The sequence below is a fragment of the Ixodes scapularis genome, unplaced genomic scaffold (assembly GCF_016920785.2).
Source record: "Ixodes scapularis isolate PalLabHiFi unplaced genomic scaffold, ASM1692078v2 PGA_scaffold4__175_contigs__length_147842914, whole genome shotgun sequence".
NCBI classification, from domain to species: Eukaryota; Metazoa; Arthropoda; class Arachnida; order Ixodida; family Ixodidae; genus Ixodes; species Ixodes scapularis.
Genome location: NW_024609879.1, coordinates 97,018,044 through 97,090,132, shown reverse-complemented (window position 1 = coordinate 97,090,132; position 72,089 = coordinate 97,018,044). Strand labels below are relative to the sequence as shown.

The 72,089-nt window shown below is 44.6% G+C and overlaps 1 long non-coding RNA gene and 1 pseudogene across 2 annotated transcripts; both read left to right on the top strand.

The window, feature by feature from the left end:
- The first annotated feature begins 3,214 nt into the window (after window positions 1-3,214).
- On the top strand, window positions 3,215-10,333 carry LOC120839889. Of its 2 annotated transcripts, XR_005715425.3 has the most exons (5): window positions 3,215-3,356; window positions 5,337-5,434; window positions 9,283-9,433; window positions 9,529-9,629; window positions 10,169-10,333. It is a non-coding gene; the product is annotated as an uncharacterized LOC120839889 (long non-coding RNA). The 2 variants fall into 2 exon arrangements; XR_006078226.1 differs by lacking the exon at window positions 5,337-5,434 and having other exon boundaries at window positions 3,217-3,356; window positions 10,169-10,332.
- Window positions 10,334-59,801: 49,468 nt separating this feature from the next.
- Window positions 59,802-66,708, top strand: LOC115315956 (annotated as a pseudogene).
- The last annotated feature ends 5,381 nt before the right edge of the window (window positions 66,709-72,089 follow it).

The window sequence follows — 72,089 nt, the reverse complement described above, 5'->3', positions numbered from 1 at the left end:
AATTAACTACATTTTCAGAATCCCCCCGATTTGTCTTTTCCAGCAATCTACTCCCCTGCTGGAAATGGCAGGCCTGTTCCAATTGAAATGCACGCCCAAAACCTATGAGCAAGAATGTGCAATTGGCGCCGATGAGAAAATCCGATGTTTTGCACATTGGTGCAACTGGAGATGCTGCAGAGAAGCCGCAGCACGGGGGAAGGCCAAAGAATCGGTTGAGGGAAAGTCAACTTTAGGGGGCAAGCGCCATGATGCCAATTGTGTCAATGTGCACGACACTCAGTTTGCTCATTACCGCTCATTCCAGCCAGTGGCGCTATGTGGCAGAGCCATTGTACGGGAGATAGCAAAGACCCATGCACTGCAGAGAAGTGAACTCGGTGCAGTATGGCAGTGACAATGCTCAATCGCCAAATTAGCACACCCTTGCAAAAATTTTCTATGGGACCGATAGAGATTTTTATGCGATCAATAGGATTTCATCGTACCGATGGGCATTTCTACTGGGCCGATAACAAGTTATATCGTACCAATACAGACTTCTCTTGTACCATTAGGAACTTCTGTGGGACAAGCAGGAACTTCTATGGGACAAGTAGAAACTTCTATGGGAACAACACAAATGTTTTCTGGTCCGGAATACAAGTGCCTATTGGTCCTTCAATAGGATCAATAACAAGTTGTACTGGTTAAACTGAAAGCTTCATTGGTGAAATGGAATGCATTTCGGATCGAGAACTTTTAATGGTCGACTGGGAATACAGAACATAAAATCTATTAAGTGGGCATCTATCAGGTTAAACAGTATGCTTAGTGGAGAAATTAGAGTTGTTATATACTAAAGTTTTATGTTTTGAGCACAGGAAAATAATTTTTGCCGCAAATATACCCGATGGCAGGCACGCAGCCAGGATTTTGATTCGCCCATGACAAAATACTGTATGAGGGGGAGGGGGGAAAGGAGGCCCCACCAAATGAAAGGTTTGGGAGGAGGGGGGGGGGTCCCATGGTTCCCCCCCCCCCCCCCCGTGCAGATACGTGCGTGCCCGATGGGTTCCTCTCTGTCAAATAAACATTTTTTTAGCTATATAACTTGGGTTGGGCCATGTAGACACTAATTAAATAAAACATTCAGTTAAAAAAGTGAATATGAACTCTTTTTTGTCACGTGTTTTAGAATTTCCTGATTATGTACTGTCCTCCTTCGTATTATAAAACATGCGGCTGCCAGTAAAACATAAAGAAAAGACTATGGGGAACGGGAACATTGTGTGTGCATATAGTATGCACAAGATTCATGAATAATTATATATAGGCAAGCCACGAAATTCAGGTATCATCGGAACTCTGCAGTTTTAGCGGTGTACTCTGTCCTTTTGTTTTCCAGGATGTTTCAGTAACAGTAATAGCCTAAACGATTGCACCAACTGGATTATGTATTCACATTAGACTTTGCTCCGTTTTATTCAGTTTTACCTGGTTTCGGAGTGGAACGTTCTCGTTTTTGTATAAATTTCGCTCCAGAACCGAGCCAATCAGAGTAAAACCGGGTCAAAAACAGAATAACACTAACTCAAAAATCTTATTATCATCTTTCACGATTGGTCCAAAGCTCTCCGACTTCCGACGTCGGGACTTTAAAACTTTGGCGGAGTTGGCGAAAAAATGCGATACTTCAGGCTTCCATTTTGCCATGTGAACGTATCCTGTTTGAGCCCTAGCAGAGGCTACGCGCTCGTTCTGGGGCGGCAGATCACGTGCACATTCTATCGTGGGCATGCTTTTTATTAACAGAAAAGAAAAGCCGGTAGTGTCGAATAACATCCAATAATTATTAACACCATGGAAGTCATTAAAAAAAAAAACACATAAAATGCGCACACACTCACACACACACGAAATAAGGATGACCTTCCCGAAATTATGAGCGCACCTTGTTTCACGCGCAGTAAGTGTCAGGCAGCGCTTTCCACTTTGTAGTTGAGCAAGGAAGTTCCTTTTTGAAAGGCATTTTACGCGCTTGTTGGCAGTTTGGGCCTTTAGTTTGGCTTCTGGCTTCCCAATGTTGTAGTTTTCCTTGATGCCGGGAAGAGTGTACACTCCAGCAATGAAGTTTTCGAGATTCAAAAGCCCTTCATTTTGCGTCCAATTAAAATGAAGGCCAGCCGAAACAGGGTACGTCAGACTTGTTACATTCGTCTTTGGCAGTAGCCTTTTCGGAAACTTGGACAGGAAATTGGTCTTAAAATCTCCCGTCACTTTCACAATCTTATCACTTGTGTCTTCACTAACTGGCCCAGTACTGTGACCGCTTCTGGTTTCATTGGTACTACTTAGTTCACGGGGAGTTTTTGTCTCACCGTGTTCCGAGACAACCGAGCTTGCAGAAACTGCTGTCGGCGACGTCGGTTCTGGTCCCTGGCCTGTTGTAGCATTTTTCAGGACACAACTTCGTCTCAGGACTGTTGTCCTTGGCAAGCTGGGTATACTTAGTGGCTCCAAGTATATTTTTTTGTTTGGGTTCATGGTCGCACAGCGCGACACCCTACGTGTCTCAAATCCAAATTTGAAAATTCGCACCGACGTCGTCCCGCAGCAAATGCAATTTCCTAATTAAAATGACAAATAAAAATTACTCCGTTATAAGTTTAATATATATTCAGTATCTACATTTGACAATTAAGTAATACCATCATTTTTAAAAACGTTTATTATTTTCTTAAGTGCATCAGTCACACTTGCGGGCTTGCGGGTTACACCACGTGACAATATAGAGTGAGCTGGAGTCAATAGAGTGAACAGTGGGGTCACCCGCATGCATAGCCCGCATGACATATAAAACCAAATTAAGTCTTCAAAGTGCAATTTATGCAAATATTTTGCTAAATTAAGGTCAATAAGTAAATTTTTTAAGTATTCGTTTACTTCAGCAAACAAAAACAAGAGTTAAAATACGAAGTATTATAGTCACGTGATACATCCCCTGCGTCAGGAAGTGGCCCGACGTGATAAACCGAACGGTCCGGCCGGAGGACAAGGAAGCGTGGGAGAAGGACGAACTGCTGAAGCTGCCGAAGCAACGTTCGCGGGAAGTCTAACCGCCTGAAGCACGTTGCAGAGTCGAGACCAGTTGAGCGGCCGGAATTTTACGAACGATTATGCAAGCGTACGTCTTGAGGACGACCATGAGCCACATATCTTGCAGCTTTAAGCACAATATGTGGGAGTAACTCTCGGCGCCGGTTGTTTCAGGATCGCAGAGTGACGCGGAAACCCAGTGACAGTAAGCGGGTGCTAGTACCTCCGACGAGATGAGTGACTGCCCGGGAGGGCTGGAGGAAGCTTGTATGAGACAGGTAATTTTAATTTCATTTTCGCGCTTGCGAAGCAATTCATAAGACGTATTTTTAATTTGAGATTTTCTTTAGTTATGCCGCCACAAGTACAAGGAATTTCATCGATAGGGGTGCCGTGTGTTTGTTTTCATATGCCCAGAAACTAGGTAAAGGTTATGTGTTTTAACATTTTTTTCTGTGCTGATAGGCTTAAGGTTAGAATGAATTATATCTGTCAAGGCGTGGCGCAGTGTGTGTCTATTTGGAGAAGAGGTATGTGTGTGTGTGTGTGTGCGTGCGTGTTCGTTTGTCAGTTCGTTGGGGGAGAGAGAGGAGATGAAGAAGAGGAGGAGGGTGAGGGATCACGTCGAATCATTCAAATCGTTAACTCTGACAGTAATGAGGTAAGAAGGATACCTGCTAGTTACACCGGTTCGGTTTTGTGCCAAACTCAAATTGCGTTTTGCCGCGTAAATATTGCTACAATTTTTTTTTTCATCAACAAAATTAATTTTGAGGCATGCCGTTGACAAATAGGACCCCTGTTTTCAATCCCAGTCCAGGTTATTCGCGACTCCAGCGAACTATAGATGGCGCGCTGCTCAGGCAAAATTCGGACGAAAGAAGGTCGTTTTCGTTGTTCAGCATGCGGACCATCACAAATTCCTGCACTGCAGCGTAAAATCGGTGTTACATTTGAATGCAAAGCGATTTTTCGACCCTAGAAACGTTTGTCTACTCAGTGCGTAGGAAGGACCCGGTGGAATCATTAAAATAATTACTGGAAACAATGTTTGTTTCTATGCTGCCTACGAGAACCAAGCAGCGATAGCGGACGACAGGGTCGGGACAACCTCTTCTCCTGAGCTTCTCGGCGCTGCCGCTACGCGGCGTCGATTTCGCTGGAGTCACGAATAATGCGCTGGTAAATTTCCTGTACATAGTGCTGCTTCAAAGAGGAACTGAAGTTTATGTCTTCTATGTGTGCATTGGCAATGGCATGTGGCTCAACAAGACTTCCCACACGAAAGTTCTCAAATAGAAAAGGGAATCAATGTTCATCCGGTAAGGTTTGGTAATTATCTCCGCCACAGATGGCCTCCTTGGCGAATTGTAACCGGCAGACCTTCAAGCCGCACAAAGGCTAAGCAAAGCCACAACTGGATGCAGCAAGACTAAAAGCTTTATAATATACTGTAAGGACTATGGCTTTATAATAAGCCTTTTATAGCAAAACATACTGATCTGAAAAGCGTTGTTTGTGGTTATTTTAAAGTGGTGTACGGAAACTTCGTCTTATTGTATTAATTCTGGTTCACTGCACAGTTAAAAGGTTTGTCTTCGTTTGCTGCCAGAGAAATATAGCTTGCGATGAACTAAATCAAAGTTATGACTGCTGGTGTCATGTACATATTCATAACTTTTTTTTATTAAAATAATTGTAATCAAGTGTTTTTATGGGTTTTAGCACTGTGATTAAGATGCGTCAATGTGTTTTCTAAGAAAGACAACTAATTTGCAGTTTGTATCTTCTCCTAAAATAGTTTGTAGATCTGAGCATGTATTCATACCTGAATATGTGCCAGGCATTCCCCAGTATGTGTATAATTGTTTACTAGGCCTGTAAGCTTCCCCACTACATCATTGCCGCTATGTTAGCGCTTCCCAGCTATTATTCGAGAGAGATAAGTGTTTCTCAAGATCAATTAGGTTGAGATTGTTTAGCGTTAATGTTTTTGAGTCCCCCATTTTTAATTCCTGACAGAGCGCTTCAATGTCCGTTTATTTTTGGTTTGCCGCTATTTATCACCACAAGCTAAAACATCACGCCACTGGGATTAACCTGAAGCTCACCTCATGATTAACGACGCTGCCGTCCACTGTCTTAAGGTGGGCCTACGTTCATGGGTACTTGTCTAGTGGTTCTGGAGTTGATGTTGCTGAGATAACCGAGACGCCGATTTCTACGATGGCCTCTGTCAGCATCATGGTCAATTACAGCTGGCCCGAGCCCGAACCAGGCCAATCAACGTGCTGGCCCGAGCCCGGCCCGGGCCCACAGTCAAAAGTCTGAGCCCATCCCAGGCCTGGGCTTTCGGGTAAGCCCAAGCCCGTGCCCAGTGGTATAATCTTTAATCCAATCGCCATATTGAGATAAAGACGTCAAAATTCCTCAGTTTAAATGTCGGAAGTGCCTCAATAAGAGCAGGTATAAATATTAGTAGCAAATTTAATGATAAAAAAACTGCGCCGACTTTACTCAACAAGATTAACAATTCAATCAAGCGTTTCGTCTCCCATGCGGGGAACATCATCAGTGAAACCTTCAACCAGGAATGAGTGAAAAAACTTCAACAATCTTATTTAAGCAAGTCCGCATAAACATCGTGGGAGGGGGCCGCGGTTAGAGTTGCAAGCTGATGAGTCACTTCAGATGAACCATGATTCCACCAACCTTCGTGGACCCCACCTTTGTTCACACGCCAGAGTGGACGCATTCTCAAAGTCGAAACAGTGACCCGTATTCCAACAATGGTCTACGAGTTCCGTCTTCGCTGTGTTTGTTTAGGCGAGTACAGCGCTTCCAGCCTGTCTCCCCAATGTAGGATGTGTCACCGTCTAGACAGTTCACTTTATACACAACACCGCACTGGGACTGTGGGGGGGTGTAATCTTTAGTGATAAAAAAAAAACTGCTCCGACTTTACTCAACAAGATTAACAATTTAATCAAACGTTTTGTCTCCCATCCGGGAAACATCGTCAGTGAAACCTACAAGCAGGAATGAGGGAAAAAACTTCAACAGTCCTATTTAAGCAAATCCGCGTACACATCGGGGAGGGGGCCGCGGTTGGAATTGCAAGCATTGATGAGTTTCTTCGGATGAACCATGATTCCACGAACCTGCGTGGACCCCACCTTTGTTCGCGCGCCAGAGTGGACGCATTCTCAAAGTCGAAACAGTGACCCGTATTCCAACAATGGTCTACGAGTTCCGTCTTCGCTCTTGTCGCATGCATGGCCTTCGCAACGTCCCTTTTGTGTTCGTTTAAGCGAGTGGAGCGCTTCCGGCCTGTCTCCCCAATGTAGGATGCGTCACAGTTTAGACACTCCACTTTATACACAACACCGCACTGGGACTCAGGGGAGGTGTCATCTTTAGGTTTAGAAATGAGGTCGCGTAGTTTACGATGGGGTTTGAAAGCAGTGCGGATATTCAAAGGGGCGAGGGCCCTGCGAATAGACTCAGAAACACCTCTCAAATAGGGTATTGTTACTTGCCCTGTCCTAAGTCGTCCATTATCCTGACTTCTTTGCAGGTTTGTAGGTTTCACTGACGATGTTTTCCGGATGGGAGACGAAATGTTTGATTAAATTGTTAATCTTGTTGAGTAAAGTCGGAGCAGTTTTTTTTATCATTATGATTCCCGGCTTTTGGAATATTTTTGCATGTAATCTTTAGGTTTAGAAATGAAGTCACATAGTTTATGGTGGGGTTTGAAAGCTGTGCGGATATTCAAAGGGGCGAGGGCCCTGGGAATGGACTGAAAAGCACCTCTCAAATAGGGTATTGTTGCTTGCCCTGTCCTAAGTTGTCCATTATCCTGACTTCTTTGTCCCATCTGTTTGTGCGTGTTATTAATAAAACGTTTCGGATAATTCCGCTTCATCAGCAGGTCAACAATAACAGCATCCTCAGAAGCGCGCAAGCCGCCTCGGTGGCTCCGAGGCGAGAGCGCTGGCCTACGGATCCCCATGTGGCAGAGGCTTATTGCGGAGCAGGCGCCGTGTAACCGAGCTTTCGGTTGCACGTCGAAAGATCCCCAGGTAGTCTAAATTAATCCTCAGTCCTCCGCTGGGGCGTGCCAGATGCCCGTCGTTGGTTTAGCATGTAAATCCCCCAAATTTGACTTTTTTCTCAGAAGCGCGCAATTGAGGATTAGAAGAATTTCATTCGGACTGGTGTAGTAGGTTTTTTACGACAGCCCTTTTATGTTCGACAGAATGATGCGAGTTAAAGCTTAAGGGGGGATAGTACCCCGACATGCGACTTCGAGATGTTCTGCCATTATCTCAGCTCCTTCTGGGTAAAAACGGTTTAAACTTTCTGGGCATATTTCGCTGTCCTTCTAGCTATTCCAAGCAAAATATTATTTAAAACTATTGAGGTATTTTGTATTTATAAAAATTTGAAATAGAAGTTTTCTTGACTTAGTCAAGGAACATTTAAAATATAACTAATGCTAATAAAACAATGAAACTTCTCTCACATTTTCTATACAGTATTGGCATTTGACTGAACTAAAATAATAAGTTTGAAATGCTTAGGTCGTTCAAAATCAATTTTTGAACTTTGATACTTCAACTTAGGTGCTTTCTGCCTTGAGGAACTTGTAAATAAAAAAAAGTTTTCATGCAAATATTATATTTTTAGTTCAGTAGATGCGCAGGTTATGCAGCAAAACACGAGAGAAATATTACAAGAAAAGGTTCATTTGTTTGAGAGAAAATGTTCCTTATACGAGCAAAAACAGCGTTTTTCACAAATCACTTTTGAAAGTTTAGTTGTTCAACGCTCAGCCTAAAATACACCTGGTGCGTAGTCTTTAGCATCGTTTGCTTCAGATTTCTTCGCGAAACCTTTCCTTGCACTTGCTTTGGCCTTCCTTCTTCGCTTGCTCTGAGCAGAGATCCGAAAGTCACTTTTGACTATTCGGGCCTTGTCCATCCTGTTCAGGGCCACATTACAAAACACTCCAGGTGTGACGCCTAAAGTCTCAAACACTTGCTTCCTTGCTTGGTTGCCATTGTTGTAGAAGCTAACCGCGTCATACACGGCTGCTTTTACTGTGCATGCGCCCACAAATGTTGTCTTTGGGCACCTGCACCAGATCAGGTTATTCAGGGACTCGTTAGACTTCTGGGTTCGCCCCTGAAGGCACCTTCGTAGAAGCTCCGGTGCTGCGTCGTGAAAACTAATGTTTCACGATGTTTTGTCAGTAGCATCAATTAGAAACAACTTTTTTTTCCAGTTGCACCGTTTTTTTTTTTTTCAATGAGAGTTGCAATGTAAAGAAAGCTTTCTAAAGCCACGCCCACTTGAAAATGCTGATAGTATATTGATGACACTATTTTTAAAATACTTCTGGTGCTGCTACGAGCGTGCCGTTTGGAGAATATGTTCTGTATGAACCGTAGTATTTCTGGTTCTAATATTAAAAAAACTATTTTTGGGTTGTATTTACCTAGCATCCCTCCTTAAGAGGTTGCCTGTATCACAGCTTTGCGGTACACTGTTGTATATAAGCGACCGGTACTATTTCGGAACACATTAATATACAAAAAAGGCTTTGCACCGTTCTGTTCAACTTCATGTGTGAATTGGATTGATGATTCAATGCTGTTTAAAGCTAAATGAAAGTCACAAAAGGGACATGGCAAAGGCCACGCATGTGACAAGGGCGAAGACGGAACTCGTAGACCATTGTTGGAATACGGGACACAGTTTCGACTTTGAGAATGCGTCCACTCTGGCGCGTGAACAAAGGTGGGGTCCAAGCAGGTTCGTAGAATCATGGTTCATCCGAAATGGCTCATCAGCTTGTAACTCCAGCTGCGGCCCCCTCCTCAATGTGTATGCGGACTTGCTTAAATAGGACTGTTGAAGTTTCTTTCGCTCATTCCTGCTTCAAGGTTTCACCGACGATGTTTCCCAGATGGGAGACGAAACGTTTGATTAAATTGTTAATCTTGTTGAGTAAAGTCGGTGCAGTTTTTTTTATCATTATGATTCCCGGCTTTTGGAATATTTTTGCAGCACATTTAATGAAGAAATGGATGCCGATAAACACCTGCCAAGGTTGACTAAAAATAAACAGAAACATCCAATCAATAGTTATGATTGCACTAAGCGGTTGCTATGTGGATGTTTTTTTATGTTCAACAGCTCAGCAAAGTCTGCGGATCTGGTTATGCTTCCTGTACGAGACAGATCACGAAGCGGTTGCTGACTGACCAGTTGGGGCGAAAATTTTTGTGGGAAGGACGTAAGAGAAAGTTGACATTCAGGAACCTTCACCTTGCTGAGTGCATCATAAGTAAGTAATCTCTGGAACAGTAGTGCAGATCGCTTCACATGGAACCAGATTTATTGAATTGTTGGTGTCATACTTCTGTTGCTTTCTTTTATCAGATGCAGTGCAGAGCTGCCATAAATGTGAAGACTTCAAGGTAGAAACCATGGTCACGGATTAACTTCGCCACGCACCTGCCTGACATCAGTCATCTCAAGTGGTAAGCTGGTCTTATTAAGCTGATGTTAGCACAAAAATCAAACTTTTCTAGAACAGTAAGTATGGTGTGCAATTTCTTCAAAGCATAATTTCTATATGAGAGTATTTGAATGCTTTAAATATTAAAGCCAGTGACACCTTTTTTGGTTTAATTTGAGAGCAAATACTGCAGGTGTGAACAGTATTGAATAATTTTAAATAAAAAAAATTTTGTTTGGAGTGTTTCTCTAAGAGGAAAAATTTTATTATGTAATAGTACCTTATTATGAATTAAAAAGAATGCATAGACAACGAATTTTAAGAACACTGATATTTGATGTAAATCTAACAAACAAAAGTTGGCAATACAGTACACACATCCAGCATGAATGTGCTTTAAAAACAAGGCATAAAATACTTGTGATTTATTTACATCAGTTCCAATTCTTGCATATTTGAGTCACTTCACTTTGAACTTCACTGTTTTATTAGTTTTGTTTCAAAGAATGGTAAACCACTGCTCACATATCTTTAACGTAACATTTTTTCGTTGCTTTTCAGGAACATTCTCCACCACAGGAGAGAGAAATGTGAACTGCCTTAAGTGGGCCTTCATTGCGCTGAGCTTTTTATTATGTTTATCAGACATTTTTTTTAAGCAAAGTATCCTGCATTGTTCAGTAAGTATACTTTATTTTGAAAACCTCATGCTGTCTATGCAGCATTGTTCAAAAATTATACTTTATTTTAAAAGCATCAAGCACTGCTCGTCTGTCTAACAGTAACAATAAAGAGTTAATGGTGATTTGTTTGGCACTGCAACTTTTTCTACAGAACGGATGTGCATGCCTGACAGGCTGGGCAGGAATTGAGTGCGCTACTCACGTTCAAAGTTACGCTGCAAGACTGCAGCGGCATCTTTTGCCATGCAGTCGGTGCTACAGCTCTCATGGAATTCTGGTGTCCTCGTCACTAGAGCATATGACTACTGAAGCCTTAGACTTCAGTAGTCAATTCCTCAGGGCTATTCGTCATAGCTTATAACAATGTTTGTGTCCAGTATTTCAGTTCTCTCGCATGTGGCGAGGTCCACCTCACTAAAACGAGTCAGCATCAGTAGTGTCGCCTTCCTTGTCAGTGTCGTCTGCATTGATCCTGTGGTAAAGCTTCTGAGCTTGATGGTGAAAAAAAAACTTCAATATAAAGAATGTCTGCTGCGGGCCTGATTGCTACATTATACATCTGTAATGCGCCATTTAGGTATACATTGAGAGCATGCACGGGCCATACAGCAAATCTGCCCTCTGAGCTCTTGTTTTGTAAAGAATTGGACTCTTATCCGTTTAAATTTTTCTGTAGGACAGTTTACACGCTATATGCTAGCATAAAATGAAGGCTGCTTAGGCACTTCCTTGCCCTCCTGGCATAGGGCTGGTCCCTATACCAGGAAAGGTAATATCTCTGAGGTATGTACATGGTACATCCACAGGATCAGGCTGAACATCCTACAATGGTCCTGAATGTCCAGCTGCATCAACCAGATTGTGTTAGTGGTACGTTTTCTGGGGAACCATTTTGCACTGCACAGTAGATACTTTCAATGTTGGATGAATCGTAGCAGATATCCACTGGATATGTTAAATGTCCGAACAACACATCTCTCGGATGTTTAATAGACGGTTGCTGGTTGACTGGGTACCATCAAACCAATGTGCACCGGGGCACCTGTTGTCAATTACCGCTCATTGGTTTTCGCCCCCTAAACGCCATCAACCCAATGTGCACAGGGGTGCCTGTCGTCAATTGCCGCTTATTGGTTTTCGCCCCATAAATGCCATCAATCCAATGTGCACAGGGGGGCCTGTTGCCAATAGCCGCTCATTAGTTTTTGCCCCATAAATACCATCAACCCAATGTGCACAGGAGCACCTGTTGCCAATTGCTGCTCATTGGTTTTTGCCCCATAAATACCCTCAATGCAATGTGCACTGGGGTACCTGTTGCCAATTGCTGCTCATTGGTTTTTGTTTCATAAATGCAATCAGCCCAATGTGAATTCCCTAAAGGATTACCAATTGGTGCACATAGGTTTTTGTTTCATAAATGCATATTGCTCAATGTGTCTGGACCTACAGTTGCACATTGGTTCGATGTGAATTTTGGCCTCATTTCACATCGCCCATTTCCAGCAGGGTCGGCACATCTAAATCCAGAACAGTCGTCGAGAGAACCGCAAATGAAGGCAGCACCAAAACTAGCTCTCAAACTTTCCTGGGCTCCTCAGAAGTTAGATGTCACAGGCAGGATAACTTGCAGGGCGAGCAGATAGTTTAGAAAACCGGCAATGGCGCACATTTCTTTGTTGCTCCTTGAGCGAGTGCTGCAGTGTGCTTCTCTCATTAATTTGACACCGTCAAACATATTTTAGTACCCTGCTTTTGACTCCTACCGCCCAAACAGTAGGCCTGTTCCCACCATTTACCTCATTTTTTTCACTGTTCCCAGTAGAGATGTACAGTTTGAAAAATTGAAAGTTGAAATTCAATAACCTCTTGGAAAACTTTTATTTTCACATATACACGTTTGCAAGTCCGGTCTCAGGATACCGCCCTCTTGCTCAGTGGGGTGCGCTCTTGGGCGCGGCCATAATCCAATTACGACACCTTGGCAAGGCTTCGTAATCGGATTAGGACGCATCTAAGCGCACCCCAGCCGAGCAAGATGGCAGTGCCCTGAAGCCGGAGTTACAAACATGTATATGCTGATCTGTTGAGCTAAATTTGAGGAAAATCGGAGTCCATGAAAAGTGCCAAAGTTCCCCTCCAACAATTTTTCCATGGTCACCGATGTGACTCAAAATCGACTCAGCACCCCAAAGGCACATCTGAACTCGTAACCGGAATATTTTATTGAATTCAAGTCTTCTTGCACAGAGAATGAAACTTTAATTCTTTGTTCTTGTTCTCATCTTTTTTTTTCAAACTGAAAGTCACTGCTGGCAACACCGAAAAGTGACGTCAATGAAGGGTACAGGTTCAGTGTTTGGGCAGTAGAACTCGTTTGCAACTAATTACACAAGCTTTTATGGTTTGAAATAAGTGCTATTGAAGCCCATTGCAACCCGAACCAAGCAATCTGAAACAAATGCGCAACACTGTTTTTTCGACTGCCCGCTCAACCTGCATGTCTCTTTTCCCGGGATATCACACTGCTGGAAAGCGCAGGGAATTTCAGATGTTTATTATAGCATAACCCTCATTTGCTGTTTCCTCAGTACCCACTTTGAATATAGAATATCTAAATAGCACACTGAGAACAACAAAATCAGTGGGTTAAAAAAAAGGAAGTTAGTTTGGGAAGCTCAATATATCGGTGGAGTATTCCAACATTTACTATACGTTTAGTCACGTTCAATCATGTTGGCAATGTCACAAACATAGCTCTGTTTTTCTGAAGCAAAGTTAATAAAAAGACAACTAGTGGCAATATCTTTAGGCTCAACAATTTTTAAGGTGTTCTGAGGTGACAGGAAACACTCTTTAATATGCTGTGGCAAACGGTCATTTGAATTAGTGAGCACAACATTTTGGCAGAGCATGAAACACTTCTCATTCGGATGATTGACTACGAAGACTCGTTCAATGCGGAGATACCCTTCGTCTTTGCATTTTACAACTGTCAGGTTGCTTCTCGTAGCCCTTCTATATTGCTGACTGTGAAGTATCACCCCTGCAAACACAACCCGATTAAATTCGGTAGCTGAACTGAGTAGAGTGTTAAATGTTCTGTAAAAAGCTTCCTGCTCCTCGTGTGCGAACGTGGTCACAACCTTCGGGTGTCCCAACAGGGTTACCCCATCAACACAAATAGAATTTTGAATTCGTCGTCCTCCAAACATCTTTTGACATAGTTGTTTTACATGAGTAGCCAGAGGTAATTCATTTAGCAGAATGTTAACTTGCTGCAAAAGCATAACTCGCTCCACAATCTGAAGTGGCACTCCCTTCGCTGCTTTCGCTGTTTTTACGAGACGTCCGTTTCCTCCTTCAAAAACAAATGCTGATTGGGCCCAGAGTGGCTCAAGTTGTTTGGTTGCTTTGCTTAGATGGAGAATTTGGTGCAGATTGAATGTCATTGCTCGTTCATTGTAGAGGGACCTTGAGCCTGACACAAACCTCCTCAGCAGGGCATCTGTGTGGCATGAAATTAAGGATTAGCTTAAGTACACAAACAAAATGTTCAGCAACAACGCAACTGCAAAGTCAAGTTGAGCTCTTGAGGGATTTTCTGGAAATGTGTATTGGCTGTAGTGAATTTAGCTCATTATCATTGAGAGATTTATCACATTTTCTTATTGTTGAGGTCCTCTTGAACAATTCACAGCTCACATTTTAAGTAATGGATTAGATTCATTCAGATTCTCACCTGCTTTCTTGAGGGCACATGGTGTTATCTCTGAAGAAAGAAGTATGTAGATGGCTTCGACGAGTGTGGACCAATGACTCCAGTAGCGTCGAGGAAGAATGTTGAAGGTGCAAGGAAGGCTGTAATATAAAAGCCAATGGCGCCATTCACTGGCTTTCCAGTATCCTCGCTCGGACAGAGGTCGTGGTAGACGTGTGAACATGTGAGGGGGCTGGATAGCCAAGAGGCGGTTATTTACCGCCGCTGCTGTTGAGGGACTTCCTAAAAAAAAATTAACAGATTGTTTAGCATAATGTATTTTTGTATACTGCTACAATAGATGTTCAAGAATAATATATCTGAATGCAGACTACATTACTGTGGCAGGCAGTGCTTTTTGCATGTTATGATCCTAGTGAAAACTCATTCTAAGGCTCTAAGCAATGTAAAAATCCAAAAATCAGAACCATGCACCACCTGCTTTCCTATTAAAAATGTGAGCAAACATTTTCTTTTTATGCCATTTTGTACAACAAAACAAAAACACCAACCATTGTGAATACCACTGAGTGTTCTCTGCAATTATTTGGTAGCCATGTGGAGCATTTACAATGCACTTAAAAACCAGATGTCGAATACATGACAAGGAGTGTAGAGCCTCATACAGGATGAATACAGTTTAGGGCAGGGGTGGCCAGGCTGACCCAGCCTAAGAGTCGCAAACAAAACCACGAAACTTCCAAGAGCCGTGAACCGGGGGGGGGGGGGGGGTGCACTCTTTTGTCCAGAGCAATAAACGAAACTCGAACTACTTTCAAACTATCCGAGTCAAAAGCGGTCCAACTGTATGTAAGGTAGCAGTAGTACAAGACTGCCAAACTGCAACCTGTCTTTCAATTTAAAATGTGTTCCATTTCTCTTTTTGGGGAAGTGCTCGTGTGGTGTTGGACCGGGGGGGAGGCGGTGGAGTGGGGGGGGGGAGGGGAGGGGAGGAGAGGAGGAGGGGAGGGAGCTGCAACTTAACACGCAAAGAGCCACATCTGGCTCGCGAGCCGCAGCTTGGCCACCCCTGGTTTAGGGTATGGCAAGCATTATGAGATAAGATTTAGCCACAGCTTACCAATGTAATAACTCTCTGGAGTACACGGAGTTGAACATGTAATCGGTGAATTGCCGTGTTACTCCGAGGAGTACGCTGTGCATGTAGTCAGCACCATATCCCCATACCAAGTTGAAGTGCGTGAGGTTTATGAGGGGTGAAGGCCCCTTGATGCCGTTTACGGGATTGTTGAATTGCAGTGCGAGCTCCATATCGCGATGAACTCCTTGCTCTGTCCGCTCTTCGTCAGGTTATACGTCCAGGTACCTCAAGCTCCCTGGAAAAGTCGAAGGAGGTTAGTCAGTGATCAGTACTATCAATGGCCACACAACAAAACTAAATTAAGCCTCTCAGGCAGACATCAACTAGGTTATATCAGAAGACATCACTGCGAGAGACAATGACCCTGACCATATATTGAGAATGCTTACCCTCTTTGTATTCTCCTCGTGTAAGGCACCAAGGGCATCCGAAGAAGCCATTGAAAAGGGTCGAGTTTTGGACAGCAGCACGAGCCGGTGCGTCTACACAGCAACACAGTGGGTAGACCTTCGATGAGATCAGCTTTGAGTTGAATTTCCACGTAATTTCCTTCATACTTTTGACACTGTCCACAAACTCTTTTAGAAAAATAGTCATATTGGGATGTTTGGGTCCGAACCACAGTCCAGAAAGCACGCAGTGCTGAAAGCGAAGGTTCGTCGGCAGTTCATTTATTATGAACTGTAGTGGCCACACTGATGATTTCGATGATTTAAAGAGGGGACTTCCGTCCGTGTTGAAATTAAAGGTTAGATCACTCCAGCGAAGGTCGCCCGTCTTCTTTAAGTGCTTGTGCAAGGCACCAGCAGTTGTGTCAGTGATGGTGTCATTGTCTGGCTCATGTTGAAGTTTCTGCAGATTGCTGTAGAGTGGGCCTTTTGTTAGGTTGATCAGATGCCGCACCTGCTCTTCGAAGGAAAAGATAGTGAAGAAGCACCCTTTGCTCTTCACTTTTGCAAGCTCAAACGACTTGTTACAAGTTGCACACATCACAGTTCCGTCAGGCTGAGGCTGTTCCAACAAATTCCCACACTCTTCGCAGTAGAAGTGATGTGCAGCCACATGGTCCGATTTCGGTTTCCATAGTTTTCGAAATAAATACTTGCTTCGTGGCAATACATCCTTCACGCCGAACAACATATTGATTAACTGCAGCAAAGACTCCAGGCCAGTCCAAGGCATGTTCAGTGAGACAACAAGTGCCATTATCATCAGAATAGCTTCAACCTTTCTTGTTGGCGAATTTGGCAACGTCTCGTTTCCGAACTGCTCAAAGCTGTCCGCAAGCAGTCTGGCCTCATCATACGCCGTGTCCGCGCAAGAATCGGGGAGGGGCTCACCGTCGTCGATCTCATCTGCGGAGTTAGCTTCGCTTTCAGTTTCGCCTTGCGTTGCAGAGGATTGCTCGAAGTCATCTGCTTCATTTTCGTTTTGAGAAAATATTTCTGTGCCGCAATCGCTACTGGTATCGACGGTAGCTTCTGCTTCTTTACGATCCACGTGGACGGCTTCGCAGCTCCCTTGACTCCCTGACGGAGGTGCAGGTTCGCTGGCGCGCGAGCAGGCCGGTTGTGCCTTGTCATCATCACAAGAGCGAGTAGATCGTCGGTGTTTCGTAGCGTACGGCACTTCGAACGGCTCATCACTGTGCAGATAAGCTTTACGCTGCCTTTTACCTTCAGAAGACATGGTTTAGACTTCCGATTTCGCTGCACGTTGTGTTTTTCGTAGCCACTTCGGGGAGAATTCGACGTCAACAGCGGGCTCAGCCAACGAACAGGGTTTGTTTACTTAATTACGGCAATTCTCTGCGGCATTGGCGGCAGACAGTAAATTAGGAAATTAGGTACGCGAGTGTCTCAGATACCGAACACGGTGATACGGAACACCGAAGTGCAGAACACCGAAGAGAGAGAGAGGAGGAGAGTGTCCGAGCACTGAGCCGACCGAGCTTCGCTCCGAGCCGCCTAGAAGGTCAGAAGCAGTAGGGCCGTAGCTAGTAAGCTACCGCTGCGATTGCGGAGGCCGCGTTTAATAAAACATCAATGGTTTGATGGAATGTAATATTAGTGTCCGGTATCTACTCTCAAATTTTTAATTCCGACGCGTTACCGCGCCAAACCGAAACCGAAACCATCTCTGAGTCCATCTGAGACACTCGGAAGCTTTTCCGTTAATCGATTTCTAGGTAACAAAATACTTCCAGTTAAGCTGAATCTAGTTCATAAAAAGACTGAAATTTGTTAAAACGAATTAAAACTATATGTTGATCGACGTGTGTTTTTTTTATGCCGCCCGGTTCAGACCTCTGTTTGGGACCCAGGGACCGGGGTCCCTGGTTTTGAGGGTTCGTTACGCCAACTCCTAACTCCACCACTGCGCCGATTACGCGACTGCGTGACTGCGTGTTTCGGGTCCTCGTCCTAGTGTATCGTCGTGGTGTTCGATCCTCAGTCGCCCCCAATTTTTTTTGTTGTTGTTGTTTTGTTCGACCTGTTTTGCAAGTCATGTACTACGCGCTAGTGGAATATCTGCTGGACGGCGTGAGAGCTATTGTGCCAGTTCGGTTAATCAAAAACTTTAACCCTACAAGTGTTAAGGACATAGACAAGACGATCAGGCCAACTTTCTGGAAATCTGAGGATGGCCTCATCGAGAACTTCTACGATGCTCGAGTAAAGGAGCTAGCAGGTAAGTTATATTAGGTTAAGTCTGTAAAATTTGGTAGCAATTAGTAGGTAACTAGTTTTTCTGTCGATTTACCCAATTCGACTTCTTTCAGCGAAGAGCGTGGTCGAGCGACGAAACGAAACTCGTATCTGTAAGCGAAACTATATGCGTGAAAACTGGCGATTTCGCTCTTAAGTGTTACTTTTGATGGACATTTCGGATCGCTACCTTACGGGTTTGGGTCTACGGCCGTGGAAGGCGGTTTTGGATGCTTGTAGATAGATAGGCGGTCAAGCCCGCCTTGTGAATCAAATCTGAAAGCGAGGCCGCCGTTCTCTGAAGTGCCATTCAATGACACGTCGTAGTTTAGTTTTCGTTCGCTGAAACGTAGTTTCTGCGATGAAACTGCCCGACAATCGGACGAACGAAGTAATCGCATACGATTTTTGAGAAATATCACGCGGTTGCGTTTTACGGCGGGAGATCCCAGAACGTGTCTTTCCGAGACCTTATTTGCGATTTCCTTGCCATAATTACGCTTCCCGTTCGAAGGAGTGGCTTTCGGACTGTCACGCCGGACGTCGAATGGACGATTCTGCCGTCCTGTGTCTCTCGCTTAAATGCCCTCGGGGTCCCCTGAAAAAGAGTCCAATCGTCCTGGCTGAAAAAGCATTTTGTTTTCTTGTTTACCTAGCTGTACTTGTTTGTTAGATGTAAGCCAGCCTTACTAGAGGAGTGTGTATACTATATATATATATATATTGTGTGTGTGTGTGTTTTTTGCTCGCTCGAGTAATGCTATATGCACTCCGGAGTGCAGCTCGGCCGGAAATTGCTATATGCACTACGTTTGTCTCGTATAAACTGAATGATCACAACGAGTTTTCCAACCGGTGGCATAGCGTAGGGGTTAGGGTGTCCGCTTCGTACGCAAGTGGACGCGGGTACCAATCGCGGTAAGGCAACCTTTTTTTTTTTCCTTTTCTTTTTTTCTTGAACGTTGTTTTGTCGACGCATTTGGCGATATTTATATTTCTTTTTTTGCAACGATCACTAAAAAAAAAAACACCGAATTTGTTGACGAAACTTCGCAGACTTCGCAGATCGGGGACAGCGGGGCTTGGGTTGCCGGCTGGACGCCGGGAAGCGGCGTGTACTGGTTAACTTTTCTAATTAGCAGCCTCATACTGTCGCCGCGAAGCGGCGTGAACGCAGGCGGGGGGCTGTGTTTACGAGCTCCCCAGTGATACACGCGCAGTTCGAAAAAGGGTGGCCCGAGCGGCATGAGCTCTCCCCGTAGTGCATATAGCAATTTCCGTCCAAAGTGCACTACGTAGTGCATATAGCATCGCTCTTTTTCCTCTGTACTGCTTTATTGGGGTATGAAAACGAAAATTAAAAAAATGCGCGAAACCTTTTGAAATAGCTTAACTATGCTTCATAGTATCTGTAAATAGTAATCACACTTGTATTTTGATTGGATGGCTGGATTTTTCGGCTTGTAGGTCACATTTGGCGAGCGTTTCAAAATCGTCAGTTCAGGAAAAGAGGAAGGGGGAAGAACTATCACATGTAACTCTACTAAAAAAAAGTCCCGGCGTTTACACCCCCTTCCCGCCCTCTTTTCAAACTCTTCAGGTCAATTAAAAAAAAAAGGATGCGTCTGCTTTGGCGGTCTTGGCCGTGGTCGACCTACGAGCCATTTTCACCATACGTCCTGGCGCTTTCTTCTTTCTTATCGGACCATCTTTTGACGTTAGACTGGCAAGTTTCGCATTAGAAAAAGTGCTGTGCTCTTGGTAAAGATTTCTAGCATTCTTGGTTTTTAGGAACTTTGGCATGAATGTTTGAGAGATTTTTTCCTATTGAAACTGATTCTGGAGACTGCCATTACTTTGGGGGGGGGGGGGGGGGTGAAGGGCTGGGGCTGGGCTTTGCAAAGATTTTCTCACTTTCGCTAAATACTGTAAAGAAAGCATCCTTGACGCTCATAATGTAACTTATAGGGAAATTAAAATTAGAAAAAAAAAAAAAATTACCTTCCTCATGACGTCCTTGGTTGCTTAGGTGGCTCTGAACTAGAGGATGGGTAGTGAGCTCAGCAAGCGCTCACAGCTGCCGCACTTGGTGTCGACGGCGTGAGAGGGCGCCACTAAAGCATGTTCTGGATAGGCTGTATGTAGCGGGCAGCCAGAGTGGCTCTCATTGCATTCGCTGCGCAATCAAACACTAATTCGGCATGAGACTTCTTTGGCCACAAACGACAGCAAACACGGGGTGAAGATCAGTTCAGAATGGGAGCCACTTCGCACTGCCATACTGCGAAACAGCCAAACCGCAAGACAAAGCTTCTCGCCGAAGGCCTTCGGAACCCTCGGAGCCGGTCGGATCCTCCTCTCCATATGACCGCAGCGCCGCCGCGTACATGCGAGACCTTTCCGTGTCAGCGCCTGATCCCACTACTACTTTCTAGTATGTGCTGCCTTTTCACCGCTTGGTGGCGGGTATGTCGACGGGTCATTTCTTGTTTCCGTACTTTGTAAACTGCATTTGTTTCTTTTCTGATTTAAAATGCTGAACAAAAACTACTTTTATAAATAATTGAAACGGTTCGCGCCACTTATATTTTGTATTTCGACTAAGAAGAAGCTTTTAGCGGCTCTGACCAGTAGTAAGCCCAGGACCAAAGACGTCGCATTTTGCGCGCTTTCGGTACCACGGGTCGCCCTCGTTGGTGGAGGAGGTTTCCGCGTCCGGTTAAATTATGACGCAGTGATATTTGGTTACTCTCTCCGTGCCCGCTGGCTTGCCCGAACCCCAAGAGACGTGGAAACCGCAAAAAAGGTAGACGCTTAAATATGATTGCAGCGCCCCTTTAAATGTCACCAGTGGTCTTCAGGCACGCGCTAGGGTTGGCAATGTAGAGGGCACGTGCTCTGCCCGGGCGGTATTGTGGTTATGGGCAGTAAAAGCTACAGGCATGTGGTTATGTCACAGGGCTGTAAAAGATACAGGCATGTGGTTATGGCTTTAAAGCAGGCTTCTCTGGAGCGAGCACTTGCTCTAAAAAGACACGCTTCAAAGCAGGGAGTACGGGCTAGTTGGAGCTTATATAGCCTTCGAGATCTGCGAAAGTGAGAAGAGCAGAAATGTATCGCTTTTATTTTTGAGATTACATTACAACAACGAAGCTTGTAGCTCAGTGCGTCACATATGAGCATACTTATGTCACGCTTGAGCGAGTATTCTTGCTCAAATTACGTAATATTATAACCTTAACTTGTTGCACAGTCATTTTAACAAGAATTGGAAATAGCTCAAATGTAGCCAAATAGCCAGAACTTAATTTTGATGCCAACTACAATAAAGTGTAGCCCAATTTGGCTATAATATTTGCTCCCTCCCCTTACCCCCTTACTATCCTGTTGGCGATTGCCAACAGGATAGTAAGGGGGTAAGGGGAAGGAGCACTGTGTCACCGTCTCTCGGGCTCTCTGCCAAGCATTCGATGAGATTTCAATTATTGTGTTACAGGACATATGCAGAGGAAAAAACATTTTTTTTTAAACAGCTTAGATGGAAGAAGGATGTCGTAAAACTATATTACAACGAAGGTACGGGCGATTTTTGTTAAATGCGATCACACAATTGTTTTAAGATTAGATTAGTTTTCTGGCGTTTAAAAGCAAAAGATTGATGTTTATGGGGTGCTGTCGTAACATAGTTCGTACAAGAGCAAAGAAAATAGTAATATTTCGTTTTCTTACCCCTTTAAGAACTAATTCTGATTAGGTTATTGATGCCAATAGATTCTGTGCGAAATTACCCAAGCATCAAGGTGGATGGAGGGATTGTAGGTGCATGCGTAGGACGAGCTGGTGTCAGCAGCAGTATTTTTCCAAAGAAAAGATCTAGATCAAATATAATGTTGCACGTGCTTTTGTCGTCCCCTTCTTTTTGTTATTTACTTCAAATCTTTCCTACGTGTGTGCACGCATGTAACTACACTCGCCATAGGCCTGAGGAAGCTTGGGAAATTCGCAACTCGTCTATTGGTAAGCGTTGAACAGGTCTAATGTTATGTTTCTTGTTTTGTGTTTGTTGATTTAGAAAGCAAGGCTGCTCTTCTGGACCAATTGATCAAGAAGAAACGGGCTATACCACGAATTATTGATCTACCAGAAGAGCCTATAGATGTATTGTCCTCCCTCGTAATCACTGCTACTATATAGTACTGTAGTGCATCTTTTTTGGATGCTACAAAACTTTGAAATTCACCAAAAGTTAAGAGGTAGTGCCCGTCCATATTGTATCAGTCTTACCTTCTTTTATGTCATTTTGGTGCTTTTTCTAGCAAGGTATAGGGCTTACCTCTGTATTCATAGATGTTTGACTCTAATTTCATTGCTACTGACTTGTGGAGAACTTCATCGAACTAAGTTTTCTGCAAGGCAGTTCTTGCAAGTCCACATGGATTTTTGAAGCCCATTGGCATCTAGCCCAAAGGGGCAGTAAAGTTCTAATCAAGTGACATCCTTAAACGTGATCTGAGCGTTATGATAAAACAACAGCTGTGCTGTTGGTTCATCATAATGCTGGTTTATAAACCTGTTCTCGGCCAAGGTTTATGATGGTAGTAGCAATACTAGTTTCCATATCCCTATGCTTTTCAGGTGGATGAGGCATCAACTTCCAAAGAAAAGCACACTATGCACGCAGCAGCTCACAGGGCCCAAATGAAAGACATGTTAGATGAGAAGAAAAGAGAGGAGGAAGGCAAGGAGATAAGGCACCAGAGAGTCGTGGCAAAGATGCAGAAAAAGATTGACTTCCTTGAGGACGAGCTTCTTCGGGAGCGTCAGCCCTCCAGAAGTCTGACAGATGCACTCCTTAGAGGCGAGTTTTCACTGCAATTTCAAAAGCGAAACAGGTGGGGGTACCTTAGTAAATCTTATTCCCAAACAATTATGCAAGCATTGGAAAAGCCAAGTAGTTAAGTCCGAGACGCAAAAACAAATCTGCAATTATGAAGCTGCCTTATATTTTCGGAAACATTCCAGGTCAGTTTGTTGGTTACTTTCATGTTTCTTATAAAAGTAACTGGCAAACTGACCTGTCATGTCTTTCAACATTAAAAGAAAGTAGGATCTTTTAATGAGACAATTTTTCCTGGAGGTAATGATAAGCCTGATAAAATATATGTATTAGTTATTAACTACGACATTCTACAACCCGGTACTGAGGTTACAAAAAGGGGAAAGCACAAACATCCCAATAGACCTGTTGCAAAATGTACAGCGCCACGACGGCAGGGAATTTCGCAAACCCTCGGTACAGAACATGCGCTTTCTCGTTGCGCTTCCACGATTGCGCACGTCGCGGCAGCTATTGCCAGCAGCCATCCGCCATTCCGCCCATCCGCCGGAAAGTCGTACCTCGTTGGCGGCGTACAGTATCTGTGGCAGCGTAAAAGCATTGCGAAAGATGATTTGAATACGTTTTTGGTTGTAAATTCTTTCACATCTTGCAGTGTCACAGAATCAACTTAATTTGCACTACGACCGTGGCAGGGTTCGACTAGGTTCGACAAAGCATTGGCTCAGCAGATGACAAAGGCGGTGCGGTACAAAGGAGAGGGCAGAAAAAAGGGGGAGACCCTCTCCCCCACGCGCTCGTCCGAAGATCCGACTCTCGGCTACTCGACTCTGAGGTGCTCGAACGTTGTTGCTATGGTAACCTGCGCCTGCTCGCGTAAACCACATAGTAGCAGGAGGAAAGTCGATGGGAGCCCCGTACCAAGTACTCCCATTATTCGTTGTGCGCGCGGGCTTTCGGGATTTTTGCAAAGGGTCTATTAAGACATTTGTGTTTGTCTCATCTTGTAGCCTCTGTCTCGGGTTGTAGAATGTTGTATAACAACCAGCTCGCATGCCTGGTAGTATTGTCTTTAGTTATTAGCCCTACAAGACCTAGCATATCGAAAGATATGCTAGGTTCTAATCTGGCCTTAAAGGGCAGCTCCGTCATCAGCATGGACAATTTCAGCACAATATATTTTATGAGTGTGACACAATTTAAGGTTGTAAAAAATAATTCTAGAACTTTTTATTCAAAAATTGGTGTTCAGATCGAAACCAAAATCATTTCGCAACTATTTTGCATAGCCTTGCCTGCGACGCCACATATCATGTACTTGGGTAGCTATCGTGCAGTCAGCACGCCTGCTGCTAAAAGTATGGCAGTGTTGACAAAAATTGCTCTGGTCAAGAAAGGGGAAGATGTGATTCAGAGTTGTTACGAGTCTTCAAGGATGAAACTTTAGAAGACTCGCAGCTCGCCCATGCCAGCCGCCATTGGCACTGAGAAGAGGCAGGTAGAATGCTGGGCAGTTTGATACTTGAGACCCATGTTACGGATAAAAAAAAACAGGACGCGGGATGGCCAAAAAAACATGGCGAACCGGCGGAGGCGGTTGATCTGACAAACCGCGTTCGGCTTTGGCTAGCAGATGGCGTTCGTTAAATGGCGTCAGCTGTTGCTGGCTTCACGCGGCAGTACCGTGAGTGCTTCTATTCATTCGGCGTTCATTGCCATGGTGACGGCGAGGAAAGCAGACAAACTTTATGTTGCCGAAGAACGCTGCGGCGCAGCGATAGCAGGTGCGTTCTAAGTCCCTTCCCGCATGCTTTTCAATGGGCGGAAGGCGAACAAAAATAGGTCGAAATAAGGACTTAAGGCAGAATGCTGCATCTCTCCAGCGCCTCATAATTTGACGAGCCTTGCACGAAAAGCATGTTTTTTCGGCCTTCCCGCGTCCTGTTTTTTTTATCCGTAACAGGGGTCTAGAGTATCAAACTGCCGAACACTGTGCAGAAGCTTCTAAAACGTAAAATGCTATGTCACTCGCAACCCCCCCCCCCCCCTTTTTGCCAGTAGAGCAGCCTCCGGTCATACCGTACCGGCACACATACCCTCAAAAATCCAAGCACACCAAAAAAAGAACACTCACGCATCACGGATTTGCAACTTTGAATATTGTCACGGGTGGTGACCAAAAAAAACAATAAATACACAGAAAGAAATAAACGTTTAATGTGGCGAACTTGTGCCAAACATAAAATGAAATAGAAAGATAACAACAGAACGTCGCGGGCGTCGAAGACGGCGAAGCAGCAAGGTCGAACGCTGAGGCGAAACTGACTCGACAAGGTTGCGGGTGGCCTCTTATCTAGAATGAGGCACTATCTCGAAGATTCGGCGGAGAAGGTTCGAGCGTAGCGCGGTCGGGGCGAGAATGAACACGCACTTTCTAGAACAACATAAGCAGGGATAAACGACAGAAGTTATGTCCGGAGCAAGAATAAACGAGAAAGTTCTAGAAGTTCGTGACCCTGCGCGCGGCATTATCCCCCCCGTTAAAAGCGCATCGTCCCGATGCAGCACAAAACGAAAAACAAAAAAAAACAAAAAAAAATCTAAAACAAAACGACAGCAGAATCGCGAGCCACAGTTCACAGTTCAGAGTTCACAGTTCACTCGTCGAAAAGATAAAAAAGTTCTATCGTTCGTAATACGGCTTCAGCCGGACGACGTGCACCACCTCGGGTCGCGGCTGACGTCTTGCAGATGGGCGCGTTCCGTCGGGAAGGACTTCGTAGTTTAAGTCCCCGAGACGGCGAAGCAGCAAGGTCGAACGCTGAGGCGAAACTGACTCGACAAGGTTGCGGGTGGCCTCTTATCTAGAATGAGGCACTATCTCGAATATTCGGCGGAGAAGGTTCGAGCGTAGCGCGCTCAGGGCGAGAATGAACACGCACTTTCTAGAACAACATAAGCAGGGATAAACGACAGAAGTTATGTCCGGAGCAAGAATAAACGAGAAAGTTCTAGAAGTTCGTGACCCTGCGCGCGGCATTATCCCCCCCTTTAAAATAGTGCCGCGCGCAGGGTCACGAACTTCTAGAACTTTCTCGTTTATTCTTGCTCCGGACATAACTTCTGTCGTTTATCCCTGCTTATGTTGTTCTAGAAAGTGCGTGTTCATTCTCGCCCCGAGCGCGCTACGCTCGAACCTTCTCCGCCGAATGTTCGAGATAGTGCCTCATTCTAGATAAGAGGCCACCCGCAACCTTGTCGAGTCAGTTTCGCCTCCGCGTTCGACCTTGCTGCTTCGCCGTCTTCGACGCCCGCGACGCTCTGTTGTTATATTTCTATTTCCTTTTATGTTTGGCACAAGTTCGCCACATTAAACGTTTATTTCTTTCTGTGTATTTATTGTTTTTTTTGGTCACCACCCGTGACATTTTGGTGGAGGTGCTGGGTAACGCATGCCCCTGCCGCGTACCCCTCCAAGGGCCCGCAGTGCAAGTCCGACGCCTAGCTCACGAAGAACCAACGAAAGCACTTCCGAGATCCGGTTCAGTCGTCGCACCCAAGGCCTACACCCGGAATTCGGACCTCTACCGCCCAAGACTAAGCAGCCAACGAGACCAACGATGGACAGCCAGTCGTCGCGGAACCCGTCCACCGCCAGCGTCGTCGTCCTGCCCGTCGCACCCCGGACTCCGACGCCTTTCCACGGGGAGATCCACGAAGACATCGAAGACTGGCTGCGACACTACGAACGTGTAGCCCGCCACAACGGATGGACGACTGAGCAGTGCCTCCACAACCTTTACTTCTCGCTTGAAGGCACTGCGAGGCACTGGTTTGAAAACCACGAAGCCTCCTTCCCCACATGGGAGTCCTGCGTCGCCGAACTTAAACGAACATTCATTAACCACCATCGTCTCCAGCGAGCAGAGGACCTGCTTCAAACAAGGGTGCAGGGCCCAATGAAAGCCTGACCAGCTTTGTAGAGGATGTTCTGCGTCTAAGTGGCCGAGCAGACCCGGAGGCCGCTGAGGAAAAGAAACTTCGAATCCTCATGCGAGGCGTCAAGGCAGAAATTTTTGGAGGCCTGGTTCGCAATCCCCCGACGACCGTCGATGCATTTGTGAGTGAAGCCACGAACATCGAGAGCGCACTGATGGCCCGAGCAAGCCACTACCACCGACTCGCCGGCGCGCCTACTTCTCCAACCGTCGCAGCTACCCTTCCGGACCTGAGCACCACCGGTGTCGACAGCCTTCGGGATATCGTCCGGGATATCGTCCGGGAAGAGCTCCGGAAGATTCTACCTGCTGCAGATCGCCCAGCCTCACTCTCACTCGCCGACGTCGTCCGAGAGGAGTTCACCGAGCTTTCCATCCCGAGGTTGCCGCCACCGCAGCAGCACAGCAGGAGCCAGCCGTAAGCTACGCCGAAATGCTCCGCCGAGCACCATCAGCACCGCGTCCGTACATGGCGCCTCCCCGACGTGTGCTTCCAGAGCCGCAGCATTCCCGACGCCAGGAAGATCGGGCGCACGTTCGTCCAGGACAAGTTGCGCCAAGGAAGACCGACGTGTGGAGGACGGCTGATCGACGCCCCTTGTGCTACCACTGCGGGGAAGCCGACCATATCTACCGACGATGCCCCTACCGCCAGCTCGGCCTACGAGGGTTCGCGCCCAACGACCCTCGACCACGTCTTGGAGAGCGACCTCGGGACATCGAGAACTACCTCCGCCACTCTTCATCTCCTGAGTCGTCTCCCCGCCGAGTATTCCGTTCGCCATCTCCCTGACGCTCGCCATCGCCCTTCCGCCGGTCTCGCCGAGACCATTGCGTCCCGTCGGGAAAACTAGGCGCGGCAATATATTGTTACCCTTTTTCTTTTTTGCGATCCAATAAATGAATTTTTTAAGGATATGTGTGCTGGTATGTCAAACAGGCATTACCAACTCGCCCGATCCGCAGTATTAACATGCACTAAAGAAGCTTCTGGGATCACCTGTTCTCTGTGATAACTTCTATTGGCCCAAGACGTCCTAAAAATTGAAAAATTATGCTCATGTTACGCTCATTTTTTTGTCAAAAATGAGATTTAAAATTGCGACATATTCCTTTCCGAGCGGTACTTTCCGCTGAAGAACGGTGGCACCTAATCCAGACGAGGCGACAGCTGAGCTGGGTGATGAGAGGTGCTCGTCGGACAATCGAAAGGAGGCTTGCAGCTAGCTGATAAGCACTAGAGCCACCTCCCGCCAGTACGTTACCATGGAGTCGACCCTGCTGACTCTTGTTCCATAGCAACCGGCTGCTCGGACGATTGCCGTACGCTGTTGCTAGGACAGGATGCTGACGCTGTCTGCTACTGCTCTTTGACAATAATCAAGTGGGAGGCCTTTACGAGCAAGGAGGTTTACGGTTGACTTTATCCTAGAGCTTTTTTTCTCTGCGTAAATAAAATATTCTGTGCTTACATTAAAAACACTCGTCCGAATTCTAAACTTAAATTGGGATGTTTAAACCAATAGAGGAACGAAACGGTCACTAGGGGTGCTAGAAACACGGCTCCCATGGCGACCTCGCAGGACCAAAATGGATATCCCCTCTGGTGCTTCAAGCGTTATGCGTGTAGCACTTTTGGCCTAGTGTCGTTTTTCTGCCAGCTAAAGCTGTTATATACAGTGGCTCTGACGAACCCTTCTCACCCCCTGCCGTCACCTCGGCTGGATTATGCACCTCCCCTCTTCACCAGAAAGTTTTGCGCAGGAAGGGTTGTATCCTGATCTTAAATCAGATTTTTATTTTTTTGGACAGGGAAATAAGTGTTGCATGAATGTATCTTTTAGATTTTTAGGATGATGAGAGCATGTAGAAAGAGTTATCACCAAGAACAGATTATATCAGAAACCTCGCTAGTGCACCTTTAATAACTGATGCTAATGCCACTAAAATTTGTAATCACGAATGTTTTGGTGAGACTTTTTTTTAGCACTCATGCTTCCGAAGACAGCCTTCTAGCGCTTAAATTTTTTTTTTTCAGAAAGTATGGCAATTTCCATTAAAGGACCTCCTATTTGGAGTAAATTATTAGTACTGTGCGCAGGGCGTGCGCAGTATGCGTCTTCATCAGCATGGGCCGCGGAACCCAAACCTCGGAGGGCTACCTTCCTTGCTGAGGTAGACATCAGTCAGCCAAGCACGTCCAAGCAGCAAAGCTGCCATTTTGGAGCAGCTGCAACTTCTCCGGGAATTGTTTTTGAGAGCTTGGATGGCAAGGTAGGAATCCCACATGGGTGCAGCTGCAGTCGGTTTAACACAAGTCCAGATATTTTTTAAAAAATCTTTTTTCAACAACTTTAAAATGGGAACAGTCATTTTTTAAGAAACTTTGCTGTACTTTTTGGTGAAATGTTGGTTTTCTTTTTTTTTTTAAGGTTTACCGATGGTACAGTGGTGAAAACATTTGTAAGGAATGTGCGAACCGTGGCTTATATTGGGGGGCGCAATCCTGGCAGCAGCTGAGAACGACTCCATGACGTGGCAGGCAATGCAACAACCCAAGCAGGGGAGGCCGGTCACTCAATGTCGAAATCACATGGACAGGCGACAGCGGAGCAATTTTTTCGGCCAGGCATATATGTTTGTCACAGTGCTCTTTCTCGATGTCGCCTGCAATTTTTTTGTGTTTGCCGATGCTGTATTCCTCAGACGCTGCTGCAACATCACCCTCTCGGCCTTGAACGAGTGGCCTCCCCTGAATGTGTTCTGGTTTCCCACAACGTCATGGGGCTTTTTTTTTTTGTTTTTTTTTTCAGCTTTCGCCAGGAGAGCACTTTCACGAGATAAGCCACAATTCACGCATTCAAAATAAGTTCGCTGACCACTGTACCTTGCGAACTACCATCGTGGCTAATATGAGCTGAAGTGCTGTTATGTGTGGTGCACGGTATTACCAGTGCAACCTGCTAAATACTCACACAGGATGAGGGTGCATGCTGCACCTCTCCCCACTTTCGAAACGTCCGCTTTGTCCGACAGTTAGTCAATGTTTGCTTTTTAATGCCAGATTGGGGCCCTTCATTTCCTTCACTGAACTCTTTCGTTACGACGACGTCAGAGCGGGCGCAGCCATGGTCCTGGGAGCCGCCATTTTTTAAGTGTGCTCGTCCTGGCTTTAGTCCACTTTTCATCACGAATCCCCTTGGAGGAGCGCAGACTTTTTGCGTATGCACGCAATTTCCGAAAAATAGCACACGCAATGCACAAAATGCGGTTAGCGTTCGGCGCATGCACATTGGCGATGACACTATTCTTTGCGTGCGCAAAGCTTTAGCGTGCACAATTCTAGACTTTCTAGTGTGTACTGCAAGTTTCAGATGACAAGACCTCTTGTTGAGCATGTGACTGTAGAAATAGTTGCGGAATATGTTTTCTCCTCGCATCCTTTTCATGGGAGTGATGTGCCCGTTAATCTGCTTCTCATTGCGTTCAATCCACATGCATGTTCACTTCCCACTCTGATCAATCCACCAGGGGTACCATTGCTCGCGATTGGCTGACAAGCGACATCACTGTTCCGCTTTGTTAGGGTGTGCTGGCTAAGCCCTCGTGTTTTTCGATGTACCGCAGGAAAAAGCCGTGTTGCGCATTTTTGATAACAATTAATAGGAAAATAGGCCGTATTCCTCATCGCTGTAATTTCCGGATTTCTAGGATGCTTAGATCACATAGAATGGTTTACAACGACGAATAGACTATCTGAGAAACGTCTTTAGTGCCCCTTTAAATATCATTTCATTGATATTTAAGGTTTTGCACTTTTGGTTTTTATGTATTGATATAAATATTTCAATATTACCGCAGAATATCGGGCATCCACCCATTCCACTTTAAGCGCCCATTCGCAAATTTGTAAGATCTGAGAAAATATGCACAGTACATTGATATGTAAAATTGATGACCAGACCCATCCCCCATTTTTTTGCGATTATCTCTAAATTTTGAGTGGGCGCTTGCCCGGTATTTTCCGGTAGAACTAATCTGTTACTAAATAAATCGTGTATGTCGATATAATTGCATTAATTCTTCGCATAGACGCCAGCTGGAGAGGACCATCAGCGGGAGGTGACCTTATACACGAACTCATCTCTGTTACGTCACGGCGCGGTGGTGGCGCGTCGGTCGCATTTCCGGTCTGGGGCTGTGGGCAGAAGTCCCCATGCCAAACGTGTATTCCTGCGTTGTTTTGAAAGGAACGAGACAAAAACCTGCCTTCTCGTCAAAACGCCGCGACTGGGGCCGTACCAAAAGTGTCGAGAAAGGTTTGAAGGTCAGTTCTCACGTGCTCGGTTCGTCCGAGAATATGGATATGTGCCGTGAAAAGGGAAAAGCAGACGCCGTCGGACAACGATTGCTTGGGTGGGAAGCACTTTGGGTTGAATTCACGGATAGCTGTGATCATCAGATTTATTTGTTTTGTTCCAACATAAACGCCAAAAAACCGTCAAGTTGTGCGGACCACCTGCGGACTACGTTCAGTGCGTCTTCAAGTTCAAACGGCCACCTGATCGTTCGAACTGTCGTCTGCTCTTTCAGACGTGTCTGCTTGTCGTCTGCTCTCTCAGACGACGCCGGCCAGTGGACAGAACCTTGGCCCGGTACTTGCGTCAAGAAGTAATGCACGCCTCAAAAGACCTAAATTTGAAGGTTGGTGAGCAGGCTCGATGTAAACAGTAGATACAAGGAGATGTTGATCATTGTTACCAGTGAAGATCACCGACTTGCTAGGCCTGATTCGCATGGTCCGATTCTGCTTTAGATTTTCAGTATCGACGTCGACCATCTCAGCTTCGGTTCACGCTTTTGCAGCCCGAGCGACGTTGCGACTGAAAATAGCGAGCGAAATCTCATCATGCGAATCAGGCTTCAGCGTACATTCTGCGGCGTCCACGCGGAATGAATCGCCGCATGTCACATTATTGACGCGAAGTTTTGCGGTGTAACGAGCCTTGTTAATTTCGCTGACGCCGCTCAAGATAGTCAGACATCGCCAGGAAGACGTAGAACCAACAATTCGAACGCGAAAAAGGGCAGGGGGACTCACACAGACGCCGATAACATCGCATTTCAATGGTTTGTTTATGGGCGACGGCGAGCGCCTTGCCCACACCCCCATCGCGCATGCGCGGCACCGGTGGCGTCCGCTAGAGGCGTTCCGGGCGCTCCGGTTTGTTTGTAAACATGAGTTGGTGTATACTGCTGAAGACAGCACCTTGTGTGGCGCATGTGCCACACAAGGTGCTGCTCCTTGATGCAACGTGCTCGTGCATGCACGTGTCCTTCACATGCTCCTTGATGCAACGTGCTCGTGCATGCACGTGTCCTTCGTCAACCTAGCTTATGCATGCACCATGAATCACCAATGGGGCGGTCTCGCGTAATTATGTGCGCATTGCAAGCATACCTCGGCAAACCTCACTCATGAGGGCCCTCACTCACCCTCACTCACCCTCATCTTCACAGGTGAGGTGAGGGTGAGTGAGTTTCTGAACCAGGAAAATTCATGAGTGTGAGTGAGGGCCCTGAGTGAGGGCCATGAATGTGAGTGAGGGCCGTGAGGGCCGTGAGGGCGGTGAGGCGCGTGAGGGCGGTGAGTGGCGTGAGGGCGGTGAGTGGCGTGAAGGCGGTGAGTGGCGTGAGGGCCGTGAAGGCGGTGAGTGGCGTGAGGGCTATGAGTGCGTGAGGGCCGTGAGGGCCGTGAGGGCGGTGAGGGCCGTGAGGGCGGTAAGTGGCGTGAGGGCCGTGAGGGCGGTGAGGGGCGTGAGGGCCGTGAGGTTCAGTGAGGGTGAGTGAAGGGCTGAAGGTGAGTGTGACTGTGAGGGTGAGGGTGAGTGAGGGGCTGAAGGTGAGTGTAGCTGTGAGGGTGAGGGTGAGTGAGGGGCTTAGGTGAGTGTGGCTGCGAGGGTGAGGGTGAGTGAGGGCGACCTAAAATGCCGACCTCTGATTGCAAGTACATCTGCTCTACTTTAGAAAACCGCTTTGGGAGAGAAAGAAAGTGCGTGAGGAGGACATAGCTGATCTCAAGCGTTGTCTTGAGCAAGTGAGGCAGGGGAGGCCCATTGCTCTTTGTTGCTGGACTTTGCAAACATGAGGAAGAACTCTGCTGCGAGTGGAGGCCAGCGAGTAAATGGAGTTGTAAAACTTTCTGAAGTTTAGTTATAGATTTGCAGTGCACTCTTATGTGTGTTGCTGTATAGCCTTTGCAAAATAGATATTATTTTGTTTAACAATAATTATCTTTTATGTTGTAATTCCATATGGCTCGCCTCATTTCTTCACATTCTCTATATGTAGATGTTCTTTGTTTTCGGGTGGAACACAATATTACTAGATGTTTACCCCAAAACAGTTTTGATTAATTTCTCTTGGAAAGCAATCTTAAAATCTACAAACTTCGTAAAAAAAGAAAAAAATAGGAACCATTATGAATCATGTCAAGGGTCACTTGTCACGTGTTTGATAGTTATAAACTTCTTCTATTTGCATGATCTCGGCATAGCTTCACTTCAGAATACGGCAGAAAGTGTAAAAATCCTGTCCAAATTACTATGATATATTTTGTTTACTTTTGTTCATGTAAATAAGACATTGCACGTATTTGCACTTGATAAATAATACCTGAAAAAACCAGAAAACTAAAATGATTTCTTGGAAAACCTTAAAAATATACCCTATTTTTACCTTCTCGATTCTCGAAAAATATAAAGCCCGAAAGCGAAGAACCCTGACTGTGTGCTCTCAGTAATGGTCAAGGAAAAAAGTAGCCTTATCGGTGCTATCAATTACACGGTATTCGCTCTGCAAGACTCTCTCTGGTGTGGTCAGAGATTAAGAGATATGCCGGCTTATTCATGTGATGCTATCACATTTTGATGTCATTTGCAGCGAAGAAGGCAAACTCGCTGCCCCATTTCCTTCCTTCTCATTTTGAGGACTATCGAAGCAGGTGGCAGAAACAGTTACAAATAAATTGCATTTATCTAACCACATGGGAACTTGAGAAGGGTCCAGGTTTTTCCCAGATGTCCCCTACAGTACATGGTGGGGACAAGGCTGTTACACATGGACCGGGCCCTCCATCAACGAGTTGCAAAGATACACTGAATACTGGGTCACATGCAATAACTAATTCATTCTCCCCCACTCCTGAATTACACTTTTGGCATGTAAGGTTGGAAAACTTGGTATATTTTTCCCAGTTTTTATTGCTAGCAGTAAATGCTGGACCCTATTTATGTTTGAACCTTAGACTGTCCAATTATGCTTGCAAATCCCCACAGTGCCACTACCGGCTGAACTTGGGCTGTGAATGTTTCATGTGTAGTGCCAGCTAGAGTCACCAAAGAAGCTACACTTCAGAGTATCGGCACTCTTTTCTCTTTGCTGCTAGGAACCATATGGCCGCCGCTACCCACGCTTCCCTATTAACTCTCTAGCCACCATACCTTCGCTAGAGCACTATATAGCTCCTACTGACCAGAGTAGCGCAATCTAGAACGCCATCTATTGGCAATTAGCGGCGAACACCCAAGGGTTCCAGCTCCGATCAGAAATGCATGGGGAACGTGAGAAAATCATTGTTTCTTCAATATTGAGGGGATGTACAGAATGTCAATAGTTTTGCCATAATGAAGATTAGAATAATTTGTGCCAAGTTGCGTGCCATGTAAGGACGTAACTTTTTTTTAGAAAAACTGCCTGAACGGCATCATGGAGCCGACGACGTCGCACCGTCCACGTGACCTGCTCCGGCCAATTTAGAAAGTTCCACTCCGCTGTGTACAAAAATCGTCTGCTTCATACGCCTTTGCTTTGGAAATTGTCTTCTCAAAATTTTCACATGCATCCAATATTATAAAAACTTTGATAAAGTGTTTATAGTGCTTTACCAACTTCACGACAGACTAGTTTCGAAAAGTGTGAACTCTGTGTTTATTTTTTAATTAGCCGTGTTGAGTTGATCTCCATGTGTTCTCCCATAGAACGAGCCGCCTCCTGGAACCCTGAGTACCACGTGACTCGTGCCGAGCTGCTCTGTCGGCCATGTTGTCGGCATAACAGGCGGATCAAAAGATTGCGCCACTCTGCTCCGTAGGAGCTATATATATAGTGCTCTAACCGTCTCTACACTGAAGTGTAGGGGACAAAATGGGTGCCCCTAATCCGCCTCACTAGGAACTCTTTAGCCACCATACCTTAGTGTCTCTACTCTATAAAGTGTAGCATAATTAGTGACCCTAGTGCCAGCTATGGACAATCCATGCGAGCTCATTTTGTCTTGTGCTTTGAGTGGTTAGTCGTTCTAGGAGAATACCTTACAACAGTGGTCTATCTCGAACAGAAATTGATTAGCTGTTGAAACATAAATCAGTGGTCCCTTGTACTCTAAATACTATATTTCATGAATTATCCTTGTGTTCAGGCTGCACAGAAAAAGTGACATGGGCCGACAGGGGGAGAACTTGGCAATTAAGAGTGAAAAAGTTCCTTCTTAGTGTTCCTCAATGGCTATCAAAATGTAATGGGATGTGCACAGTATCTCATTATCTAAAAGTTTAACCACCATTAACCCTGTGCTTTATTTTTTTTTGCAGGTTCAGAAAATTGAAATGCAAGATATCTGGGTAAACAGTGTATTTGAAAATGACCCTGCCATAGAGTTCGTTACTCTGGAACAAGCCACTGCACAGGATACTAAGCCATTCTGTCCTCATGCGTTTCATCCTTTCACAAGCAGTCTGTCTGACACTCCAGATTCTCTTTGAGATTATGCTCCAAGTATTTTCAGGCTTTCCAAGGGCCTAATTTTGAGCAGTGCTGATCCTTCTATGGCTTGGCACTCCATGCAGCACAAGCTTCTGGAGAGAAACAACCAGCTGCAACTGCCGCCTCGCATGATCTTGGAGAAATCCTACTAGATGCTGCTGCGGAGGATTCTGGAGAAAACCTACTAGATGCTGCTGTGGAGGATTTATTTATTTATTTTATTTATTTGATACCCACAGCGCCTTTCGGCATTACAGTGGGGGTTTATACACAAAAAATCAAGTATGAAGTCACAGGTACTACATTGGAAACATTCATAAAAAGACAACCAATCGAACAAAAAGGATTTCGCGAACATGAAACAACAAAGTCACAATTATCGCGACACACGGAGCAGATTGCAACAAGTTTTACAAAAACATTATTAGAATTATGCTATGAACCTTTTCAATCGAATGACGTGACTGTTTCTAGGGCAGCATAAAAAGCATCATTGTCTATAACAGACGCTATGGTTGAAGGCAACCGATTCCATTGGGAAATCGTTTTAGGGAAAAAAGAGCTACTGTATGCTACAGTCTTGCATCTAAGCTCACGCACTTTGTTGGCATGATCCACACGAGCAGATACATAATGTGGTGAAGAAATATAGGTTTCGCATGGAATACCAGATTGTGAATGATATATGCTATGGAAAAGCTTTAAACGAAGCTTTGCTCGACGGTGCTCGAGTGTGTCCCATTTTAATGTTTGTCTTGCACGCGTCGCGCTAAAATCAGCACCCCGTTTTGGTTTTCCTAACACATACCGAGCGGCTAGGTTTTGCACTTTCTCTATTTTCTCTTTGTCGGTGTTTGTCGGAGGGTCCCATACCGTGCAGGCATATTCTAGTATGGAGCGCACATTAGTTTTATACAAGAGTTCTCGGATGTCATGCGGAAACTGTCTAGTGTTGCGCTTTATGAACCCTAAAGACCTCCTAGCTTTTGCAATAGTGAAATCCACATGTCGATCCCGAAGAAAACCTACCAGATGCTGCTGCGGAGGATTCCAAAGAAGACCTTCCAGATGCTGCTGTGCAGGCTCCCCAAGAGAGCCCCCCACCCGCTGTTGCGCAGGCTCACCATCTTCAGCCTTCCTATGAGTATGACTCGGACATCGAGTTCAACGTCGTCGATGGCCAGGTAGGCAAGAAAGCCCCATGTAGGCGTCGCTCCTACATGTCTTCTGAACTCTTTCCTTGCCACGGAAGAAGTGCCTGTTTTTTTAGGCGTTTAGTAACTATTTTATTATGAGAAAACTATAAGCTTTAAATTATGATGTCATATATTGATATGAAGCTATATCAATGTACTTTTGAGTGGTCTAAGCTTCAAAATAAGACCTAATTTAAAATATAAAATTTAACTTGTAAAACACAAAAGTACAATAAAAATGAGAACAGAACCAGTTGAAGATATGTCTATATCTTGAAAGGAAAAAAACACACAAAAAGATCGAAATATACAAAATGTTTCTTATCTCAACAACACAACATCTGCAAAAACTAGAGTTCTAGATCAAAAAGATTTTGACCTATAAAAAAAGTCAATCAACCCCCATGATTTACATGCCATTGGGAGCAGGAGTTTTCCAATGTGGTAAAGAAATGCGCATGACAAGCTTTGTGAAAAATATTTGTTCTGTCCTCTACTTTGTTTTCTTACAACTTCTTTCAGTTCAGAGTCTGCAAAAACTAATAAATTAACGGGCGCTTGGAACAAGAAACCTGCCACCGAACTGCCACTGATGTTCCCGGCAGCTTTTGCCGATTGCAACTCTCACAATTCAAATCTAATGATCTGTCATCATGATTGGATGCTCTGCTGCTATCTCAGTCCTAGGAATTGATGGAAGATGCAACGAAGTTGCGAGAGTTGCCATGCTGGCGAGCGCGCGGCCCTGGCTGTCATTGACGTCCACAGCCGCACACTCTGGATGGGGTTAAAAATTGCTGCCCCGCTGCAAGACGAACAACCAAAATAGAAACGGAATCTAGAATCTTCAAACAGCCTACCGGTTGCACAACGTGCCCGGGAAGCTCCGCTGAAGCTTGAAAATCGGTCTCCTTATTTGTCAACCATTAGTGATTGATGCTGTATGGGCGTGGTAAGGAAAGAGTTCTGGAGTCTTTCAGACAGATGTTTGTGCAGACAATTTCACTATAATTAATATAACATGCAGCCTCCACTTTGTGCAGAAAGTAATCAAGTTTTCCAGATAGTCGGTAACCAAACATAGATACAGCCCTCTTTTTGTAATCGTTTCAGGCTAAGATGACAAGTATTGCGTAGTGCTTACCATTTCCTATTATGCTTATAATTTGTTCTCATAGGTTCAGCTTGGGGGTGGCATCACCTTGCCTGCGGAAAAGTATAAATGGCTCATGGGATCCAGCAGCGACTCCGAGTTTTGTAAGGACGGCTTGCGAACCTTTTGGAGAAAAAATGAACTGATCGGCCGCAGTATGACAGGCATTGCCTGCCGCCGAGTCCAGGGAGCAGCCCCCAAAAAAGCTCTAACTCCCAGAAAACTTCAAGGTTTAAACCGTAAGTTTAAGGGTCTTCACCAAAATTTATTTCCTGGATGGAAGTAACAGATCTATGGACAGGAGTCAATTATTTCAGAAAAGGTTCTGCAATTCTCGATGGAAAAATTAAAACTACACAAAACCTGAAACTCGTAACTGAACATGCTTTGCAGTTTTGAACAATGGTATATGATTGTTAGACGCAGTAGCAGCAGTATTATAAAGAGAGTTCATATACATACCTTGCACGTTACGTCACGCTGCGATGCTCTGCCCCCCCCCCCCCCCCCCCCCCTTTAGCCATTACTCAGTACCCCCGAGCGCCTTCCAAGCTTTCGGTATGGCCCCTTTCGTTCAGCCGTCCAATTTTTACGTCATTTGACAGCATCACATTTAATTTTTCTGTTTTATTTTTCACTTTGTGTTTTGTCTAAAGTCATGCGGTCGATAAACGAGTCTTTTAGCGTATTTACGCGCCGCCTTCAGGCAAAAGATGCAGTCGTCGCAAGAGTGGAGTCGCCGCTTTGCGGTGGCTAGGCCGACGTGCTCGTTGGTCCCACAAAAGCCAGATATACGAAGGAGTTGGAGCTTTATGCCTTCAATTTTCAATAGACACACTTTCAACAACAATTTGTTACGGTGAAGATCTGTATACAAGCTTTGCGTCCATCTGGACGCAACGACCGATGCCGCTGTTTTTCACAACATATTGCATGGAGACATTGTGAACTACCTGTGTTTTTCCGTCAGCTACGTGACTGTTAAAGTGATTAAGGCGTTCAAATCGTTGGCATCTCACATTTACTTCACCAGTGATGGAGTGAAAAGTGTACCGGCATGAAGGAGCACCTGTAAAAATGAGAAAATGGCTGTTGTTGACGCCTTCCTGGCCGCAAAAGTTGGCGCACCAAATGCTCCTCTTGTTTACATCACAATGTTATGCCATCATCCAGGTTACCGGCGCCTCCCAACAGAAAGACACAATAGAAAACATTCTTTATTTGATGGAGTGGAAGCTTGACAACACCTGTGAGTTGTCGTTTGCATCGACGTCGGCTCTGCTGATCCTCGTAATCCGCACGCTTCTTCGCTTTTTCAACTGCTCAAGCATTTGCTGACACTGGCGCGTAACCACCTTTGGCTGCTTGAAAAACCTTGTGTCGCTAAAGGTGTCACAATTGCAGAGGTCCTCTTCTCGTCTTATTTCCACCGGCAGAGAGGCAAGGCAGAATCGCGGAAGGACGCTCGCTGTACTCGACCGGCTTTAGTTGCTGTGATGGTTTTGGTTTGGGTGTGGAGCCATGGCGCCATGTATTCCACCATGCAATTTTGATTACATACGCGCAAGGCATGCATTGCTTTTGGCTGCAATTTCAACTACAATCACATTGATACGATTCAGGTGGTCTCACAAAGTGTAGTGATGATGATGCCTCCATGGCAATAGTTTATGCACAATAGTGCCAAGCTGTGACTTAGGCCGCTCAGTTAATTCTCTAATGTGCAGGATATCTTGGCGCATTTTGGGTGCAAAGTAGGAGTGTGCGGATAATGATTTTTCTAACTGAATCGGATATGAATTGAATAGTTATGGGACCTAGTCGAATATAAATCAAATAGTTTTCGAATACTTGGTGCACTGTTTAAAAGGTTGAAAATTACTAGAATGAGGTGGGAATAAATAGCAAAAAGAAGAACCATGCTTGTGTGAGTTAGCTGGCTACAGCAGGGTCTTGGCAACACGCAAACTGCGGAAACATAAAAATCATGCGAAGGAAACCACTCGAGAACGGTGTGAGAAAAACCAGAAACCCCAACAACGTCAAAACGCCGAAGTGAGCTTATAGCTCATCACTGATTGCGGACAGTCTTAAAATAAAAAGATGTTACTTGTATTCACATGCCTCTCCACAAACTACACGCGGACAGAAGCAGTTGGGGCATGCAATTCAGAGTGTGTGCTATAAGTGTCGCGAGAAAGAGTGCCAGGGGCTGCATTACACGAATGAACGACGCCGCTCGAATAGACTGGTACTGCTAGCGGTAATCATCTGTCTCGGACAGTAGAAACACCAACGTTTTTCCGAGTATGCAGACCACTTGAGAGAAGTGACATCTTACAGCACGTATGTGGCAGGCATGTTGTATATAGGCGTCTATGAAAAAAAATTGTTGGTGCTGAATCGTGCCAATCCTGTCTTCGGCTATTCGAAAACTTTTAAAAATATTCGAAATTTTGAGAAACAACTATTCGATTTAGATACCAAATCTAATAGCTATTATATCGCCCTATTCTATTTGGACATTGAATCGAATAGGGTATATTCGATTGGTTATTCAAAAATTGTGAATATTCGCACACCTTTAGTGCAATGTGATTGCAGCGAAATTGGCTATAGCAGACTCAAACTCATAACATATTGTTTTGTACACCTCCTGCCTGGGCATTCTACAGAATGCTGGCAGTATTACCGAATAAATAAATAAATAAATAAATGTCGCCCATAGGGGTTGGATCCGATATAGTGGGAATACTGCTCCTTTCAAAGGCTCTCTTGTTATGTGCCCGTTGCCATGAAGTATTAACTTAAACGTATAGAAATTACAATTTCACAATGCTTTGATTTCAGTCTATGTTCCAAACGCTTTCAGAAACATTCTGAAGCCTTTCAGCAATGGAGACAACCTAGTTACATCAGAAATAGTTTGTTTTTGGTGATGCAACGTGTCATACTTGAAAACTGCAATGGCAGCGGAAGTTGATTGGATTGAAGATAATTGTGTAATCTTCTCCAAACTTTTTTTAATCCGTGTTAGTCTTAATGATGTAATAAAAATAAATAGAAGCAAATGTGATTACTCCAGCCAGCCGCAAATACATCGCCCCAAGGTCTATTATCTGCTTTCAATGACGTCGTGCCATCAACCAAAAAGGCAGACTCTGTTATCAACGTTGGACCCCATTGTTAAATTTTTTTATGCTGATAGAAATCCAGCTGGTCCCTCAGATTTCGGAGTAAAATTTACTATTAAAAGCCTCCTTTCAAAATTTTAGGTTCGCAACAGGGGTGCCTCAGTATTGATGTCTCATATTACATTGGGCCTCTCATTTTAAAACGCAGTATAAATGGCATGCCCGAGATTCGTTTGGGTGTACTTCCTCTCAGCAAGTATATGGATTATGTCTCAAAAGATCTAATCTGATGTTGACCACACCTTAGGTCTCCACCGACGATTCGTCGGTGGAGACCGGGACTCCAGGAAGGACCGGCTTAAGCGCGGGAGGAAATACATACGCCAGCTTCTTGCTGCCAAGAACAGAAAATAGATAGATGGTGGGTGTTTCATTTGCTATACCTTTTGGCATGCACATTCTGCTTGTTATGGTTCAAGATTTCTGCAAAGTTCAATTTCAACTATTGTAAAATACCGAGCATGCGCCCACATTGCAGAAGTGCCTACCCCGTTTTCGGAACTATCCGCAAATAAGCAGAGGGCATACCAGACACCCATCCACCTGTTTTGAGGCATGCTCAAAATATTAAAAGAACACATCAAGCGCCCAGGTGCCGTGCCGTCCTTGCCACTATAGCGGCGGTCGCGGAGCTGACAGATCCGTGCCTGGTGCAAGCCATGGCATGGCCTTTGGGAACCAGAGAATCGCGATTAAAGAAGTAACACAGAAATCGGAGGCAAGCAGTAAAAGTGAACAGAGTTGACAGAAAGCAAGGATAAAGGAGGTTCCGTCGCATGAGGCATCTATGTCCCGTGCATGTAATTTTGAGTGTGCTGTAGGTGGCTACTCCAAAACATTATTTGGACCCAACTAATTGCAAATCTCTCTTGCAGTTTCCGCAGTCAGAAGCCAGCAGGCGGCAGTTTTTCCTCGTTGAAACGTGAGGATTCCAGATCTTCTAGTTTGCTCTGAAGATGTTATACTGAAGCCAGACGAGCTGTATGGCATATTTAATTGATGGAGCTCAGAGCGACTGGGGACGCTTTCATTGAAGCTTGTTCCGCTGCAATACGCGTGGACAACACATTTGTCGACGTGTGCCCAGTTACACCTCAAGAGGAATATTATGTAATGTTTATGTAATTTTGAATTTATCCAGCTTAATGTGCTGTAGGTGGTTACTCCAAAAAATTATTTGGTCCCAACTAATTGCAAATCTCCCTTGCAGTTTCCGCAGCCAGAAGCCAGCAGGCGGCTGTTTTTCCTCGTTCAAAGGTGAGAATTCCAGATCTTCTAGTTTGCTCTGAAGATTTTATACTGAAGCCAGGCGAGCTGTATAGCATATTTAATTAATAGAGCTCAGTACGAATGGGGACACTTTCATTGAAGCTTGTTCCGCTGCAATACGCGTGGACAACACATTTGACGTGTGCCCAGTTACATCTCAAGAGGCATATTATGTAATGCACATGTAATTTTGAATTTATCCGGCTCAATGTGCTGTAGGTGGCTACTCTAAAAAATTATTTGGACCCAACTAATTGCAAATCTCCCTTGCAGTTTCCGCAGCCAGAAGCCAGCAGGCGGCAGTTTTTCCTTGTTCAAAGGTGAGGATTCCAGATCTTCTAGTTTGCTCTGAAGATGTTATACTGAAGCCAGACGAGCTGTATGGCATATTTAATTGATGGAGCTCAGAACGACTGGGGACGCTTTCATTGAAGCTTGTTCCGCTGCAATACGCGTGGACAACACATTTGTCGACGTGTGCCCAGTTACACCTCGAGAGGCATATTATGTAATGTTTATGCAATTTCGAATTTATCCAGCTTAATGTGCTGTAGGTGGTTACTCCAAAAAATTATTTGGACCCAACTAATTGCAAATCTCCCTTGCAGTTTCCGCAGCCAGAAGCCAGCAGGCGGCAGTTTTTCCTTGTTCAAAGGTGAGGATGCCAGATCTTCTAGTTTGCTCTGAAGATGTTATACTGAAGCCAGACGAGCTGTATGGCATATTTAATTGATGGAGCTCAGAGCGACTGGGGACGCTTTCATTGAAGCTTGTTCCGCTGCAATACGCGTGGACAACACATTTGTCGACGTGTGCCCAGTTACACCTCAAGAGGAATATTATGTAATGTTTATGTAATTTTGAATTTATCCAGCTTAATGTGCTGTAGGTGGTTACTCCAAAAAATTATTTGGTCCCAACTAATTGCAAATCTCCCTTGCAGTTTCCGCAGCCAGAAGCCAGCAGGCGGCTGTTTTTCCTCGTTCAAAGGTGAGAATTCCAGATCTTCTAGTTTGCTCTGAAGATTTTATACTGAAGCCAGGCGAGCTGTATAGCATATTTAATTAATAGAGCTCAGTACGAATGGGGACACTTTCATTGAAGCTTGTTCCGCTGCAATACGCGTGGACAACACATTTGACGTGTGCCCAGTTACATCTCAAGAGGCATATTATGTAATGCACATGTAATTTTGAATTTATCCGGCTCAATGTGCTGTAGGTGGCTACTCCAAAAAATTATTTGGACCCAACTAATTGCAAATCTCCCTTGCAGTTTCCGCAGCCAGAAGCCAGCAGGCGGCAGTTTTTCCTTGTTCAAAGGTGAGGATTCCAGATCTTCTAGTTTGCTCTGAAGATGTTATACTGAAGCCAGACGAGCTGTATGGCATATTTAATTGATGGAGCTCAGAACGACTGGGGACGCTTTCATTGAAGCTTGTTCCGCTGCAATACGCGTGGACAACACATTTGTCGACGTGTGCCCAGTTACACCTCGAGAGGCATATTATGTAATGTTTATGCAATTTCGAATTTATCCAGCTTAATGTGCTGTAGGTGGTTACTCCAAAAAATTATTTGGACCCAACTAATTGCAAATCTCCCTTGCAGTTTCCGCAGCCAGAAGCCAGCAAGCGGCAGTTTTTCCTTGTTCAAAGGTGAGGATGCCAGATCTTCTAGTTTGCTCTGAAGATGTTATACTGAAGCCAGACGAGCTGTATGGCATATTTAATTGATGGAGCTCAGAACGACTGGGGACGTTTTCATTGAAGCTTGTTCCGCTGCAATACGCGTGGACAACACATTTGTCGACGTGTGCCCAGTTACACCTCGAGAGGCATATTATGTAATGTTTATGCAATTTCGAATTTATCCAGCTTAATGTGCTGTAGGTGGTTACTCCAAAAAAATTATTTGGACCCAACTAATTGCAAATCTCCCTTGCAGTTTCCGCAGCCAGAAGCCAGCAGGCGGCAGTTTTTCCTTGTTCAAAGGTAAGGATTCCAGATCTTCTAGTTTGCTCTGAAGATGTTATACTGAAGCCAGACGAGCTGTATGGCATATTTAATTGATGGAGCTCAGAACGACTGGGGACGCTTTCATTGAAGCTTGTTCCGCTGCAATACGCGTGGACAACACATTTGTCGACGTGTGCCCAGTTACACCTCGAGAGGCATATTATGTAATGTTTATGCAATTTTGAATTTATCCAGCTTAATGTGCTGTAGGTGGTTACTCCAAAACATTATTTGGACCCAACTAATTGAAAATCTCCCTTTCAGTTTCCGCAGCCAGAAGCCAGCAGGCGGCAGTTTTTCCTCGTTCAAAGGTGAGAATTCCAGATCTTCTAGTTTGCTCTGAAGATTTTGTACTGAAGCCAGGCGAGCTGTATGGCATATTTAATTGATGGCGCTCAGTACGAATGGGGACACTTTCATTGAAGCTTGTTCCGCTGCAATACGCGTGGACAACACATTTAATGTGTGCCCAGTTACATCTTAAGAGGCATATTATGTAATGCACATGTAATTTTGAATTTATCCGGCTTAATGTGCTGTAGGTGGCTACTCCAAAAACTTATTTGGACCCAACTAATTGCAAATCTCCCTTGCAGTTTCCGCAGCCAGAATCCAGCAGGCGGCAGTTTTTCCTCGTTCAAAGGTGAGGATTCCAGATCTTCTAGTTTGCTCTGAAGATGTTATACTGAAGCCAGACGAGCTGTATGGCATATTTAATTGATGGAGCTCAGAACGACTGGGGACGCTTTCATTGAAGCTTGTTCCGCTGCAATACGTGGGGACAACACATTTGTTGACGTGTGCCCAGTTACACCTCAAGAGGCATATTATGTAATGTACATGTAATTTTGAATTTATCCGGCTTAATGTGCTGTAGGTGGCTACTCCAAAATATTATTTGGACGCAACTAATTGCAAATCTCCCTTGCAGTTTCCGCAGCCAGAAGCCAGTAGGCGGCAGTTTTTCCTCGTTCAAACGTGAGGATTCCAGATTTTCTAGTTTGCTCTTAAGATGTTATACTGAAGCCAGACGAGCTGTACGGCATAATTAATTGATGGAGCTCAGGACGACTGGGGACGCTTTCATTGAAGCTTGTTCCGCTGCGATACGCGTGGACAACACATTTGCCGACGTGTGCCCAGTTACGTCTCGAGGCATATTATGTCACGCACATGTAATTTTAAATTTAACCGGCTTAATGTGCTGTAGGTGGCTACTCCAAAAAATTATTTGGACGCAACTAATTGCAAATCTCCCTTGCAGTTTCCGCAGGCAGAAGCCAGCAGGCGGCAGTTTTTCCTCGTTCAAAGGTGAGGATTCCAGATTTTGTAGTTTGCTCTGAAGATGTTATACTGAAGCCAGACGAGCTGTATGGCATATTTAATTGATGGAGCTCAGAACGACTGGGGACGCTTTCATTGAAGCTTGTTCCGCTGCAATACGCGTGGACAACACATTTTTCGACGTGTGCCCAGTTAAGTCTCAAGATTCATATTATGTCACGCGCATGTAATTTTGAATTTATCCGGCTTAATATGCTGTAGGCGGCTACTCCAAAAAATTATTTGGAAGCAGCTAATCGCAAATCTCTCTTGCAGTTTCCGTGGCCAGAAGCCGGCAGGCGGCAGTTCGTTCTCGTTCAAATGTGAGGATTCCAGATTCTGTTCTCGAACATCAAGTTTTCGAATGAGTTTTAAGCAATTAACTTTTTCTTTTTTTTGCAGTAAATGCCGGATCCTCCAGTTAGGGGATATGTTAAATATATTTGGTTTGGATAAGCTCAGTGTTTTGCTTCTTTATTCATAGTTTGACAACAGCAACATTTTTTTTTTCATCACTCAGAAATACACACAAGGAGACTTTGCGGCGCAAGACATTTCGAGCTGAATGTGACATTCCAACTCGTATGAAGCTTTATTGGTAGTTGATAAAATGTAGAAGTGATTTCATTGGATTCCAATATCCATAATACGCTAAATACACTGAAATCATAAACGCTTATTGGATCCCCATACGACACGGTGATCCAATAAGGGTTTATACGGTATGGGATTCCAATGTTTTTGGCGTATTATGGATATTGGAACCCCTCTAATGTAACACAATAAATATATTGTATATCGGAACCCCATAACAAAACCTTATTGTAATACGGTACAATGAATATGTTGTTTTCCAATACACTATACATATTGTATTGTAATTCAATAAACAAAATATATTGTTCACCAATATCCATAACACGCCGTTTATATTGGAGTTTTCCAATAGGGGTGACATGGTCTCCTAGGGTAACTCGGATCCATTCGAGTAGATTTGGAACGCACCCTCTGTTTCCTCCGGTATTTCTTCAGTTTTCCATAGATTCCCTCTCTAGGTACTGCTCACTCCGTTCTTGACGGTCTGGGTGCCAGACTCAAGTCCGGACTTGAGTCAAGACCGCGCCGGAGACCGTGCTGGATCCGTCTTGGTCTCAGTCACGGTCTCAGCCGAGACCGCCAGGCGCCTGAGTCAAGACTTGAGCCAAGACTTGAGTCAAGACTTTCTAGCAAGCGGCCGCTGGTGTTAGCACAGCAGCTCCACAGAACAAACAACACAAGCACAAATGTTTTTGTGCCCAAAGCCTTCGTAGCTGCTTGAACTTATTGATCTGAGCTTGCACATTGCAATGTTAAGGCAATATGCAGATATAGTTAACGTCTCTCTAAAACAAATGGGGGCACCTTATGCTTGGATGTCTAGCTTGATCAACTTGGAACTTCCAGCCGAACTGAAGCATGCAGCCGAATTGAAACTTGTAGCCGAACTGAAGATTTAGCCAGAACTGAAGCGTCCAGCCCAATTGAAACTTCTAGCCGAATTGAGGATGTAGCCGAACTGGAACGTCCAGCCGAATTGAGGCAATAGCCAAATTGAGGCTTCAGCCGGATTGAGACGACACCGAAAGACATAGTTCTATGCAGACGAGAATCTGAGGGGTGGGATGAATGCAATTTCTTAACATCTGCATTTGTCCAAGTGGCATGCAATATGTTAGGAACATTTTATAGATAAATTAGTGTGAACACCCTATTGGGTTTCAGTGCTGACTGCCGTATGTTACAGTTTATTTCACAACTTTAGAAAGGAAGCAAGCGAATGCAAGTAACATCTAAGTTTGGGGAGACCATTCATTAAATATTCAAACTACAGCTCTACAAGGGGCTAATTCGCTATAAAGTACCATTCAACCTTAATAAAAAAAACAATTATACCTCCTAAAACGCACGAATTCTAGGCAAAACAAAATAAGAAAAAAAAAGAAATTTAAAAGTAGCCCAAACCAAGAAAATACAAATTAAGATTGGCGAGTATTAAAATAACTAATACATATGCCACATGTCAAGACAGAACATGCATCGCGGAGAGCTTAAGCTCTGCCACAACCGACACTACTAGAGAGTCAGCGAGCTGCTCATGTGTGCCATTTCATCGTGCTGCTGCACAATAGATGTGGGCTCCATGTTTTTTATTGCATGCAGATGAACTTGTTGCACCACTCTGAATGCAGGGGCAGGCAGATGCATTGCGAGGTCGAATTTAAAGCTCTTTTTTTTTTCAAATAGTAGAAAGGTTAATCTATAAATTGCTTAGCCCTACTCTTGCAACATCGCAGTGTCCCTCAAGACTTCATCTAGACTTAAGACATGTTTATTGCAATCTCGACATTTAAGTTCACACCTATATTTGTACAATGATGTGAAAGAAAAAAAGAAAGTTCTAAGAATTGCGGTGTTTCCGGCCCAGAAATATGTAGTTATAAATGTACCCATATTGCCTCCATATTATTTACAAGTTATAAATCAAACCGCTGGCCTCTCTTTCAGCTCACCAGTGTCAAATGTACTACTAAATTATCAGTCCAATAACTACCCTCTTATACAAACAAAATATGACAGTGGAACGGAACATGATGCCTATATCAATAAATCACTCACATAAAAAAAAAAAAAAACTTGTCGAGTAAAGACGATCACTGGCAAATACACTCGCATAGCGCGATGCCATAGCTGACACTCCACAACCACCTGACAAGCTGAATTTCGGCAAAGAAGGACTACTCAACGCCCCGTGGGGTTCGGCTATGGACATACTGGGAGGACTTTACAACAGCACACATCTACCGTCAGGAAGACAGACATATTTTAGAAAAAAAAATGAACTAAAAATCACTTCAAACACAAAAATAACCAATCAGAACGTCTCTCACAGACTATTAGAATAAAAAGCAGTTACAAATAACGCTGTACAGGACCTTTCGGGCCGATCGCTGTGGACTACACGCGGGACTCGTCGGAGACTCCCGGCCCAGAATTAGACAAGGTTCAAACTCATCGGATCATGAAAAACGTACATTGCGTAGCAAGAACACATGTCCGCGATGGTCAAGAGGGAGGGCAGGATCCTCTCGTTGTCACTCACGTGGAAAAGAAAGCGGTCCGTCGTGTCTTCGGTCCGCCGAAGCTAGTGGTGACATGTATGGCCACAACAAAGGAAGATCGGCCGGTGTGTAGGCGCTGCCGAGAGAATATCCAAGGTCTTGACAGTCCGCATGTTGAAGATCGCACTTGGCATTAAACCATCGCTCTTACTGGTTCCAGTAGGGGTAGCGTGGATAAAGGAAATGCCGAGCCGCTTCGCCCGATAAAAAAAAAATATCCGCTAAGCAATCAAATGCACTCAAACAACTTAAAAACTGACACCACGGTGTCCTGATATGAGCATGTTGATCTTGCCATTCTTGAAAAGAGCCATCTCTGCCGGAAAAAAAAAACTCCATAAATTGCGAAGCGCATCTGCCCCTTTGCAGTTCGCGGATGCGCGTGTTGTCTTCCAGTCCCTACCTTATCGTTAGGCCTTGGTTCACGCGATCCCACTTTCTCTGTGTGTGTGTGTGTGTGTGTATGTGTGTGTGCGCGCGTGCGCTTCGCGAGCTGGACTCCGTCACTCCTAAGCTGAAAATGAAAAGGAAGCTAAGGTGGTTCGGTGAACCAATCGCACGTTTGGCTTTAATCACGTGATCACGCTCTCTCCCATAAGTACGCGCAGAGAGCGGAGCAGGCGATAACTGGCCTGGTGGGCGCGTAGCTCCTCCAACACTCTCAGCTTGAAGGGAGCCCCCCCTTCTTCAAGGACGAAGACGCCGAGCCCCTTACGCTCAAAGAAGAGATTTGGAGAGATTAGTGATGGTGGGTGGGGAAAACGGGAGGGAAATTGTTTTCTCGTCCCCTTCTTTCGCCCTTTTTGAGGGAGAGATAGAGCTCTTGCGCCAGGCCGAGGGACCTTCGTAAGCAACTCGTTTCGAGGCCATCGGCGCGCCACTTCACTGCGCTCTTCCCTGTCTCAAATTCTTCCGTTTGTCTCAGCTGGTATTTGCTATCCGGGTATCCAAAAACCAATATGGCAGAGATTGCTTCGACATGATAACTCTAGAACAAGAGGACAAAAAGGGACTGACAGACACGAAGCACTGAACTCAGCTTGAAGCCTTATATCAAAATTAAAGAGATAATGATAAATCAAATGTCTCCCAACGAAAAGAAAAGGGGCGATATAAATTTCAAGAAGATTGTTGGCCACTTTGGCGTTCCCTCAGAGCACCAGTGAAGCTAACTAGCTTATGCCTCAAAATAAACAGAACAGGAGAGCATGCGCACAAAGAGACATGCACACAAACATGGTAAATGCGCCACATCGCTAGTCTAAAATATCAACGACATGTGGGCGATCTTACAGGTGGCATTATAGCCCCACGTGCAGAATCCGTGTGCATGCTTCAACCAGCATTGTTCTACGTCTTAACCTGATATCTTGAGGGTCTGCGAATGACGGCATGATTACGTTGCACACGCTCGCCTGCACACTAACTGTCTCTTAATTAAAAGCGGAATGCTCCGCCGTCACGGTGAGGACAAGGCCACATGATCTGGAAATTCGCGTCATGGGCTTCTGAAAAAACTAGCCTTTTGAAGGCAGGGCAAAAGGTCGGGTGTCAGTCGTGGGGCATTCGACATCGGGTGCTTTCGTGCACCACCCGATCGTACATAGGGCATTAACTTTCTGTAAAGCGGTCTCCTTTAGAGAACTTAGCAGTCTATTGTGATAAGTGCTCGGGTGACCCTTTGCTAGATAAAACACCGACTTTTGGCAAGTAGGAACAGAAAACAGAGCGGGAAAGTTTCCAGGTGTTCAAAATCAGTGTAAAGAAATATGACAGTTGCATCAGTGCGTCGTCACTCCTTTCATCAAATAAGAAATTCAGATTCATTTGGCTTGAGGTATAATAAAGTGTGTATCAGTGGCGTAGCCAGGAAATTTCTTTCGGGGGGTGTCTTTCTTTGCTTAAGCTTTTTGAAAGACACAAAAAAGGAGAGGAAAAGAAACTGCCCAAACACAATTTTGTTTACTATTTTCATGTTTCTTAGACGACAAAAGTCCAACCTTTTTTTCCACATCTCGTTTGTCCAATATTTAAAAAAGGGAAAGTTAATGTTCAATGACGAAAGAACGCGGTCATAAAATATTATAATTGGCTTTGAGCGAAAGAGGCCAGACAGGCTCACAAAAAATAACAGTGCGTGCACTTCAATGCGGAACACTCAGGTATCCAATCACTGAAAGCGACGAAAGAGTGTCAGAGAATAGCGAAGTTTAGAATACGATTAAACACAAAAACTGCAATGCGCACTGGGGCAATGAGCTAGTAAAGCTTCACGCTCATTGTTCCTGCGGGGATCACATTTTTCAGAAATTATCGTTGTATAGTCATGTTTTAGGTTATTTCCGTTCTTCATTGTCGTTTTACGAGAAAGTGGAAGAGAAAAATACCAGTTTCTATTATTTTGTGGACTCTAAACATTTAGTGGAAGCCGCCGTCGGCCAATAGAAAGAAGCGAGAGGACCCTTTCGGTGCTGATTTGCATATTCCGGTGAATGTTCAAAAGCGCAGTCCCTATTAGCGGCGAGATGGTTTGGTGGCGCCCTCCTATGGTTTCCTCTCGTGACGTCATTACCTTACGAACAACAAGTTCGTCGGTGTTTATAACTAGCATGGTGGAAGCTTGAGATCATTGCGCTCTAAAACCAACACTGCCAACACCGTCAAAATTGAAGTTCTTACATTTCTCTGATTTCTGTCGATGAGAAAACCTTTGCTGACGTCATAGTCACCATTCGGCCAATCGTGGAAGGCCGACCACAGCGACGTTTTTGATCGCGCCCGTCGCCAATACTGCGTTCACTATTAAGCTGAGACTATACTCGGTTTCACCTTGTGTCGTACCGCAGGGAAAGTACAAGCGCGAGCTCCTTGCTCTATGGCACACCTCGGCGGCACACGCTCTCGTGCACTAAGGGCAGCTGCCAACGCTATGAGCTCGCGCTTCTAACCTTCGCTGCGGTACAACATAAGGTGAAATGGAGTGTAGAAGCTCCACTTTCAGGGCGAGCTTTCTGCCCTTGCAAAAACAAGTGTGATTGCGCAGGCACGCACAACCAAAGCACTGCCGAAGCCAGCGAGCTCGCGTTGAAGGCGGAGCGTCTGGTCTCCGCTTAGAAAGGAGTAGCAAGCGCCCCTGGGACGTTGAAGCACTCAGGTGCTTCAACGTCCCAATCTTCGGAGTCTCGAAAACAAACGTTTTGCTTCAGCGCTGCTAACGAGCATGGTGGCCAAGATTTGCAGCAGGCGGGTACATTAGGACACAAGGCATCTGGGCAAATGCAAGTTGCCTGTACCGCCGAGACGCGCTAAGCGGTGCGGTCCCTCCACATCTGTGTCAAAACCAGTACTTCCCCAGGAAGTTTATCTAACAAAACGAATGCTCCTCAAAGGTTGGAGATTCGCTGGAAATCGATGCTTGCGGCATAGAGACCGGCGTCGTTGGCCACAACATCGCTCTCGCCTAGGGCGAACGATGCTGCCTGACGTGAATGTGCTGGCTCTGTTTGAGACGTTGATGACACGCTTGAAGTTGTATATGAATAATCATTCTTAAAAAAAAGAACGTTAGGAACAGCTTGGCTCTTGAACTCATTTTTGAAAGTCTATATACATCAAGGAAGTTCCACGACTCATGTGCTGAACGCAAGCATGGAAACATTACCCACTTCAGCGATTAAAGAAGTCAACTAGGTACGCTTTGAAACCAAGTGATTATGAGCATTCCAAAGCTGCTTCAACAGTGCATATCCGCATCTGCTGACGTTTTCCACTCTTGCTTCTTTTTTTTTTCTCAATGATGGGGATGTTTTTTGTGTTTTTTGCATTTTTGTTTGTGTAGTATTGAACCTAAATAAGTACAGTCAAGTAAACCCCCCTCAAAAAAAGAAAAAAGACGGGACAAAAAAAAAACGCTAAGCTGTTTGTTATTTTGTCGTCCGGTTTCCTCCTCAAAATGGCTACGTTTACATGAATGCGACAGCAGCGCATCGGATCCAGTTAGCGAATCGGATCCACTTGAACCACTACGTTTACATGGATTCGGATCGACCAGCAGCGGTACCTGGTGTCGAAGGTCACAACGCAAACCTCGCGACCTTCAGATTGTTTCCGAGGTGTCCGGTTTGCGTAGCGGCAGGCAAAGCAAAGCTCCCGTAATCCCTCGCTCGAGCACTCGATCCGATCCGCTAGTGTATACATGGAGAGTCTCGATTCGGATTGACCATCTCAAACCACCCCGTCCCAGCGGATCGGATCGGATCCGATCTGATCCGATCCGAGCTGTTTACATGGACCGATTCGATTCGTTAACTGGATCCGATGAGCTGCAGTCGCATCCATGTAAACGTAGCCAATGTAGGGTTTGTAAAGTCAGATTATTGCTATTTTGGAATTCTGTTGCGCTGCCCTAAAATTGTCGTCGAGTCCTTGACACTCAAAGGGTAGGGGAACTTTAGTTAAGCCGCCTGCATTTCTCGAGGCGAGGCCAGCGTCCTTCGAGGTCAGGATTTCGCGGCTTTTGTGACGTCGGGAGCTGAGCCATTAGCACCTGCGAGCCTGAAGAAAGGTTTCGGTTACTTACATGGCCGAGTTTGGAGAGACCTGTTTGAAGAACCGGAGCCGGAAATGTTTCTCACACAGTCCACGGACTGTGTGGAAAACTTCTTCGATTTGCCTCGGTATGTTGTGGGCACAGCCCCTCGCCGTAGTGGATTGTCGAAACGAAACACACACACAAAAAATGTATACTGACATTGGATAGGGGGAAGGGGTAAAAACGACAACCATAAAATATCGGGGGTGTTGCTTGAACACCCCCCCCCCCCCTCTCCTGGCTACGCCACTGGTGTGCAAATATATTTGTATTTTCCAAATAAAATTTAGTTGCCAGTAGCCACTCCTAGTTTGCACTACTACTTCTTTTAGCTCGGTTTGTTTTTTCTTGCGCTTTTAAGTATAGGTTTGCTGCAGCTGACGTCACTTCCGGCTAAACTTTAGGTCAAAACCAACATTGTCGTCTACTATCAGTGCCTTTGCGCCATGTTGGAGGCAAAAAAATGTTCTTCACCTGGCACGAACTGCAGTCCACAAACCCGTAGTTAGGGTAGGAAGCTTTTCTATCAAGATCATAGAGTCAACATAATAATCTAAAGCGAAAAGTCCCATGCGTCTGGCCGCGACGGGAGGGCGATGCACAGACGCGGACATCGGCGGCCCCATTTGGCGGTCCCTATGAGCTCATACCACTGGCGAGGCATATGCACAAAGGAGCAGCAAAAAATCACCTGTAAAATCTGCACTTTTTTTTTACTTTGCAGAAAAACATTTGAATTATGCGTTGACAAAATTAAATAAAGGTAGGCTGTACGAACTCACATATTAAGGCTTCCTTGCCCATCTCCTCCCCCCAAAAAAAGGAAAAAAAGAGGCTGGTAGGGAAAAAAAAACAAAAAAACCTTCCCCAGAAAAAGAAAAACAAAACAACAACAAAACAAAGAAAAAAACAACTGCGCCGAGCAGCGTCGAACATGCGCCGACTAGAGTTCCTGTATATGCTACCTACGGTAGCAGAGTTGCGCATTCAGCCTCGGCGAGTGGCCGTAGCGCCGACTTTCCCGCACGCCCTGGTTGCTTTGCTCCTCACGTGACTAAATTTAGCGAATAGCGGCGCCGCGCGCGCCGCCGCGATGGAAAACAGGAGAGGAGGAGAAGGAGGGCGAAAGCAGGGGAACATACGCCGGGGCGCGAAAAACGTCGGCTGAGCGACCGTAAAGGTGGCTTTCTTGCACGCCACCGGATGCTTTGCTCCTCACATGGTGGATCTCGGCGAATGGCGGCGTGGCGGCGCGGGGAAAACAAATGCGCAACTCTGGCTCCCGTAGGGAGCCTATACAGGAACTCTAGCGCCGACCCCATAGCGGCGCCATCTGTTGACAGCCCGTGATATCGCGAGGAGAAACTTACTCTCGCTACAGTTACTCTCGAGTTTGAGTGAGAGTTAAGGGAGAGTACCATCGAAAGAAGCGGTCGCGAAAGAGTAACTTTGATGAAGAGAGAGTTAAAGTAGAGTAAGTTAGGGCATTTACTCTCCTTTGACACCTGCGCGAACGCTGCGCGACACTGTTAGCGTGAACACAACATTGGAGATTCTTCTTATTTGGCGCAACTCTTGAATTAACGAGCCTCAAATTTTATCGCCTAAGTTAGTGCTCCAAATAAGCACTTTCCACTACACTAATCATTTTTAGGACTGCCTATAACAGTGCAGCGCAATGTACCTTTTCATCTCCCTTTCAGTAGCCTACTCGCGCTTCCAAAGTGGTAATCAATGCAGTCTATGATTGCACGTAACCCTACGTCATAATACGTCTCAAGGGATTAGCGAAGTCGCCCCCCCCCCCCGCCCCCTCCCGCCCATGTTCTTGAAAAGGGAAGTGGTTAACGAACTCACATACATCATCACACAGCTTCATCCTTTTCGGTCAGCTTGAAAAATGGCTGACCAGAAGCAAATGCAGAAATAATTTTCACTAGGGATACAAAAAATAACCTGGTCGTTCAAAAAGGGAATGAAATACGCTTAAAGCAAACGAACTCGGAGAACAAATTGTATGATTGATACTTTCAAGATACGGCTGTTTCGAAACCGAAAAAAATGAGACTGGATTCTTTTATTTTGATTTTGCAAAAATAAACTTGCTTGATTCTATGGAAACAAAAACCCGTATTTCTGTGGTTTCGGCATTGTAAACAAGGGAACAAGTGCAGAGGGATGCTCCATACACTGATATGATATGCCGCGCAGCCATGCACCTGTGACACATTTTTATTTTTTATTGTCCCTCATTCACACAAGCATCTGGAAAGTTTGCCGCATTTGAGATAAATCAGGGATCAAGCGCACAGCAACTACAATCGCTGTAGAGGACCTATTTAAAGAGATAGCGCGTAGCTCTATAACGTTTTATTACGCGCCTGTTGTTTAAGTCGATAGCAAATAAGGCTGGTAGACAAAGACCCTTACTGAACCAACCAAATATATTGAGGGGGAAAAAAACTACAATATTTACTGCGAGAACAAAGAAGACTGGACACATTTTGAAGCTTTCTGGCTACCGAATCCTGGTTCTCAAGTAAGTATTATAGGATTGCTAACTTAAGGTTCTTTTTTAACTATTCGAAGCATGCCGCGTGTGTTGTCGAGTTGTGCAGTAAGTTTCGTGGTTGTTTTGTCTAATAAGTCCAGCTTGCAATTGATATTTCATAAGGAAACGCGTTTTTTTTAATAATTGATAGAACCTTATGTGGAAGGTGTTCCGAAAAAGTTGTGACGACTCTATGATTTGCCACCGGATTTAACTCAGGCTCAGTTTTTCAGAAGTGTGCTATCATAGAAACAATCAACAGGCTTCCCTTGTTTGCAAGGATTTATGACTACTAGTAGAACCCAATATCTCTAGTCGTTTTTTTTATTGTTTTGCCTACACTGCCTTCTCAAATGAACAATAGCCCGGTAAATATCTTTCACATTGTCCTAATGAATGGGTCAGTGAACCTCGTAATTTATATTTTAACTAAATCTTCTATGATATCAGGCAGCTTAAAGGGAAACTGAAACGGTACAAAATTTGAGAGAGAAAAAAACAACATTTAGATCGTTGACAAAACTGAGTGCGCAGACGAGCTGGTGGATATTGATCATGATGTAGACCAAGTTTACCAGCTTTTAGCACAGCCTCGGGTATTCTACATCATAACTTAAATCGTATTTATTTGGCCTCCAAGATTACGAATATAAAGATAATATTTATATTGACGCGCAAAGTTGCCCCAACAGCGCCTTTAGAATAGCGTTGAGGCCCCTCCTTCCCGTCGCGTTCGGTGCGAGAAGGGAATCATGGTGTGTCATGCAGAGATCTCACACATTTCGATGCTTTCCGTAAGCCTTACCCCAGCAGCCAAAAGCGCCACACGTGTTTCCTCACACGCGGCACGCGCAAGACAGCTCTGAAACCTCTGGGTATGACGACACACAAAACGGTGGTTTTTCTTGTTTTTTCTCGCGTCTATCCATACGTTCGGGTTAAATGCTTATGACATTCAAATTAACAGGACACAAATACGCTAAAATTCACCTCTAACGTGTTTTCGGTTTAAGAACCCCTTCAGTTTTTTTTAAGAAACGCAGGGTATGCCTTATTCATTATATTCAGTCTTCTTCTTTGGCAATCGTTCTTGGATGTTCTCCTCGGCTGATGCCGCATGATCGTGTGCGACAGTCATAATATTAATTAAGCAAAAGGCTCGCCATGCCTTGGATTTTTTTTTTCTTTATCTGAAACCCCTAGCAGCTAGGAAATTTCTGCCAGAACCTTGGGCTCTAGAAACCTGCTCAGCGCGATTCTCCGCCTACGCTTTGCGGTTTTGCATTCCAAGTATTCAGGCTGGTGTTGAATGTTTTCACTTTATTTTTCTTATGCAAGTTGCTTACTCTTTTTGACTTATCTTCCACTGTGAGAAATAAGTCATATAAGTCCCTGCCGTTTATGCGTTTTTGCTCAACATTCACCGGAACCGTAGGAACGAAAGTAGAACGGCCTTCGACGATATTTTGCGAATAAAGACAACTGTTCTCCACTTTTTAAAAGATGATCTACATAGTGTCCTTCTCAGTCATCGCCAAAAATGGCTGGCTGGGTTGCGATGGAAAAAGAACAAGCCGCATTTGTTCCTTTTCCTTAATGCTGTTGTTGTAAAAAAAGAATACATATATTTTTAAGCGACAGGGCTGAGGCGACACCAAATCGTCAGAGGCTACAAAAAAGGGAGCTATCTCCTCAGCGACAGGCTATCCTGCTGTACACTGTTATCTGACTCCGCAGATTCCGCCCTCCGCCCCCGACACAGGCCGGCTGACGTTCATTCCGGTCAGCCAGAAGAACAAGCCAACAGACCCAAGGAAACTACAGCGGCAGCACTGGCGACAACGGAATCAGCGACGACAGCGGCTAAGACGAGACTGAGTCGACAGAGGCTATAAATGAAGGAGTGCAGCGTCGACGGGAGCAGTCACTGACAGGGCTGTCTGCAGTACGCTAATCATCTGACTTTGGAGGTAGGAGCAGTGCCATTTTTTCTATTATTCTTAATAAAAACAATTCCCATCGGTGACTTCTGCCTCTGAGTGTTCACTGTCATGCCCGAGAATGACTTGTGTCTACATTGTAATACGGAAATTGATGATGAGCACATTAGGGAGCTTTATTCATTTAATATTTATTTGAAATACTGTGGGCCTGTCGGTCTATACAGGAGGGAAAAAAGAACACATAGAAAACAAGAAACTCTGTCATGCGCTCACCGCGTGAAGCGAGCGCAGGTAGGTTGTAGCTACCCACGCATGCTCAAGATATACATTTCCATATGCAAACCTTAACTAAACAATTTATTCAGCTGTGGTTCCAATAATTCAGGACTACAACAATTGACAACTTGCTCTAGCAGAGTGTTCAATTCAATAATAGTTCGGTAAAAGAACGAGTATTTAAAGACATCATTTTTGTACTGGTAAGGTGAAATTGCTTTAGTCTTGCTCGTTCTTTTGGAGCGTGGATGTTGAACTCAAAATGTACAGTTCAGGACTATTCTTTCTTAAGCCAGTAGCCACAGCGCATAATTCTTTTAATCTACAAATTTTCCTTCATTCTTCTAAACAGTCAAGCCGCACTTCATTTCTCATTGCCGTAATTGACTCGGTGCACCTGTATTCACAAAAAAGCAACAGCAATCAAAGTGTCAGATTCTGTTTTCGTTCAGTTTGCGCAACCTGCTGTTTCCTGTATGGGTCCCACACGCACCTCGCCTATTCCAATATTGAACCTATATATCATTTATATGCCGCTAATCGAACACCTTTATTTGCATGTCTAAGATGCCTTGTAAGAAAGCCTAACTTCTGATAAGCCTTGGCGCATATCTAATCTACATGATTATCCCAGTGCAGGGTATTAGCTAAAATAACTTCTAATGACCTAAATTCTTCTAGTTTATTAAGTTCAATGCCGGCTATAAAATAGCGGAAATCTGAGACCTTTTTTTATTTGTAATACTTTAACAGACAGTTTTAGCAAAATTGATTACCCTACCCCATTTCTTACACCCAGAGAAGATTTCTTCCAGGGAGTGGTCGAGAATTTCCTGGTCCTGAAGTGCAGCCACTTTTGAAAAGACCATACAGTCCTCTGCGAACAATGTAACTTAAACAGAGGAAGGCAAATAAGTTGCTGTATTATTTATACAAATTAAGAATAAAAGGGGCCCTGACACTAATCCTTGGGGTACTCATGAGTAAACTGTTAAAGGGGGAAAGCAAACTTTATTACAGCTAACATACTGTATTTGTCCTTCCGAATAAGAACGTATCCAATATATCAAAATATGATTTAATTCCAATTAAATTTAATATCTATACTAATTTGGCATGGGGTACCCGTTTAACGCTTTAGAGTAATCCATAAATATTACGTCAACCTGACTTCGTTCGTTTATAGGTAATGCAAACTATTAGTTGCGTGTCTGTCATAGACCCTGTCGAAACCCGTGCTGGTGTTCATAGGGAAAGTTTTTCCCCTAAGTATTTTTTTATATGTTTAAAAATTACGTGTTCTAAAAGTTTGCAGCATGTCGTTGTTGATAGAATAAGGCTATAATTTTGCAGGTCCATCTTGTTTCCGGACTTGCAAGTAGGCACAATTTTCCCACATAGCGAGTCTTGTTATAACTTGCTCTGAAGAAGGGACGATTCAAAAATTTAATATAAAGTTTATTTGAAAGTTTATTGGGATTTTCACGGGCCATGCCCGGTAGGGAGGTAGTGGCAAAAGGCATTTCTGCCTGACTGGGCCTCTACCCCCCACAGTTTACAGAAGTGCAAAAGGTGGCACAATCATTGTATCATTCCCTCTGCCCAAACACACATGCCTGTGTACGCAAAATACTTTTCATTCAACGGACTGAAAAAAATGTTCATTTCACACAACAAAATAAAGAAAGAAAACTCAGAAGTTCTAGTATTCACATGTCCAGTGGTGAACCCAAGGTAACAAAAAACAAAACATTTCTACAACGCGTAACAAATGTCCTTGTCTATAATAATTTGTTTTATCCCTTTCTTGTACTTATAAAATGACAGTGCAAAATCAGTGTAATCTTCCATAGTGTTTAGTAATGCAGGAATCTGATAATCGATTTTTTGTTTTCCATAGTTCGTACGCACCTTAGGAGTTCTACGTTTACTATTTCTCAATAAATAAAGTTGTGAAGCAGATTCATCCACTCCGTAGAGTTTTCTTTTGTGTATTGTCTGCATAAGTTTGAAATAGTAGATTTGATTTGCTTTGAGCATGTTATGCTTAGTAAAATAAGGGCTGCTATGAAATTCGCGAATATTTCCACGGTAGTTTTCCAAAATTCGCAGAACCTTTTTTTGAAGTACGATTAGTTTACCATAGTTTGTGGACGTGGTTGTTCCCCATACCATAATTCCATAACAGAGCCTCGAGTAAAACAGGGAGTAGTATAAGTTTTTGGTAAGCCAATTGGGTATTAAGTTTGCTATTTTATACATGCATCCGACCACTCTTGATAATTCCCCCCTTAACTTGTTAATGTGAGTTGTCCAGGTGAGTTCTTCATTGAACCAGACTCCAAGAAACTTTTGTTCTTCTACTTGAGCTATTGGGAGGCCATTGAACTGTAGATGTATTTGGTTATTGTCACGTTTGTTTATGGGTCTAAATATTATATATTTTGTTTTTTCTGCATTAAGTTTGAGTTCGTTTTCTTCCAACCATTTTGATAGCTTCACGAGGTAATCATTAGCCTGTTGTTGTAAGGATGCTTTTGTGTTGCTACTGAAGAAGACATTTGTATCGTCAGCATACATTACGAGATGAGGAGAATTTGGAATATCGGTTATGTCGTTTATATACACGAGGAAGAGGAATCTATTATAAATATCGTAATACCACCTCACCATATCTTCTCAGAAATACGTTGGGGATATAGTCTGGTCCGGATGCTTTTTTATCGTTTATATTAAAGAGCAAATTAAAAATACCACTTCCTGACAAAACCAACTCTGGCACTTGCGAGTCGTTGGGTACGACGACAGGGTCTACCTGTGTGCCGATTTCTCTTCATTTTTCGCCCAACGTGATGCAAGCGTTTGACAGTGCTGACACGAATTGTAAGCGTTGCTTCGAAAACACCATCCAGTACCTTTGATTTTAACGTATCTGCCGTTTCACCGTCGTCTTCCGGAATCCGAAAAACCATAAGGTTATTGTGTCGGCTATAATCTAGACTGCGAAGCTTTCTCTTAGATTCAAAAAGGTCTTCTTGTAATGACGTGACGCTTTGTTGAAAACCCACGACTTGATCTTTAACTTCTTTAGTTTCTTGGACCATTACTTGGGTCTGTTAAACCCTTTCAGCTAGGCTGTCGAATTTAGTTTCAAACTGTCGTTGGCTAGTTTCTATTACTCCGAGATCATTTATAATCACGTTTTGTTTAACCAGAATAGCCTTCACCATTTCCTGTATCGTAAGTGGGGTATCACTACCCCCTCATCCAGTCCCGAATTTGATGAAAGAAGCTGTACATGAAAAATCTGCCGCGAAAGAAAGTTGGTGAAGAGTAGTGAGCTAAAGCAAATATGGCGATGTCTGCACGCTGAACCCGCACAGCGCGCTTGTTTCTCTCGATTTCAGTCGTTGCACAAAGCGCTCTAAGAACGTTTTGATCATGGCTGGCGATGTCATGCATCAATGTGCTCAGGTTTGTTTTTCTTTTTTTTTTACCTTTGTTTTTAGCTTGTACCTTGCCTGCCCGCCTTGCAAGCACGCACCGCTGTACAGTTTTTTTCGCATGCTGGAGAGATACACTTTGCATATAATTTCGGGAAGCAATTGGTGACGGAGTGGAGTGGTAGACCCACTGATCTCTATGACAATTGCTGGATCGCGCTTCCCCGCTCGTTCGCTGCAGCGCGAGTGAAGCCACCGGACTTCACTCGCTTGGGATACGATTTGCCGTTTTTGCTAGCCTTTGCTGCGGTTTTCCGGCGTGCTGTAGGCACGTTTTGTACTCGTTCGTCGTCATTCGACGAAGAAGTTTTTTGAAGACTCTGTGTATTGTTGAGACTTGCCGTTGTGAACACGTGGAAAATTTTACGAAAGTGCAGTGTCGCAGGAAAAAGGCACAACGCGTCGAAAGGAAGGGCTGGCGGCGTGTTCAAAGCTTCCTTGGCACGCCGAAGTGCCGTGTCTCTGTGCCTTCGTACGCTTGCATACCGACCAAGAACCGACGCCGTGTGTATGTGTTTAGCGAGTGCAATGTGCGTGAAGCTGTTCGTGCCTCTGGATCAGCGTCTTTTCCCCTCGCGGTTTAGGAACGAGCTTAATCCAGCGTCCACTAGCGACAGAAGATGGGGGGAAGGTACGTCTCTTTTTCGTCCTTAGACGATTTACACAATACCGTGCACAACAGCTCCTCATCACTGATCAGTGTAGGCTTATTATCAACCTACTTAATTGCACTTGACGTTTGAGCGCGGCTCGCCTAATTGTAACTGGTCAACAGATTGCACACGACCATATCGGCCGCGCTTCAAAGATTTTCATTCTCGCCGTTTTGTACTTTTGCTTTCGAAAACCCCCCTGGCTCCACAACGTTGCCCTATTCGTGCTCCCACGGAATCTATTATAGTAGATTTGGGACAGCCATGGTTAATATAGTACATAAGAACACGTACGGATCTCCCCCTTTTATTGATAGCAAGTCACCGGAACAGCTGGACGATCCAGAACTCCGTGGCGGATATATATAAATGATCTAAAGGCATCTACGCGCGACACACTTTCAGAACTTTGGCGCGGCGTCAATACTTGACCGGTATCCAAGCGTGCGAAGGCACAAAGATGCATCACTCGGCGTGCCAAGGGAGCTTTGATCACGCCGCGACACCGGCGACACTTGTTTTCGACGAGTTGTACGTTTTGATACGGCTTCACGCACATTGCACTCGCAAAACACATTCACACGGCGTCGATTCTTGATCGGTATCCACGCGCGCGAAGGCACAGAGACACGGCACTTTGGCGTGCCAAGGAAGCTTTGAACACGCCGCCAGACCCTTGCTTTCGACGAGTTGTGCCTTTTTCCTGCGACACTGCGCTTTCGTAAAATTTTCCACGTACTCACGACGGCAAGTCTCAACAATACACAGAGTCTCAAAAACTTCCTCGGCGAATGACGACGAACGAGTAGAAAACGTGTCTACAGCACGCTGGAAAACCGCAGCAAAAGGCTAGCAAAACGGGAAATCGTATCCCAGCGGGGTTGGGTCCGGTGGCTTCACTTGCAGGAGCGGCAAGCGCGATCCAGCAATTGTCATTGAGATCAGTGGGTAGACCGATCTCACCAGCTAGGTCGAGTACGCCACCGCTGCCGCCATGCATCGTGGGAGCTGTAGTCTTTCTGCACGTGCGACAACCCCGCTGGAGGTCTGCAGGAGCAGAGCACGAGGCGGCATGAGCTGTCTCGTGAACTTGCGTCTGCATCCTATGAGCTACAGTTATGGCGGCGCCACGCTTGCGTGGAACGCTTAGTGAGATCGGTCTCTTCGATTGAACAGCCGTTGCCTCCGCTCGCGCGACGAAGCACGTGCGACTGCAAGCCTGCTGAAGTTGCCCTCACGCGCAGGCGAACATGATTGCACGACAGAGGCACTAGCCGGGACGCTTCCAATCAATTGTCTTATGTTTTCTTACTTTTGACGAAAATCTGGCACGCCGGGAAGCAGTAAAACAGTGGCAAGCGTTTTTTTTTTCTGGAATTGTTTGGCAAAGAATACAGCCCTCCATACTTGTGGGATGTTTCAGGAGTAAAAACACAAGCAGCGAGCTTGTGTTTCATCACATCACAAGACAACACAAAGTGCCCTTTGTCCATCACTTAAAACAGATATATTTTTCATTTTTCTAAGAATATATGCTCCAGAAGCCAGTTTTGCTTGTCCGAAACACTGTTTTGGCTGCTCCAAAAGCCACTTTCGATGCTCCAAAACACTGTTTTGGCTGATCCAAAAGGTGCTTCAAAATGGCTTAGGCCAGTCACATCACTGTAAGTCCACTTTCACAGGATTTGCAGGCGAACTCGGTGTACTTGGTAGTACTCAGAGCTTAGCACTGACCGGGGTCTTACTAAAACTTTGCAATCACTACCAAAAAATCCCGTATAACGTTTCACCATCTGGATTACAGAACTGGAAATCTAACTGGAATGCTTTCTGGAAATCTTTAATCCAGATTGCAAACAAAGGAATAGGCTCTGAAGACCTGAAGTTCAGATAGAATTCCCATATATATTTTAGTTTCATAATCCAGACAGGGCGAACATTTATACTCTATTCTTTGGTAGGGATTTTAGGCTCATTGTGTATTTTTTGACCAATTACAGCGGAGCTTGAACACGAGCCCAAAATCCTTTTGAAGGTTTCTGCAGCAGCAGACGCGTAATAAAACTCGAGGTATTTACCTATGCAATATAGTTTAGAAACGCATGCAACCAACGTTACATACCCAATCGAGATTGGAAATATATTTCCAGAACCTTCACCAACTGTTACTCAACCGCGTGTCTGGTATTGGAGTTTATACCAAAGAAATCGCTGAAGCTAATTTTATGTGTAACCGAAATTATTTGTATACATGCTTATGGTAATCTAGGATTTATATATAAAGGCTATGGTAAATTGTTTGCCTAATTTGATGGTCGTCTTGCACAATTATTTTTGTTCAGGTGCTTTTCTTTTGCGATTACATAAATGGTGGTTCTACCTTTTTCTAGAATGTCGAGGTTGGGTTACCGTATGATTTTATATTGGTGGGGTTGCCAAAACGTGTGAGAAACGTATGCATAACGGAAATAATTTTATCTGTAAAGATTTCACGCTTTACCGAAAGTCAGAGGGATGGTCAGCTAGCTGAGGCTAGTCTGTGTTTCTTCTGAACTATTCATGTTTTGTGGTTTGATTGTGCAAATTTATAATAATATATGGTAACAAATTATGATTCCACGTATTTTGAAGCGTAAGAAGTGTTTAATCAAATGAACTGAAAGCTGTTGCTATATGGTCATTCAATGTTGTGTTAATGGTCTCAAAGTTAGTGATCCTCTCGGCTCAACAGCGACCGCACAAACAAGGTTTTGTTTCAAGCATTTACTCTACAAAAGATTGTTTTACACTGACTTGTTCTGGGCCCTTTGGAAATCTTACATTTTTCAATAGGTTGAGATCGCACGCAAGAAACGTTAATATATAACTGCTTAAAATGGTATGCCGAGTTTTTATGAGATTTATTTACCTGTTTACGGCGACGTTCCATGGCACGCTGCACGCGGACAGTTAATAATGCTCAGCCAAAACCTGGCGTTGCAATATTAGTAAAAAATTATAATGTTATTTTTATTCAACGTTTTTAATGTAGTGGACGACAATGATATTACGTAAAAGATGCTAATTAATGTGCACCTGCGTAAATAGAGCTTGGCGTTTCTTTTGTCAGTGGAAAATATTTTGTCCCAGTATTTCACTATCCAATACGACAATAATGTTGGGTGTTATCTTTCGCATTATGAAAAAGTATTTTTAAACTAAGGATTTCATCTTTAATCTTTTATTTTTTATCATACATTTTCCCAGAAATATTGAACTGACAGAGGGTGAGGATATTATTTCAAAGTGAAAAGGCTAAGGTGCAATTCGTACAGTGTGCAGTTATTGTTCTATTTATATTTACAGGAGAAACGGCCGGAACAGATGTCAGCCACACCAAATGTGAATTACCACATTTGGTGTGGTAATCGAAAAGAGAACAAACAGTTCTCTTTTCAAGAGCCTGGATGGCTTCTACATGAGCAGCTTCCTGGACGAGGACACCGTACAATCCGCTATGTCCTAGAAGCCCCGGTCCGACGACATCGTTATTGTCACGTATCCCAAATGCGGTACAACCTGGACACAGCACATTGTCCACTGCATCTTGAATGACGGTGTCCTTCCCAAGAACTTTACAGAATTCATTCTAAGATCACCTTGGCTTGAGTTCTTGGGTTCCGAAGCTGCAGAAAAAATGATCCGTCCAAACACCATCAAGTGCCATCTTCCCTTCCATAAGCTACCTTACTCTGAGAACGCGAAGTACATATTCGTGGTTAGAAACCCGTATGACGTCTGCGTCTCCTTCTATCACCACGTTAGAGGCATCCCCAACAATGGGCTTGAAGATGCACCGTTTGATACATTTTTAGATTTGTTTCTCAGTGGCCAAGTTGGTTACGGAAACTATTTTGATCACTTGCTGTCTCTCTACAAGCACCGAAACAATTCAAATGTTTTGTTCTTTCGGTACGAAGACTTACAAAAGGACATAAAGGCTTGGGTGCTGAAGATCGCTGACTTCCTCGGTGAAGTGTACGGACAAAAGGTGAGACATGACAACGTGCTCCTCGACAAAGTCGTGAAAACCACCAGCTTTGAAAGTATGAAGAAACCAGTCAATGACGGCGTGAAAACCCTGATGCAGGAACTTTTCTCACTTTACCCTGAGAGACAGTTTAAGTCTTTGCAAGTATATAGTCAAAGACTGAGCGAAAGACAGAAGTTGGAGCTCAAGCATGAATTTCTTCGCAAGGGTATCCTTGAGGACTACAAGAGCCACTTCTCGGCTGAACAAATTAGAAGGATGAAAGAGCGAATCGTGTCTAAGACAAAAGGAAGCGACGTTATGGATTTGTGGATTGATATTGGACTTCCGTGATAACTTTCCGTTGGATTTGTATTTCGCGATAACATTGTTTTCTTGCACTTAAACACCGGTATTCAATCGTTGACAAAAAAGTGCCTCTTAATCATGACACTTGCACGTGGCTAGGACCATGTTCCGAGACTACACACAGTCAAAAGTAAAAAAAGAAGAAAATAAATGTTGGTTCGCCGAAGTAACCGGAATTTTAAATTTGCGTGAATATGCTTTTTAGTCACGGATTACGCTGCGAGGCGTCCCCAATATCGAGGTTTTCGCGTCATTCTTTCAAATGCCAAAGCTCAATGTCTGGGGTCGACAAACTTTTCCTACAAGAGGCCGATTTAGCGCAAAACAGATACGGAGCGGACCAAATTAAAAAAAGGGGAGGGCAGTGAGTTTACAAAATAAAATATGAATGAAGACTGTGATAAGCTCAAAGTTACTTGCTCCCATGAAAACCAATGCTGTCTTGATTGAGGCATGCACAACGTAAGATTCCTGAAGGTTCTTGATGATGAATACTGCTTAAAGATGCGAACATTCGCAATAGCTACTAGCTGAGAGTTGTAAAACGTTCGGGAGGGGTCATCATTTATGAGCAGACGTACGTCTGATATTATGGGGCTAAACTTACACTGTCCACACACTTATGTGCTTAGCGAACACTGCAAATCAAACTTGCAGCGAGCTTTCACAAATAAGAAAACTGATTCAAGGAGTTTAACGTAAAATTCAACAAAGACGATCAGGGGAAATGCATCCTTCACTCACTTCCTGTTTGGTTACCCATGTGGCTATTTAAACTCGTGGAAAACTTTCTGTGGTGATTAAGAAGGGGTGAAGAGGGCTTATGTACAGCATTAAGTAGCGTCCGAGGTACTCGACTTCCCGTGCGGCTGTGACCTCGACTGCATCGTAGCAGAAAGTTCTTTACGAGTATAGTAAGTGTGTTTAATTCGGCAGAGGTCTGCTTTAAATAAATTTTGGAAAACGTAGTTGTCATTTGACTATTTCAAAAAATCATCAAGCCAAACACCCCGTTAGCATTGTGTACTATCTCTCAGAAACTATATTTGTGGAACACTGTGCTCATTTCTTCTACAGAAATTTACCAGAAAAGGGAACGATAAAAACATTTTGTTGATAGATGTTCCCGGTAATTGAAAAACTTGAACTCATATTTAAGAAAATCGTACGCTTTTGAGAGGATCCGCGCTGCGAATGTCGTTTTCCTTCGTGATCTTACGTTGACGTTATGAAGATGATTCTCAATGTCAGCCATTAACGCGAAATCGCAAACTCAAACGCAATGAGGGAGATACCGCAAGTGCTTCTTTTCCGGAGAAAACGTGGGATCTCTTCACGAATATTAAGAAAGCCGAAAATCTCTACCTTTACTCGTCCACCATACATCCGTGTTTCTGGACAACCCCGTGTTCAACCAAAAAACTGCTGAATTTAACGAGGGTACACACCTTGATTCTGTACAAAATTTACGATGGATACGACGATCTTCATTATTGGTTCCCAATGCATCATTTCAGTACAGAATTGGTGACAGATAATAAGTAAACATACATAGGAAACAAAGCATTGGGCATGCCATGTCAGAGCTGCTATTTGCACTTACAGCAACTTTGAAACTTACCATATTTCTTGCGCCATTATTCCTCGAGAGAAAGAAAAAGAGAGATGGATATGGGTCGTGTGTGTGTGTGTGTGTGTTTAATTTTATGTGATCGTAAATCCAGGTTCGTCACTTTTGTGACAGTTGCCCTCACGGCGGTAATCATATTTGTGTCATTTTGTGTTCTTTTCAAAAAGACAGTTGTCGAAACAATTGATTTGCATCGGAAATACTTAAGAACAATGTCTTAGAAAGAACGGAGGTCTATACGAATAAATTCACCGTTTAATGTGTGGGAATCACGTGTTCCCCTCATCCCTATCTAGGCTTAGCTGAGACAGGCCGCGGGACGTCGTCGTGTGGGGGCGCGTCCCAGATGCGAGGGCGAAGCCGTATTCCCTTGTGGACGGCTGTCCGTCGGGTGATTTGCCGAAGACACACCCCTCGGGATCATGACTTGGACGCGTCCGCCCCTCCGGGGTGCCAACCTACATCCGACCCACTCCGGCCGCGTCCATTCACGCAGGCTATATAAGACGGCCCTAAACCAACGGGCAGTAGTCTCGCTGGGGGAGGGTCTGCCCAACGGAGCCTTCCTATCTTTACCTATTCTCCCCCTCCGTTATACTGTCAATAGCGGCGCGCGGACTCCAACTGGCGATCCTGTCAAAAGAGATAGCGCCGTCATCTCTCCAACATTGTTGGCCCTCGGGCAAGCGTGTGGCATTTGAGCTAATAAACACGTCTTTATCCGGACCCAAGGAACCTTCTGTGTTTCTAAGGGGTACCCCCAAAGGGAAAACCCACAAATGAAAGGATAGATATAAGGATATACTAACCTCAATCTACCTTATCGAAAATCCGCGTTGGGGCCCACCAGGACTTTTCTAATTTTGTGACGTACCCTTCAAATTTGTTTGAGGGTTGTGAGATATCGTTTGAAGTTTTCTAAAGGGCCTGAAGTATCCTTCAAGAATTTCCATAGGTGTAAAAAAGAGAGACCCGTCGTAGTTTTTTTGAGAGGCCTGTCTGCTCAGTCCCGAAATTCTCCGTAAAAGCACGGCACCCATCATAATCCTTTTAACTGGTCTATCGGAGACTTCAGGATATACGCGTCGGGGTGTAGTGTATTGTTTTTTTAATTTTTTGGTTGTCAGCTGAAATGACCATGAATGAAGATATACTGGTCAACAGCCACGTTTATTCATTAGCGCTGCGTTTATATAGCAGACATGGCGTCACAAGTCAGGCGGCGCATCCGTGATGACTCATATTCGCGATTGCACAATCAGCACGCTATAACGTATCCTTTCCCCTTTCACGAATAATTAGTTTCCTAAAGTTTTGGGGTTTAAAAAGGTTCGGTAGCGTGCATGCGCGAGAGTTTCGTCGAAGCGGTGGCTTTTCCGCTGGGGCAGACGGATCCGGCGTGGTTTTTGTAAATGGCGCTGCCAGGCTTTCGGAGGCGGGGGCTGTGGGTGGATCCGGAGCTGGCTTATCAGGTGTCGGGCCAGACATAGGCGTCGGTGCCGTCACACCTCAAGGTTTGTGCTCTTGTGGTTGAAAGAGAATGGATTGCGGAATCGGTGGGTCACCCACCATTGCGCGCTCCGGCTTGCGATGGGCTCCGCATGTCAAAGACGGATGTGGTCAGCTTACGTGAAGCAACACTGGTTGAGCACTTTCGCAATGTAGGTCACAGCACTCACCACCTGAGACACAATCCCTTCTTCCTGGGAGACGCGCTCGCCGGGCACTGCCTTCACGAAAACACGGTCATCCACATTGAACACACGTTCAGCACCACGCGAGACATCGCGTTTTTCTTTCACATGCTCTTGCTTGCGTTGCATGGCATTAGCGAAATCAGATTGAAGCGAGGAAAGTTTCATACGTGGCTGGCGCTTTAAAAAGAGTTCGGCGGGTGTCTTCCTCACCATGCCGCTCGATGTGTTGCGATAACACATAAGAAAATTGTCAAGAGATTCCTGGAGTGAGCACAGCCTAGAGGCTGCCTCACTTTCAAACATCTGCTTGAGCAAAGCTCGTTTCACAGTTTGGGCATTTCGTTCTGCCGCGCTGTTCGAGGCTGCGTAGTAAGGCGGAGTACGAATGTGTTTCACGCGGTTTGCAATCACGAAGTTCACAAACTCAGCTGACGTGAACGGTGATCCGTTGTCACACACTAGTACTTCGGGGAAGCCGTGAGAAGAAAATGCTCCCAAAAGCTTTTTAATTGTTTTAGCGGTGGATGCGGAGGACCCCCCCCCCCCCCCCCTCCAAACGTACACACAGTTCTATTCACTTCGAGAATGACTCGAGAAGCACTAAGAACACACTCAATTCAATTTATCTTTATTGTCTCCAGTTTGGACAAGGAGGCAGGGAAAAAAAGCGACAATGCGTAGCTTGACAGGTCCGTGCCTCCCATACAGACTTGGGCAGATTAGTCGGCACTTGGAACAAAAAAGAAAAAAGCAGACAGGGCGTGATACAGATTCTGATGTCATGAACACAACAGAAATTCTAAAATATTATTCGTTGCTAAAATAGACTTGTTTAGTTTGGTGATTTGACATATTTTCTAGGTGAATATTGCTTTTGATGAGTTAATTATTGGTAGATCGTAAAGTATATACTGGAGCATTTGAAATTTGTAGGGTTGTGCGAATATTCGAAATTTCGAATAGTAGTTCCGAATAATACTCTATTCGATATTCCCTTCGAAAAGAACTGCACTATTCGCGTTTTTCGTTTTTTTTTTTTTTTTGCGGCGGGTTGGCCCCGTTGAGTACGCTTCTTACCAAGCACCGGTGCAATGCGGAGAAGCCAAACCCGTGGAAATAGGCTCCCCGAGTTTTGCTTCTCGGCATTACATAGGTGCTCGGTAAGAAGCGCACTTAACGGGGTAACCTGCCGCGATGAACAAGATCGTAATTGCGTGCTTGGAAGAAAAACATGCATTCAAAGCGGGATGGTGCACCCGTGCCGACTGTATTTGAAAATAAGTGGAAACTTTATGAATGTGTACATCTACATTGTAGTGAAGGTTTCAAAATTAAACTTTTATGCAAGAGTATACTATGTTAGGCGGAGATGCTTTCACAACCTGTGTTCGTCATGCGCGATTCATTCTTTTTTAACTCAAGATTAAAGAAAGAATATTTTATATAGCAAGATTTGTAAATTCACTCAATTGGTATAGTTGGCAATCTCTTTAGGATTCATTTTATGTCAAATCCATCATTTACTTGTCATTCCGAGACATCAGACCTTCTGAGGTCACAGCTCTTAAATATAGATAGATTAAACTTAGCTCATAAATGAGCAAGTGCAATAACCTTCACAGGTTGTGGCATTCTCGCTCACCGCTTGTCCGGTTGAAGGGGCCAAGTCATGATGGAGACATGTTTATTCTTCGAGCCCGGTGTTCGGTGGCTTGCGCCGCCATGGCTGAACTGTCCTGTCGCCGTCACGCGCCTCGCGCCCTGTGCTTTGGCCCCGCGCTCGTGTCTCGCGCGCCGTCCACATCGTCGCCGAAGTTCTCAGTGTCCAAAATCCCCACAAGGTTTAGCTGGGTTTTCGTCTAAGCATTATGCAATAGTAGACAATGGCGTGGATAAACTATTCGATATTCGATTCGAAAATATTCGACCAAAACCACTATTCGCTTCGAATTCGCTTCGAACTCAAAATCCGCTATTCGCACAAGACTAGAAATTTGTAATTGGTCCTGGGATGCGGCACACTCCAGTGCTCTGGACTA